Genomic DNA, 61,318 nt, shown 5'->3' on the forward strand with positions numbered 1-61,318 from the left:
ACATTTTTTGACAGTAATTATTCAGATTTTACCGGAATGCAACAACTCAGTTTTGAAATTTCTTTGATTTCAGTGATACGAAAACTGACAGAGCGCATTTACATGTTAATTTTTTGTTTGAAATATACTATTTGATTTTATTTGCTTTACGCCGCTTGACTAAATATGCAACCGCTTGTATATATTATTCTTTCAGTCAAAATGAAGGGATTTTTTCTTCCTTTTCTTCTTCCGTGTCATACAAGAAATTGTTTATAAATGTATTGAAGTGAAAAAATGAAAAAATTGAAGCATTAAAGGCCAAAATACGAAACAAGGATTTTTACTGTCGTCGTAATATCTCTAAGTGTTTGTTCATTTTTAGAAACTATAACACTACCTAACACTCTAAAACTGTCAACTATTTCCGTTTCGTCATTAACCAAATTCTGCAGTGTTTTATTCACAAAGATGTTCTTTGGTAATAAATTGGCTTTTAGTGAGCTGATAACTGAAAGCAATACCACCTTGAATCAATGGGTTAAAAAGTTTTTTCAGGTTATCAAGAGAACGGACAGTGTTACCATCGTTCAAATTCCACTTTTAATCTCTGAAGCAGTTGTGAAGAAGTTCAATTAAGTGGATTATGACAGTCTCAAACATCAACATAGCTGGGTGTTGAACATGTAACGTACCTTCATGAAAGACCTTTGTTTTTTTGTTAGTAAACATTTTTGTTGGTTCAGGGTATAAATTACACAGTGAATCATAGCGATGTTCCCGCCTGCCGCTTAGTCCACAACACTTAACTCTGTCATAAGTGGCGCATGAGTAACGCCAAACAACTCTACTTCTAAGATGGTTTGAACGTTTTGAGCAGTGTGACTGCTTGGACATTTGTGAGTAGGATACAAGTAAGGGAGGCTGTTGGTAGTCTGAAAACATAAAATTACCTAACGAGTGAACAATTCAAAAGAATGGCTACATAACAACCAAATACATGGTTACCATAGAAAGATAGATGTATACCATCTCTCCAGATGCGTTCAAATGAAAAAATAAAGTTTGGGGACACAATACGAATGACCAAATGATGAATGAAAACCATTTAGTAAATAAATAGAGTACAATTTATATTATACGTTTGATTTTTTTTAAACGATTGTTTGTGCAGCCAATAGTTTTTGAAACTAAGATGAAACGAGCATCAAATTTTTCAATGATTGTGTTTATTAGGATTCTGCGGTCATTAAAGCAAGGAACTAAATTAACAGAGTTGTTTGTTCTAAATTGAGGTTTCTGTTCGCCCGCTAGCTTAGCAACACTGAAGGAGTTTATTGCAGCCATTGTCTGCTTTGGTTAAACGCACTTCGTCCACTATATTTCATTAATCAATCTCCTTGAGCTGCCTGGAATTTTCTTCGACTTGAAGCCCGGAGTCATCATTAATCTAAGAAACAGTATGTCAGTACAGAGAGAACAATCGATGAATTGGATGCAGTTTCAATAATGTGTATAATACAAACAACAAACGCGAAATCTGAAGTCGAAAATCTAATCTGGTGATGTTGAGGTCTGAAGCGTTTGTTCTGTTTGTTCTGAAAGGCTGGATGGTTAAAATAAGATCTGATGAACAACTTATTAAATGGCAGACACTATATATCATATTTTTCACAAAAATTAGCACTTAGTGTATTAAGCTAAATTATGGTATATTTTGTTACCAATTATGGAACCCAATAATGGTATGGTTAAAATAATTGAGTTAAAATATACGTTATGCGACCTCTAAAACCCAACCTGAGGTACATATTGGAACGAACCAGAAATTTTATGAGCACTATGCTATACAGGACGAAAAAGAGAGAATCACCATGCTAAAAAAAAACGTTCGATTAACCAATTTTATTTGACGTAATTCACTACGACGGAGAACACTATTCTATATGCGTTGTCGGAACAACACAAGCTTTTTAGTCGGATAGCAAAGGCTCATCTGACTTTACTTTCCCTTGTCCCCCTATCCTTATGAAAGAAGACAATAAAGCTAACGTCCTTCCATAAAAAATCAAATAGGCTGTTGTTACACCTCTATTCAGGAAATGCGGCCATTTAGATGTTACAAACTTCAAGCCTATATATGTGACAAACGCTTCAGGAAATTTTTGAGATAACATTGAATGCTCAAATCTCTGCACATCCTGAAACAAAACAAATTCTGAATCATCAAAAAATTAACCAAAAACCATTTTCTCCATAAAAGACACATTTTTGTAATCTTTAGAATCGCTTCTATAAATAGGTAATAAGATAAAAAGAATACAATGAAAAAAAATGTGATACACTCTTAGACCTTTTCATAGCATATTATTCTATATCACACCAAACTGCAAAAGATTTCATCTTTTCGTTTTACCGGCAACTCAATTTCTCTAAATTGGAGTTTTGTTTTTGAAAGATTTCAATGCGTTAGTTTACTATTTATGTTCAAGCTAATTTACAATTCACTCAAACAGTTCACCTTTAAATGCACTTTTTTTAATACATTAAATCGTTTCGTGCACAATAAATTGAACAAAGTCTAACAGTTTCCTTTAAATAAAACATTTCTTGTGAAGTAAAAGCAATGAGTATAGATAACAGCTGTTAACTTCCCAACCTGTTAACTCTTGATGAATGGAAATAGCGAAATAAAGAATTCTCCTATAAACTTTATGTTGATTTGTCTAATAAGTTACATCGTAATGAATTATTTATTGAATAAGTGTTAACGGGACTCAAAACGAATATTGATGCTCATCCCTGTCTTGGAGGAGAACAAAAAAACAAGTCTGAGAAGCAGTCAGCATCACCCCCCCCCCCCAACGCTTTCGGTTTGTTCCAGGAAAAAAGGCAGAGATTTCGAAAGAAATGATTTCAAGACTTTGCAGGAGAATTTGTGTTTTGGGTAGTCGCATAATAGCAAAACTGTATGACGACGCAAGGATTCGACTGGACGTTGCAATTCATGCCTATCGGGGTTCCTCGACGCTTGAAAAACTAAAAGTTATTGAAAATATGAATAAAAAACTAAAAACCCTAATTCTGCAGGATGGGGTAATAGTGTTTCAAAATCCTCCAACAATGGTAACGATTTGTTTTATGACAATCAAAAACTGGTTGATAAATGCATGGAAAAATTTACTCCCAATTCAATGGTGCTGCGTGAAGTTCCTCCGTTTAGGGAGATATCTATAAACAGTGATAAAAAATTGCAGTTTTTAGTGATTTGCAAAATAGTACTTATGGACAGGGTGAAAATGCAATTGTTGTGCTTAAGCTAAATGATATTATTTCAAGTGTACCATGAAATGGTGCATTTAAATTGTAAGTTGGGGATACCATTACTGAAAAACGTATTGCTAGCATACTAATTGAAAACCTCAAATGGGGTTTTTGGTTGAGTAAAATAACATATAACGCTTCTTATAAAATGCAGAACATGTTCTCTAACTATCAGCAACGCTACTTGCTACACCCCCCAAACGACAACGAATCTTTTAGTCGTTATCACCCAAAATATTTGTTGTTAAACATTGAAATTTAGATGAAATGAACGGAAACTTTTTGATTATTTGTTTGATTCATTGGGCACGAACGGTTTGACATCAGAAACTGTATGTAATGTTGGAATCTGTAAATTTGTGTTATTATTTTTTGATGAGGCCAACAGTGGTTTTAAGCTTCACCACAACACTGAGTTTCATTTACTATTCTAAATTGAAAAAATTTGATTTGTTTTTCATAAAAGTTGAACTGCTGAAAGTTTTCGGCTTTATATGTTTTTCCTCATCTGGACTCTTTTTCTTTTTATATTTTTCTTTACTTATGTTTAAGCATGGGATATTGAAAAAAAGCCGGGACCTTTGGAAACCTTAAGCAGTATACACACAAAATATAAAAAGTATCCAATGCAACTGAAAATTATGCATGTTAATTTTCAAAATATCCAAAAAAAACAAGTTGAAAACTTAACTCAATGATATTTGTTCAAATTGTATTTATGGTTTAACAGAAACATGGTTGACCAGTACTGATATTAGTAGTATTTGTAACCCTATTCCTCTTCATTTTGATATCCACCGATGTGATCGACAGGATAAAAAAGAGGAGGATTATTATTATTAGCACCAAAGTTATGCACTTCGAAAATCAGGAATGACCTTAACAACATGTAAAAATTTTTGAAGGTCCTTGGGTTGAATGCAAATTATCCTCTCACAAAAATATCTCGATAAACATTTTCTAAAAATAACAACCAGCAATTTGGCTCACAGTTTTTGGATGAACTGGCTTTATGCATTGATAAGGCTTCCACTGAAAAAAAATCATTATCCCTAATAGGAGACTACAGTATTAATTACTTGAACAACAAAGAAAAACAGAAATTGCATACAAATTTTCTACCTTATGACTTGCATTTGATGATTTCAAGAACTGCAGCCCGGCACCAAAACGGTAGCTGCAGTTCTTAGAATATTCTAGCTGCGGTTTATTAGAGTTCTCAAGCTGCGGTTTATTAGAATATATCATTACTGATAATGGGCTAAGAGGGGGAAAACTATTATGTATTCGGCTCTCCTATCAAAAAGGATCGTCTAGCACAAATACTGTTCACTGCTTTCACGCTGTCTCAAAAACAAAAACAACTCAGGAAATGGATATTTGATTAGCGTAATTACGATCGCCTTAAATTCAGAAATTCTCTAATTTGCATTAACTGGAGCTTCATCTATGCATCTATTGATGTCAGAGAAAAGTTCTCACGTTTTGGAAATCCGATTGGAAATGTAATCAGATTACATGCCTCTACCAGAAAACTTTTTATACGAAACAGCAAACCTTATTCTTCACCTGCAGATACGTTTGTCTCTAACACAACAAAATGCCTCAATAAAAAAGGGACAAACTTTTACTATCAGAGAATATTGATAGTTTCCTAAAACTCAAAGATCTGAAGATTAAAGAGTATCTGAAAAATTATGAACGTTTGCAAACACAATTGATTAAGTCTGCTAAGAGCTCCAGGAAACACTGGAATCTGATCAACGAAGTCAGAAATAAATCTAGAACTGGAACAAAAATTCTCCCTTTTGAAAAAATGCTTCGAAGATTTTATTACTGACAGCCAAAGTAATAGCGAATTTGCTGAACTACAAATTCAGTAATCTTGGTGAATATTTTTTGAATAAATCAAAAGTTAAACAAAACTTTCAGCAGATCAATCCTAATATGTTCTCGTTTCGTTTCCTTACCACATTTGAGTGTCGTAAAGCTCTTAACAACCTCAATAAAAATGAGTCATTGGGTCCCTCGACTATTCCGGCTTGGGCATTACAAGATGGTGCTCATAAAACCAATCATTAGACAAAACTTTCTGCAGGTCAACTTTAATAGGTTCTTGTTTCGTTATTTTACCACATTTGAGTGTCGTAAATCTCTCAACAACGTCAATGAAAAGAAGCCATTGGTCTTTCGCCTATTCCGGCTTGGGCATTAAAGGATGGTGCTCGTATTTTAGCAGAGCCGATATGTTTTCTCTCTAACGGATTTTTTAAACAAATCGAATTTCCCTCTCTACTGAAGTTGGCAAAAATTACACCTATCCACAAAAAAAAGAAATTTCAAATCCGCTGAATTATAGGCCTATTTCTGTAACGCCTGCCTTGTAGAAAGTTCTTGAGATCAAACAGAGGAACACCTGCTCTTTGGATTCAAGGAGACAAAGAGAACAAATCTCCCAACGCCTGCCTTGTAGAAAGTTCTTGAGATCAAACAGAGGAACAACTGCTCTTTGGATTCAAAGAGAACAAATCTCCCATCGGAAGCACAGTTTGGATTCAGAAAAAATTTATCAACGAATGATTCTCTTGGTTATCTGGCAGAAACTTGTTGAAAAAAATGTCACTGCAGCGTTTTCAGACTTGTCAAAAGCTTTTGATTCAATTGACCAATCGCTTTCACTAGAAAAACTCAAACACCTTGGTTTCTGCTCTTTGGCTGTCCTTTCCATTAAGAGTTAACTCAGTAACCAACATCAACGAGTAGTGATACCAGAAGCTGAATCTGACTGGCAGGAGGTCAGGCAAGGAATTCCACGAGGCACAAATTTACGAGCACTTTTTTCAATCTACATGTAAATGATGTACCAAATTTTGTCAACTGCGGTTTAATCCAATACGCTGACGATGCAGTTGTTTATACTTTTGGCAAAAAATTACTGACTGCAAGCTACATTTAGAGAAATCAATTTACTCTCTCGTTGAATATTTTTCATACCATTCTTTAAAACTGAATTCAGAAAAAACAGAGGCTTTTGTCTGTGGCACTTCATCCGCAGCAGATTCTCTCAAAGTTGACAACCATAAAATGAAAGAAGTTGAGAATGTGAAATATCTCGAAATAAACTTGGACAACAACAAGTTAAACATACTCAGCAAGATGGCGCAAGGAATGAAAAAACACTTTATGTCCTCAGAAACCTAGTACTAAACCATCTGCGCAAAATCCTACTGAATTCTCCTGTAAATAGTCATCTCCAGTACTCAGCTTTTTTGCTTTCGTCCAATTCAAAAAATCCTCTGACAACCTTAGAAAAACAATTCAATTGGGCATTAAAAGCCTGGTACTTTCATCGACTTAACAATTCTTCACTTAGTATCAAACTAGATAATTATATACAGCCAAGAAAAGAACAAGAAACAATTGCTCAAATACAGAACAGCACTGTATGTCAATCAACTCTTGAAATATAAGAAACCTGTCTTCGGAGAATAACAGGACTTAGCTTGACAACTAATAAGCTTTAGAGACATTCAAGAGCAAAAACTATCTACTTTTGAAAAGACGTCAAAAACATCATGGCTGGTCAACAGTGTCATCAGAAGAGGTTTATCATTTAATAATTGTCTTGAGAGAAGCTTAAAAGGGAATGAGTCAAACAGGCGGGTTAAAAAATTCTTCAAAATCTACTTTTTCCAACAATTTCAGAAGGATACAATGGAAAACATTGTCGGCAATGTTTCTTGGAAGGCTTTTAGGTTTAACTAACGCTTCGTTTTTGAGTTTGTATTCTCACATGGGTGCGTAGAATTTGTCTCTTCTACTTAGAGAAGAAAATTTTTAATCCCTCACTTATAATTTACTTTTGAATTGTATTTTATCTTTACGCTGCCATTTTTGTTTTTTTTAGGTCACCTGACCCATTCATACTCATTTGGAAAGTCAGTGTTTTTCTATGAATCGAAAGAAGGTGTCTACATGAAAAATAACCTATTCTTGTTTAATATCTGCACTAATGACTTGATGCGCCTAAATTGAAGCAAGCAGTTCATTTTTTCAATACGCTAGTTTTTGTCACATTTTTTGGCAAGCAGTACAAATAAAGTATTGAAAACTAATTTGCAAAATAACAAAACCTCCGCAGAAATGCAGGCATATTCTTCAAAACTCACTAGTTCACATTATATGCAGCCAAAATCAGATTGAAAATGATTTAGTAAAATTGATAGTCATAACTTCGCAAGAGAAACTGAAAATAATAATACTTTGGAATCAGATTTGGTTGTCATAAAAAATTTTAAAACCATACAAAAAAGTATTTTAAAAAATTTTCACAAGGTGTCGAAAAAATAACTTACAAAATCACGAATCAGCTCTTTTGAGAAGCTTGAAACTATTTTTTGTGTGATTAATTTCTATCATCACCATGATTATAATAGCCTATTTATCTCTTGTATCTGAAGACATTCATTGCAGGCAAAAGAAAAGAAGCCTAACTGTTGTATACAAACGGTGTACATTCGAGCATATACGAAATCGTCATCTGCTCAAAAGTTTCCAAAAGATCTTTGAGTATCGAGAACTATATACATTATTTTTTGCCTGGTTTGTTCGACTATACAAGCTGTATTGACAAAAAAACAACCTGAAAGTCCATGAAAATCCTTAGTCCTAAAAACCAAATAAATGATGGGAAAAGATATGCCATGTGAGTAGGTTAAAAGCCATCGGCGGTTCTTAACTTTTTTTTGTTCATCAACCACCTCTGAAAAGGAACACTTTACCAAGCGCTACTGGTCAAGAAATTTTGCCAAATATGTTTAAAATAAGCGGCAACTATCGTTGACACGTCAGAAAATTCACTGCAAATTTTATATATAATTATGCGTTGAGTGCGTCGAACTTAGAGACAAACATTCAACACAATTAATACAATACTCTTAAAGACAATTGCAATCAATGTCCCGACTTGTAAACGATAGTTACCGCTTTTATTATATAATTTTGCGTTTCGTAGTGTAGATTCTACATAATTTTGCGTTCAATATAGCGTAAATCTTACCTAATTTAGCGTTAATTTTGAAAAAAATCAACGGGTAGACGTTTATGTATGAGAATAGAATAACTGACCTCTTGCATACCTTTCGCTTCTTCTAACACTGTGCCAAAGAAACCTAGTTATCTTTAAACCGCACTATTTATAAATCGGACTGCAACATCACGTTGCACATAATTTTGGCGTTTCCAAAGATAGATATTACATAATTTGCAGTTTATAAGCGTATATTTCGATTATTTTTGCGTTTTTAAGTGAATGTCTTATGAAATATCCAGTGTTCAATATTGCACGCACTGATTGGAAGATTGCAAAAATTCAACGCAAAATTATTTATGATCTACGCCTAAAAAAGCAAAAAAATATATAAGATTAGCGATGTAAGCGTTGAATTTGTTTGAGATCTACGCTTGAGCGTAGATCTTACACAAATGCAACGTATTCACCGCCAATCTTACATAATATTGCGTTTTTTCCCTTTGATATCTCAAGAAACGGGGTATAAGAAACCTTCGCCAAAACAAACAAACTACCAAAAGAATAATTGTAAATTGTTTCAATTGCAAAACAAAAAAAATTCTCTTTCTCATTATAACCCTCCCACAGCTTAGTTGTCAGATAACCCATAGCCCCAAATAACGGTAAACATAACAAAAGGTGGAGATTTTGGCTACAAAGGAAACGACAAAAACTTTTCCTTTTAAAAAAGGCACTTCGAGAAATTTCTGCAAATGCTGACTACTCTAAATGTCACGTTTCAGGATTTATTGTTTCGTTCTACTCTATGGCTTATTAAGATTTCCTTTTAAGTAGACAGTGATTAACATGAATAATTTTTTGAACTTCAGAACGAATATATGGCAGTCACTGTTCTTATAGCTCCACTTATTCAGATGTTTCGCGAAATCATGAATTAAATTGAAGGCACAAAAAAACAACAACGTTGAGCACAAGTTTTATCTTTTTCATGAAATACACTTTAGTCAGAGAAACGAAAGCAGACATGTGCTGATTTCTAAGGACTGTAGCACGTACAGAAGCTACTGATTAAAGCCGCAATCAGTGTCACCGAAGAAACTCCATGAACTTTTAGGTGTGCTCTGAAAGACGAAGGGTTTAACCCAAATCTTTGGGATTTCTAATAGGGTGAGGGCTCGTGCGCCGGGGTCAGCCGGGAGCACTTTTCAAGGGATTCGTCTCCAGTTGTCTGTATGGAAGGATCGTGAAATTGGCCAATATTTTGGCAAAACCCATTTTTCCTCTTTGATTGGATTGTATCTATCCAAGAGTGTTAATTCTGTCGGTCCAGAAATGCTTTGAGTTAGTGGTTTTTCATCTCGCTCTAAAACACCAACTATATCTGCTACTATTGTTTCTGTTTCCAATCCTAGTTTTGGAATGCTCAGCTGCTTGCTCGGTGCCACTTTTGCTGATCACATATCGTGAAGTAGAAGATCTATCGGGGTTGGCTTTCTTCACCTACACTATGGAGACAATTGCAATAACCAAGGCGTAAATGAACGAGCAAAAATGACGAGTGCCGCTGCTGTTGGGAACCAGGCAACTTAGGAATACTGACTCTGGTTGATCCTGTTTTTTTTACCTCATTGTTGATTTTGCAAAGAATGCATCTTATTTTGATGGCCAGCGGTAAAAACAGCTCAACTAGATCGAACAGAGATGCTGCAATTGATATCAGTTTTTTAATTCATTGAATCAGCTTTTGTCCTGTGTAGAGAAGCATCGGTTTTGGAAACAATCGTTTGTACGTCCTAGAGTCCCACGTCTGACCACAGATCCTTTGCGTTTCCATTTTTGCATGAATCCCTATGTCTGTAGAAAAATTTTGTTCTACTCTGCACCGCTGATGGCCTCCTCTTCATGAGAGTAGGTAAGCAAAGAAACTTCCAAATAGAAGAAAAGCGTTATTGAATGCCTCTGGATGCCTTTGGTCATGTGCACATTTCTTCAGAACATAGATAGCACAAGAGGGTAAACATGTGGCTCCAAATTTGAATGCATCCTTTCTTGACCTTCTCAGTGATTTCCCTGATCTACAGAAAACGTAGACTGTCCTGGCCCTGCCATTTGATGCTAATATGCGTAAAAATCTCCTAATTTTCCATCATGACTACTATTGAGTACTGAATAAAGCGAAGCAAAAAACCATGAAGATTGTAAAAAAGATCTAGTCTCGTCAGCAAGGCATCGTTAAGTAAAATCTGTTTTTAGATTTTTAAGCAGCTTTCGTGACTTTGAGGATTTTTTTGCTTCTTTTTGTTGATCACTGGTGGATGAGGAAGGTGCCAACGAGAATGGCCCAAATCAAAGTCTAGAGTTTAGATGTAGTTTTATTCCAAGTCTTCTTTAAATGATGCGTCATAGCGCTCTCCTAAGTTTATGTCCCTATCCAACATTTGATGCGGAGCCTGGCACTGGATTTTAGAAATGAAATTGTTTTGAGCGGGTCTGATATCTTTTGCCCATAGAAATCCAATTTGTTAACTGCCACCAGTGTGTTTCATCACTCAGGATGGACACAGTTTCTTTCTCATCGGAGGACTGTCCCATGGAAGAGCACTGATTAAACTCGCACTGTTGTCCAGAAACGCCGAAGAAGATCTTTGTCGGGATTGCCTTGTTGTCTCTTGATAATATGAAAGTGTTAAGTTTTTGTTGGCTTATTGATCGGCCCTTATCTTCGTGTACCTAAAAGAAATGTGGCCTGTCAGTGTACTACCAAGCGATTTTGACTCCGTATCGTGTGCCATCAGGTCCAGTTGTGAACTTCTGGGAACTGTTGCTGTGATTGCACCTACTCCAATCAGTATTCTCATCTGGTTGTCCCTAATTGTTGCAAAAATTGCGTTCTGGAAACAAGAATCTTCTCTGCAGATCTCAATTGAACTCTTAGGGTCCGCAGCTCTATTGCTGACAAAGGAATTCCAAACAAAAATCAACTGCTCCACAAAGCCCCTATGATGATATCTGCTGTTTCACCATGATGACATCTGCTGTTGAGTGTTCGCCATGATTTGAAGCTATTGTGGTAAGGTTATGGCTGTGAGTTGGAGCTTTGATTTGGAGCGCATCGCCATTTTCTGAGTTATCCGTGTCTTGTCACTGTCACTGTCCAGCAACACGTAGGTCTCGATGCAAAGACCTCTACAAAAAAAGTGTTGGTTGTATGACCTACAACTGTATCTGATGTCTGATCCAGTGAGTTTCTTTTTGCTTGATGTAATTGTAGTTGTTTGCGGAGTAAGTGCCTGCCGCTGGGCTGCAGTGAGCAGCATGTTATTCTGCTGTTGTTGTTGTTTTTGTTATTTTGCGGCTTTACCGGCTGACTATACAAATCAATTTAAATCCAGTTGACTCCATGCCAAATGCTGTTGTTGGATCCACCTTCTCTGTTCCGGTTTCCAACATTTTGTTGCTTGAAGTTAGAACTGGTCTGCTGACTTTGATTTTGATATTTCAATTTGTGTCCATAGTTCGACTAGTTTTCGTTCTTGTGGTTTCTGAAGTTTTTCCTTTGTCAGATTTGATTCCATTCCCACTTGAATATAAGATTTGCTGCTGCCTTGCATCTGTCCTATTGAGTGTAGAAAGATAGAAATTACCACTTTTGTTCAGATGAAACCTTATTTTTGATTTTCAAAAGCCATTTCAGTGAGGTCCTTTGCAGTAATGGCACAAGTGCAACCTTTTCACACAATTTTGTTGATCATAGACTGACTTTTTCCAAGTGTTATTTATCATAGGCTCTAGACTCTTTGTCTTCTTTTTTTGGTTGGTATAGTTTTAACGTCTTGGCAATTGTTTCGGGAAAGGGTGAATTCTACCATTTTGTCGGGCTCTTAAATCGCCATCACGATTTCCTGCCTTTAATTCCCATGCTCAATGGGGACATGCTGCGAAAAGAAGAGCAAGGGCCCACACACCTCTAGGTGTCAAACCCTTCAGTACCCAGAAGACGACTACTGTTTTCAAGAGAGGCTCTTCGCTGCCAGGCGATTTCCGTCTATTGATCAAAGTTGGAAGGTAGTCCTTCATCGAATGCCACAAAACGTGGTCCTTCGTCAAACGCCGATTAACGCCGCCTTCATCAAACGCCGCCAAACGTGGTCATCACCATTTTCTGAGTTATTCGTTTCTTGTCACTGCCATTGTCCAGCAATGCGTAGGTCTCGATGCAAAGACCTCTACAGAAAAGTGTTAGTGTTATGACCTACAACTGTATCTGTTGTCTGATCCAGTGAGTTTCCTTCTGCTTGATGTAATTGTAGTTGTTTGCGGAGTAAGTGCCTGCCGCTGGGCTGCAGTGCGCAGCATGTTATTCTGCTGTTGTTGTTGTTTGTGTTTTTTTGCGGCTTTACCGGCTGACTATACAAATCAATTTAAATCCCGTTGACTCCATGCCAAATGCTGTTGTTGGATCCACCTTCTCTGTTCCGGTTTCCAACATTTTGTTGCTTGAAGTTAGAACTGGTCTGCTGACTTTGATTTTGATATTTCAATTTGTGTCCATAGTTCGACTAGTTTTCGTTCTTGTGGTTTCTGAAGTTTTTCCTTTGTCAGATTTGATTCCATTCCCACTTGAATATAAGATTTGCTGCTGCCTTGCATCTGTCCTATTGAGTGTAGAAAGATAGAAATTACCACTTTTGTTCAGATGAAACCTTATTTTTGATTTTCAAAAGCCATTTCAGTGAGGTCCTTTGCAGTAATGGCACAAGTGCAACCACTTCACACAATTCTGTTGATCATAGACTGACTTTTTCCAAGTGTTATTTATCATAGGCTCTAGACTCTTTGTCTTCTTTTTTTGGTTGGTATAGTTTTAACGTCTTGGCAATTGTTTCGGGAAAGGGTGAATTCTACTATTTTGGCGGGCTCTTTAATCGTTATCTCGATTTCCTGCTGTCAGGCGGTTTTGCGTCTATTGATCAAAGTTGTCAGGTAGTCTTTCATCAAACGCCGCCAAACGTGGTCCATCAACTGCTGAACGTGCTTCCTGTTCTTGAAACTAGCTGGTTAAGGATCGCTAAAAAGTGGTAGTGAACTGTACGGGCATTCAATGAGGAAACGATTGGGAGTGATCTCATTTCCGTTGTCAGGCTGGTCGGCAACGTTCGTCAATTGAGAATTGCTTCAATTTGAAATAACATTGTCTCCAAGATGTCAAAGGAGCGACGCTTAGGTCCTAAAATGATCAAGAAAGAACTCTTGGCGCTCTGAATCTGACACTTCCCCATGACACCAAAAAAGCACCCTATGTTGGATTAAATTTCCATGTCATGTTGACTACTGCTACAGTTTTGAATATTTTAATTTTGTCTACAACTTTAACGCACTTCCTTAACTCTTAGGATGCACCAATAAATTTTTGTCCATTAGCGTTGTAAAGTAAACTCCGGTAACATCTGAGCCAACTACACCTCTATTAAAAATTCAGAAAAATTTCAGTCTTCAAGTCCTAACTTGTTTCCGAATGTACTAATAGCTCTGAGTAAAAATGAGTTCATGTTGTTTCTCGATGTGTCCATAAAGTTTTTATATGACTTTGTTTGTTTTAAATATAAAGAGGGACAGAAGACACCTCTTGTGTTCGCAAATGAGGTTCTAGTTTCTTCTCATGGAAACCAAAATGCAGGCAGTGATGCCATAATTTATTTTATATTCTGAGTGTCAAATATGTGGCACAAAGAACAGCAAACGCTGAACGCTTGGCGGATTCTGCTGCTTGTTGTAGTTGTGGGCATGATCAAGATATAATCTTGTGATTTTAGTTGGCTTTTGCATCCAGAGTGATTGGTCTTTTTTATAATTTCTAACACTTTTGGAGACAAGGTAAGGCGACCGCTGGATTTTAAAAGTCCACTGGATAGTGCTAGAAGTTTCTCAATTTGCTTTGTGTGTCCAATTTTCTTCGATGTTTCAAAGCACTGATTGCTGAAGAAAAGCAACATTCTGTTGTAATTTCAACAAATAAAATCGCGGCCAACATATTCTTCATCTTCTTTTGTGTGTTAATAATTTTATGACTGATGCTTTTTTGCTCCAAACAAAAAATAAAAGACTGTTGCAGGAGACAAATTACCTTCTTCTACGATGAAAAACGTGAGGTCTATGACATTTTTAAGTGCATTGATTTGAGTTTTTAATTATGGCATCCGTGGTTGAAGTTCATTGCATATCAATCCACGAATTTTCACTGCCTTGCAGAGAAATTGGTGCTGTAAACCATCACTGTAGAAATTCTGATGACTCAAGGCCACGCGTTCCGTGGTCCTCTTGTTTGGTTTTGGTTGGGATATGATTCTGTTCTTCGAGTATACTTGCGCTGTTAATTCCTTCTTTGTCGATTTTAACATAAAACCATTTGATTTCTAAGTTTAAGTGTTCAAAAAAAGAATATCTGGAATATCCGATTTCGGGAATGGCAAAAAGGTTTAGTACTCTTTGCAAAATAGAATTTAATTCACAGGGAAATGGTTGTATCCTTTTTGGCAGAGCTTCCAAGTTTTATGTAAAAGCATTGTCATTCGGATTGTGATCGGACAAATTACTTCTAATGGGTTAAAAATTGGTGACACTAAGCTAAAAACCTTCTTTGCGTCTACGCATTTACTTTTGAGAAAAATGCTCCGATGTTTTCAATTGCAAACTGTCGGTTCTGGCATTACCAAGAACTCTATTGGTTTCTTTGAATTCATTGTTTTTTTCAATACTTGACTTAAATTTATTCTGGTGGAAATCACTTTTGGAAGACTGCTCATCGTCTGCTTCGATTGCTTCTCATATAGAGGACAAAAAGTAATATATAATTGTCCATATAAAACTGATTTGTTTTTTCTGAAACTCATATCGAAATACCCGTTTACAAAAAAAGAATATCTGGAATATCCGATTTCGAGAATTGCAAAAAGGTTTAGTACTTTTTGCACAGTAGATTGTAATTCACAGGGAAACGGATTTTACCCTTTTTTGCCGAGCTCCCAGGCTTTCTTTAAAAGCATTGTCATTCGGTTTGTGATTGGAAAAATTATTTCTGGTGGGTTAACAAATGGTGACACTGAGCTTAAAACCTTCTTTGTGTATACGCATTTAATGTTGAGAAAAGTGCTTCAATGTTTTCAATTGAAAACTGTCACTTATGACACAAATTTAGTCAGGTGGAAATCACTTTTTGAAGGCTGTTAATCGTTTGTTTCGGTTGCTTGTGATATGGATAACAAAGAGTAATCAATAGTTTTTCCAAATAAAACTGATTTGTTTTTTCAGAACCTCATTTCGGAAATTGTTTTTTTTCTTCTGCGCAGTGGTTTCAAAATTAACAATTGCCAAAAAGGGAAAGCAGTAATGAGAGCTCAAAAATTTGTCTTCTGGAGCAATAATGTATGAAAATTTCTTCAATGGGCCAAAGAAAATTTAGAGGAGATTAGTCCTCATGCTTTATTGCTATCTTCGTGAACTTGGCTTCATCACCAGAATGGCAATTGGGTTCTGACAAAACCTCAAAAAATTCCTACAAAATTGTTCAGCAAATCTGGTCCTCTGAATAAATTTGAATTCAGAGACTGAAAGTTTGCCGCAGCATTTGCTACTCTGCATTCGTTCCCGGCCTTGTTTGGATTAACAATGTGATTATGCGGCAGATACCAAATGTGTTCAAGCTGCTGCATTTTAACTGAAATGAAAGAGCACTTTTGAAGATCTTATTTAAGGGATCCAAACTTTTTGGTTTCCTCTATGATTTCATCTTTGGTTGCTCTTGTTGCAATTTCTTGATTCGGTAAAGCTGAGTTCTATAGTTTTGGAGGTTTCAATATTAGTTATCTTGACTTCACGACTGGAATTGGCGACGCCATTGGGAACACCAAGTATGCATGACATCGACCAACATTGTGGCTCTGTGTGCACAGTTGATATGATATATCCGTTGGAACAATTCTAGAAGAAATCTTCACTCCAGTTCTCTGGTTCCGTCGAGGGAAGATGTCCTCGCACGCTTCTGCATAGAAGTCAATCCAATCAGCAAAGTGGGTAAAGATAGGTTGTGACAAAGCTTGGCTTCTTTTGCGTCGATTTCATCTGACAACCATGTAGCCTTTAGTTTGTCGCCGGTCATTCTCATAAATGCTGAGAACATTTCAAATACGCTTCAATATTGTGAAACCAGAAGGTTTCTACCAGTCTCTCCATGCTCACAGAAGTGTCTGATCCGTAGATTTGATGGATCTATGCTTAAGTCATTTCTCCGATTGATCCCTGTGTGCAGCAAAATTGTTTTGTGGGTTGCCAATTTTCGTGTTTGGTTCAGCGATGGCTTCATTTTAGTTGTCTCCGTCTTAGTTTCGTTATTTGGAATCTCCTTTTTTATATATTATGGGAACTTGAGGTGTCACGGTTGTTGTTTGTGACTGCTTTGAAGAAACTGAACCACTGATTCTATTTGCAGGATCACTTTTGAAATTGTAAATTGATATTTTAGGCAATTTCAATGTGTTCTTGAACATCACTGCTTGGTGGGGCATCCAGTCTGGTAGAAAACTAAAAACGCGAGAGACCACTGTATGGGTTTCTGTCATATCCATTGGCTAATTGTTTATCAGGTCCATAACAATTGTTCAGTAGTTGTTAATTATTTTGGGGTGTGCATCTATGGTTCATGGCCGGAACAGCTGTGATATTAATGAAGTAAAAAGAACCTGTTTGTTGGGATTGCCCTGCTCTGTTATTCTCACTCTCATCACCATGTGCTAATCTTGAAGTGTCTGGATGAGCGGATGGAGAGACGGGTCCTCTGTGTGTCAGGACTTCGCCTACACGTTATAAATCTTGGCAGCGATTTGTGGTATAATAGTGTATTGATTTTCTTTTGATGTCGGCTCTGTCCTCGAATTTTGTTCTTTTGTCTCGATCAATTTGAATTTTGCTTAAGCTTATCAGTTCTCGGTACTTCCGTAGAGAAATTTTCTGTTCCTCATTAATGCTCGGAAAGCGTTGAGTATTGTCAGGGTCTGCAGATTCGGCTGAGATAGCAGTGTTAATCTTTTGATCGTTGCTGCTTTAAAATTGATATTTCGTTGCGCTATTGCTTAACCAGTATTGTCCCCTCTGTAGAATAGAGGTAAATCCTGTTGATGTAATAAGAGCAGGTTTAATGTGACCTGTGTCCGTTCTGTAAGCGCTTGCTCTCTGTTTAGATTTCAGTATGATTATGTTTTGTCCGACAGATTCATTAGCAACGGTTGCCAACTTTTGACATGTTAGATAGAGTTTCATGAATTTTTTGCCAATTCTCCCCAAGTCCTCTTTCTTTGACCTCAACTCAATGTTTCCAAAGATTCGCGTAGAATGCTCCGACGTTCCTTACTACTGCTTTGCTGTTCGAAGAATTATTTTACTGCGTTCCAGTTTATTACCTTCAGCTGAAGTTGTTGCTTGCGGCTGTCCTTTGCTGTTGAGAAAGTAGTCTGTCAATTTGATTGTGTTAGAAGACTTGTGTTTTATCAAAGGTTACACTGCACTGTTGCTGCAGTAAGTTTCTTTATAACAGCCCTTCTTTTCTTTTTTGTTGATCTTTTTATTCATTTTAGGGTGTTCATTATAGTTCTTTCTTGCCTAATGCTTTTGTTTATTGTTTGTTTGCTATGTTTTTGTTTATAGCTATCTTTAATCAGTTTTGTTTCAAACAAATGTGAGATCACTATTCAGTTCACAAGCATCCCTGTTAGGTGAACTTTCGTCTCAGTCTTAATTATTGGCACAGATAAAAGTTAGTTGATCTTTCGTGACTGTGGGGTTTTTGATTGCAAAATTGTGAAACTATCGAAAACAGCGCTTTAATTGTGCTAAGGTGTCAAATGTCCAAAATCCCTCTAATTAAATAAAAGATACCCAAGGCTCAGATGAAGAAACTGTAATGTCTCATTTTAACCCTAGGAATAGCTTGAAATGGTTACGGTGAAGGTTAAATTGTGGTTAAATTATGGTTAATTTATAGTAGCGATAGTTAATCAATTCTGACTTCTTCAATAAAATCAACATCAATGAAATTAGGTTGGGGAAATGGAAATCAGGTTTTAAGTGTATGAGTTATAAAGATGAAAGGGTTTGGGGAAACCGAAATTTATATGGGGGGGAGAAAGGATAAGGGAGTTTGGTTTCTCTAAAGCTGTTAGTTTTTCTATGGTGCAATTCTCCAAATAGGTCCTCAAGTCGGCAGTTGATGAAACCACTCTTAAGCCTGTAGTGAGATTACATTTTATCTAGATATATAATAGCACACAATTCGTAAATATGAAGCATAGAAAACACTGGGGGGGGGGGGGGCAAATTGAATAAATCTGATTTTCTATGACATCTCTTATTGTGTACGGAAGCAGTAAACTTTCTACGCAAAAAACTACCGACCTTTCGCAGAACTTAAAATGCAATTATTGTTAATTAAAATTTAAGGATTGTTAAGTATAGCTAACATTTCTGGGACAACATTCTCCGGGAAAATTTTGTGAATTCATCGTCGAGTTTATTTCGGAACTTCATTTAGTGTCGAGCCTAAGTCGAGGGTGGTAGCTTTCGGTCGAGCATTCTAGCCAAAATCTTTTCATACTTAAAATCTCAAAGTTATCAAAGATATTGTTGATAACAAAAACGTTGATCATTATTGATACCAACAGAGAACAACAGTGTCCATTTTTTTTGTTTTACAGGTTTTGATATATTTTCAAACGTCCGTAATAGTTGCCGGTGGAGTTTAGGTTTTCTCATTTTTCCATTGCTGCACATTTTTGGTTAATACGTCTTGAGGGGATTAATAATCAGTTAATCTGTGAACAATTGCCGCACCTGGAATTATTTTTCAATTCTTAGTTTGAATTCACGGTCTTTTTTCTCCTGCTGCTGCTGCTGTTTTTAAGTACATTGCTGTTACAAAACACCAAAAATATTGTTGAAATTCTTGTCTTACAGGTCACGTGAAGTATCAGGGAAGTAACACTGTGAAGTAACAGGGAAAATATGGAAAATCCCGATGCGGTTCCACATTTAAGTCAGAATTTCAAAATTATTTTTTATCAGAGTCTCGTGATCTTTAATTGAAACACGTACTTAACAAGCTTTAAAGTCCGGCATTTGCGAATCTGAGTTAGTTCAAAATTTTTTTGTGTTATCTTTTTTCATACCATCGAAAACTTTATTTTAGTTTTGATCCAGTTTTTTTTCTGATAATGTTAAAACTCCCCTTTGTTTTTGAAAAAAAAAGGAAAATTCGAGCTTTAAGAGGAAAATGAGTGTTTCGAATGAGTGTTTCGATTGATGATACATTTTCCTCTTAAAACTCAAATTTTCCTTTTTCAAAAACAAATTCCTGGGGTTTTAACATTATCAGAAAAAAACCATGATCAAAACTAAAATAAAGTTTTCGATGGTATGAAAAAAGAAAACAGAAAATATTTAGAATAAACAAAACTCACTTTTTTAAATGAAGAAAAAATCAACATAAACTAAAACAAAAGTTTTGCAGCTAATTCGTTTGAAAAAACGTCGTTCAAGTGACAAGTTTTGGTAAAATTCTGTCATTACGGACATTTAAAACTTTCTATCAAAATTTGAACTGCAACAGATAATTTCAATTTACAAAATCGAAATCAAACGAGACGAACTAGTTTTGTCGTTATTTATATTTCACAAATTCGAGCATTCTTTGTTGAAAACCTTTTTATTTACCAATTATAAGAAGAAAGAAAATGTTATGTTATTTAATTTCTTTTTTGTTTTGGTAACTTTTGTTATTCAGAATTGATTCACTTCATACAAAAATTTTCTTATTTTGATTAAAACTTAACCAAGTTAAACTACGTGCATAAATGCGTCTTAAGAGTAAACTCAAAAATGTTCGCGCGTTTTTGAACCACTGTGGTTTAGATTACATTTTAAACGTAGACATTCTACATTGAAAGTATTATTGTTATAATTTGTTATTGTTTATTATTTTTGTTGCTTTTTGATTAAATCACTGTTCTGTGTTTGGTGGTTGTTAGTTGTTAGAAGGTAGCTCGGACAGAACAAAACAATTACAAAAATCTGCAGCCGATCAAAAGTTTAAGCTTCATCTTTTAAATCAAGGTAGGTTAACGTATTAACTTGTATGACCAGCTTTTCAGTTACACTTAGAGTGGTGGAGGGAGGGGGGTTATCCAGGTTTAAATTTTTGTTATTCGCTGTAGGAAATTGTAGTACTAATAAATAATACTGAGCCTTCTGGATTTCATCTATTTTCCACCCAATAGTCCACCCAATAGAGTAAAACAAAAAAACGACCAAAATTACTTACATTTCCTGGGTTCACTTTTAGCGTGACCCTCGACTATTTAAAAAAAAATACAAATATTTTATTTTTAGCAACAGCTCTGTATTGTTACTTATAACAGAACCCAATGGCGACAATTTTGTTAGTCCGATTGTGTTCTTAAAGAGCCACATAATTTGCCATGCATTGGGGTTTAAATCAATTGGAAGATTTTTGTTTTCAAACAGAAACGTATGTTTGAACTTTGCCCTTTTTGCTCTTCTTCGTCTACCATTTACTGCGTCTCATTGCTGTCAAGTCTCGTATCTTATTTGATGAGAAACAGGTTAATTTGTTGAATTCACGTTTGATCTGACTCCTTATTCATTTTTTTAGCGTGTTTTTTACATTTATTTTATTCATTAGTGTTTTTTAAAGAATAGGCACCGAATTTTTGTCGCAATTAATGTTTTCTAATATACGACTTTTATGTTCTTCATGTCCATTACTTTCATTAATGGCAAGTCTTATCGGCCCTCTAATCCAGCTTTTTTTCACTTAGTTGTTTTTGTCGAGCGATATGTGAAACTTTGAACGTTTTCCATCTTTTCCTCATTTGGTAGACAATTAAATAAAAACGTGGATGGATGGGGTCGGGATTATATGCGAGCGCATATTACTGAGCGTCCTTGTCTATTTAAGAATCTACTTACACAGAAACTTGCATCTCTTGCTGTGCTTTCATCTTCAGTATGGAAAAACTCGCTTCGAGACTTTAACCTGGGTGATATTTTGACACGTTTATCGCTGAGAAAAATTCGTTTTTAATTGATATATCTTATTGTTTTATTTATTGTCATGTATGTTTAGTGCAATACTTTCGTTATTGAAGATCTGCAGAGATCATCCATGCATATGGTTTGGGACAAAATTTCGAGCGCACTTTAGTCTGAACAATGGTCTGGTTCTTGTCTGATCTGAGGTCACTTCGGTCTGGGACGGTCTGATCAGAGGTCATACTTGTCTAGGACGGTGTTATCAAAGGCATTTTTGGGAACGACCTCTGGGAGCCATCTTGGTTTTAAGTTCTTCACATTTTTCGATTTTTTAAAATAAACCAGAAGTCAAAATGAAGCACTGTTATCTGCACCTTTTAAAAAAGGCAGCGAAATTGTGAGTGGCTGCAAGGTGTAAAATTTTTCAAATTGCTGTGAAAGTGGAAAGAAAATGCTTCTCTAAACAAATTTCCCGAGATAATTTTCTGCACGACAACTTGATAATTTTCGGGCTCTTTAGTTAATTTTCTGCGAACAAATAAAAAACTGATGCATGTGTTCTATTGGTCTGTAGATAATATTTTTTGAATCGATCAGCGGACAGCTATGGATTTTGAAACTTTCAATTCTATATGTTGTCACAAAAATTTTGTGATTTTTGTTTTGTTCATTTGTTATTAGTTCTGTAGTAGTTTCATTAGAGTTTCATTAGAGGAAGGTCCCATTGATTGCTTAAACGTCTTGAGAGAACTAAAATAAGGTTTTTTGAACCGCGGCCTTTTTTTTTGATTTTGACAGCAGGTCAGGAGCTTGCAAGTTTTAGTCAACTTTTTAAAAAATTTCTGCCTGTATTTTTGGTTTTTTCTTAGGTATCATCAATAAGATTTGTCAGTGAGAAGACATTCGAGCTCTTCAAAGAGACGCAAATAAACATTCATAATGTTTGTGGTCGGTAGTTTATGGCATGTGTTGCGGTAACACTGTGTCTTGCCTCTTTTTGTTTTGCTGTTTAATTTCACAGCTTCTTTTCAGAAAGCTCTCATTTGGATAACTACGCAACCGTTAAAATGCTTCTTTGTTTGAAATCAATAGTTTGTTTTCAATATCCAAATGTCTTTCTTATAAAATCGTTTGTCTGCAAAAAATAATTGAGTTTTGAATTTTGCATACATTTTTTGTTTTTCTTTTTCACTTGTATCTTAATATCAATAATTACAGCTCCGAGCTGCTGTTTCAGTGTGATTTCAAGAGAATCCATTAAATAATTTCAGTTTCCTTCAAAAATTCTGACTTCCACACTTCATTATTTGAATAAGGACTTCAGACTTTTGTCCTTGTTTGTTTATTGTTTTCTTTTCTCTTATACTGAAGAATGATTTTTTTCAAATTGCTAATTTGAAAAAAACTTGCAGAAATTTTCATTGATTTTTTCGTTTGTGCTTCTTTTTCTGCATTCAATTTTTTCTTGCAATTTGATATGTTTGTTATGTTTGATTCTTGCAGTTTACAATTACTAACTAGAAAGACGTGATTCTTGATTTATTATTAAAAATCAGCCAAGCTGAATAACTCTACGGTTTTCATTTGAAGGACCTAGATTTTGAATTTTGGCCTGAATCTAGATTAGAAGTCGAATTCACAATCTCAATGACGATTTAAGGTTTCTATTTAACGAAATCGTCTCTCTTCTGCTCGGGAAATTTTATTAATAATTATATCTTTTCCTCAAAAAGTTGAGGTGTTTTACCCTGCCTGATTGGTGTACATTCTTGTGAGAACAAAAATAACCAGACTTATATTGTTGTCACGTGTTCACGAGGCTGCCATTATTTGAGATACGCAAAGTTTTAAATTAAAAGGCGTGATCCAGCTTTTTGAATTTTTGTCTCTGTTTTGCTTGGTAGCTATTAAATCAAAAAATTTTGGGAATGTTTGTACAAGGCATTTTACTCGGCGTTCTTGTTTTTACTTTGAGCTTATCGGTATGATCGGTTTAAAAATTGAGAGGTTTTGGTACAATCTTTTGTCACAATGTGAACTTTGATTTGTTTAATAATAAGACTGTCTTAATTTGGTTGAAATTCAGAAGGGTCTCTTGTACCGTTGGGTTAGAACGTTGGGTGCGGCTTGGTTAAAAACAAAGGAATCGAGGTCTTTTTGCACAAAAAAAAAATTCTTTGTTTTGGAAGTGTTTCGATGTTTTACTAATTTCGGACTCTCAAATATTTAAACCGTTCAGTCTTTAAAGAAAACTTTAGTAAAAATTATCAATATGCCTAAATTTTTCAGCAAGCGGATTGAAATTTACCCATCGGCCCAATGCATGATTTTTGACAACATTACTTTCAAAAGTGTAATAAAACATACTGAACAATGACACAAAGTGAACTAATAACTTGATATCTTCCGCATTTTGATTTCCTCATAGGCAAATCAAGTAGAAACAAGAGGAAACAAAGTTTTGTCAACAAGAAATTTTTTTGTATATTTGTGAATAAATACGTTAAAGATGTCCTCTGCCAGAAAAACAAAAATGACAACAACCTCGAAATTTCATTTTTTATTTTTTGGAACTTAAAACAAAAACCAGATTAAATTAAACCTGAATCACAAAATACAGGAAGCTTTTTTGCATGTGCTCATAGAGCTCATTAATTTTGAAGAGAGTCTATTATTTACCAAATGGCTCTTTTATACAAGTATAAGTAAAATGAACTTGTCACCTTTTCCATTGTGGGTTTCAGCGCATTCATTCAACAGAAATTAACTTAATTGGTAATTAACACAATAAAAGTCCCTCAGATTGCTAATCGTGGCTCTAATTGATTTTTCGATTTTTTTAGCTAGCATTGATTCCTATTCTGCTCATTGGAAACTCTGGAATCTCAAAGATATCTTTAATTTTTGAGAACAGAAACTTAAGCAACTTTAAATTGAAATTGTTTCCGCTGAAAACAGTGAACAAATATTGATTCTCATTTCAAGTTAGGAGAAGTTTTTAAAAAATAATGGTCTATCATAACGAAAAAACTCCTCTCTCAGGTTTGTGTTCATTTTTATTCAGTTGCTTGCGCGATTTTGGTTTATCCACAGATGTGATCGACAGGATAAAAAAGGAAGAGGATTATTATTACTAGTACCAAAATTTTGCAATTCGAAAATCAGGAATGACCTTAACAACATGTCCAAAACTTTTGAAAGTCTATGGGTTGAATGCAAATTATCCTCTCACAAAAGCATCTTGATTATTATTTCTTACAATATAAATAAGCAATTTGGTTCACAGTTCTTGGATCAATTGGTTTCATGCATTGATAAGGCTTCCACTGAAAATAAATCAATTTCCCTTATAGGAGATTACAACATTAATTACTTAAACAACAAAAAAAACAGAAACTGGATACAATTATTCTACCTTACGACATGCACCTGATGAATTCAAGAACTGCAATCAGGCACCGGAACGGTAGCTGCAGTTTACTAGAACATATCATTACCGATAATGGGCTACGAGGGGAAAAACTGTTATGTATTCGACTCTATTATCAAAAGTGGTCATCTAGCACAAATGCTGTTCTCAGATATCACGCTGACTCAAAACAAAAACCACTCAGGAAATGGATATTTGATAAGCGTAATTACGATCCCCATAAATTCAGAAATTCTCTAAATTACGTTAACTGGAGCCTCATCTGTGAATCTAATGATGTCGAAGAAATGTTTTCACGTTTTGAAAGTCTGATTGCAAAAGTAATCAGGTTACATGCATCTATCAGAAAACTTTTTATACGAAACAACAAACTTAATTTTTCACTTGCAGATATGTTTGTCTCTAACACAACAAAATGCCTCAATGAAAAAGAACGACCTTTTACTATCATAGAATAAAGATAATTTCCTAAAACTCAAAGATCTGACGAATGAAAAATATCTGAAAGATAATGAACATTTGCAAACACAATTGATTAAGTCTGCTAACAGCTCCAAGAAACAATGGAATCTGATCATTGAAGTCAGAAATAAACTTAGAACTGGAACTGAAATTCTCTATTTAAAAAGTTGCTTCGATGATGTAATAACTGACAGCAAACAAATTGCAAATTTGATGAACTACAAATTTAGTAAACTTGGTGAATATCTTTTGAATAAAAGAACCATTAAACAAAACTTTCAGCAGATAAACCCTAATATGTTCTCTTTTCGTTTCTTTACCACATTTGAGTGTCGTAAAGCTCTCAGCAAAGTCAATAAAAACAAACCATTGGGTCGTTTGACTATTCCGGCTTGGGCATTAAAAGATGGTGCTCATATTTTAGCAGATCCGATATGTTTTCTATTTAACGGATTTCTTAAGCAAAAAAAATTTCCTTCTCTACTGAAGTTGGCAAATATCACACCTATCCACAAAAAAGGAGACACTGAAAATACGCTGAATTATAGGCCTATTTCTATAACGCCTATTTTGTCAAAAGTTCTTGAGACATTAATCAAAGATCAAATTGAGGAACACCTATCAAAAGACAATCTCCTATCGAAAACACAGTTTGGATTCAGAAAATTTTTTCAACAATTGATGATCTTGTTTATCTGACATAAACTGTAAGACAAAAACTTGATAAAAAAAAGTAGTCACTGCAGCGTTTTTAGATTTATCAAAAACTTTTGATTCAATTGACCACTCTGGTTTACTAGAAAAACCTAAACACCTTGGTTTCTGCTCTTCGGCTATCCTTTTCATTAGGTGTTACCTCAGTAACCAACATCAACGAGTAGTGATACCGGAAGCTGAATCTGACTGGCTAGAGGTCAGCCAAGGAGTTCTACAAGGCACAGTTTTAGAACCACTCCTTTTCAACCTATATGTAAACAAAATATCAAATTGCGTCAACTGCATTTTAATCCAATACGCTGACGATGCAGTTGTTTATACTTTCGGCAAAAAAATTACAGATTACAAGCCACATTAAGAGAAATCAATTTCCTCTCTTGTTGACTATTCTTCGAACCATTCTTTAAAACGGAATTCAGAAAAAACTGAGTTCATTGTCTTTGCACTTCATCCGGAGCAGAGTCTGTTAAAGTTGACAACCATATAATAAAAGAAGCTGAGAATGTGAAATATCTCGGTGTAATTTTGGACAAGAAGTTGTTGCACCAACAACAATTTTAACAAATTGTCAACAAGATGGCGCAAGGGATAAAAACACTTTATATCCTTAGAAACGTAGTACCAGACTATATGCGCCAAAAACCTATTGAATTCTCTTGTAGTTAGTCATCTCCAGTACTCAGCTGTTTTTGAGTAACCATTTCAAAAAATCGTCCGACAACATTGGAAAAGCAACTCATTTGGGCAGTAAAAGCCTGTTATTTTCATTGATTTAACAATTCTTCAGTTAGTGTCAAACTAGATAATTATATACTGCCAATTAAACAATTGCTTGAGTACAGAACAGCACTGTATGTCAATCAATTCTTGACATTTAAGAAACCTGCCTTCGGAGAATAACAGGACTCAGCTTGGAAACTGATAAGTTTTGCAGACATTCAAAAACAAGAACTATCTTCTTTTGAAAAGAGGTAAAAAACATCATGGCTGGTCAATAGTGTCATCAGAAGAGGTTTTTCGTTTAATAATTGTCTTGAAAGAAGCTTAAAAGGGAATGAATCAAACAAGCGGGTTAAAAAAGTCTTCAAAAGCTACTTTTTCAAACAATTTCAGAAGACTCCAATGGGAAACATTGTCGGCAATGTTTCCTGGAGAGCTTCTAAGTTTAACTGACGCTTCATTTTTGAGTTAGTATCCTCACATGGAAGCATAGAATTTGTTTCTTCTACCAAAAGAAGAAAATCTTTTATCTGTTACTGATAATTTATGTTATATCTTTACGCTGCCATTTGTGTTATTTTTAGGTTCCTTGACCTATTTATACTCATTTGGAAATTCAGTGTTTTTTTAAATCTTTGTACCGCTGATGTCTGCACTTTTGTCAAACTTGGATTCAAAACGTCCCAATGTCGGCGCCTTAGGACACGACGTTAGGTCTAGGACCTAAAGCTAGACTGCTTGTTTGATTTTGTTTTTTTAAGAAAAGGTTTCCAAACAGCTGTTATATGGAGGAGAAAAACTAAATTGGGTATTCCAAACTTTTACCAGCATTAACTGAAAACAAAATTAGGCATTTATTTTATTCATTGAACCATAAAACTCAAATTTAGTTATTTAGTGCTAATTAGTTCGAAAATGGCGTTTTCTCAAAAAAACATATGAACCACGTAAACTTAGGTCTCTTTGAAATTCAACGCCGAACTATTTCTAAAGTAGAGTGATTTCAGATATCAGGAGCGACAAAAACATACGCAGTTCGGTAAATTTTACTAAAAAATTTTAGAAAAATTTACCCGCACGTTATTAAAAGCACAGGACTAGGTTGCATCGATTTTCTCATTTTTAATTATAACTTTTCACAGCCTACACGATGTTGAAGCAGTGATGTTTTTTCACACTGTAACAATTACGCCTCCGAAATGGGTATTCTTTAAAAATGCATCATTTTGTTTGTTTAGAGTGATTGATAGGAATGGGGTGTGCTCCATCAAAAGGAAGTACAATAGCAGTTCAGCCAGCTGTCACCCCCAGAGCAGGGCCAGCGACACGACAGGCCAACCCACCCCCTGTCACACCACCTCTCACACTAACTAACAACAGGTAACAAAAAGGAGTGGAAAACCTGAACAATATTTATAAAAGTGGCCATTCTGCGCCAATTTTTCAGGGCTAATTCGGACAAAGATTGAACAAAAATTTAAGAGATCTGGCCAACCAGAGATTATTAATCTGATCTTCGAAAATAAGATTTTCCAGACCGTGGGGTGTCGAGGTGTCCAAACCGCGGTGACCTCTGATCAGACCATCTTGATCAGAGGCCACTTTTGTCTGGAACTGTCTGATAATGAGACGATTTCGGTCTGGACCTCAACCTGGGTATTTCTCTGGTCCAAGATATTGCTTAAGTATTTAAAGAAACTTTGTCTGAATTAGCACTGAAAAATAAATAAAATTGAGCGCAAAATCTTGAAAAAAGTAATAAATTTATTGATAACACCTTGACTGCAAAATCCATACTTAACAGGCCGCCTTAATCAAAAGACCCAAAAATTTGAGTGGTTTCCTAACTCTTTTTCCGAATTTTACATTCAAAGGCGCCTGCATTTTTTTAAAGAAAACTTTGCTTCAGAAATAAATCAAACAACCCGTTAGATGAGAAACGACCTCTTCCTGCAATTGGAGGGTTGTCATCCGAGGCAAGCGGCCGACGTCCAAGTTCGCTAACAACTGTACCAGAACATGAAGAGGGTTCTTTGTCTCAACGATTGCCCAAATTAGACGTTGATGGTAAAAAAAAGTTTTTTTCATTTCTGGAGGTTAAGACTATCTCTAATTGATTTTTTAATCAACCGACGTTAAATTAACGGTGGTTATCAATACAAAAGATCAGCAGTTCAAGAATCAAATTTCATCGGTCTTTTTCATTTTTCCACATGTGAAATGTTTGTTTTTGTTTTCCCAATTTGGTCAGGAAAGAAAAAAATGGTAGAACTCCACATTATTAAAGTTCCCGAGTGTTGCAAGCGTCTCAACGGTTGATCACAAAAAGACCAATCTGGACTCTTATAATTCTGGACTCGTAATTAAATCTGGTCAAATTGAGTCAAAATGGTCAAAAAAATCATTGAGTCAGACCCCTTGATTATAACTGTCGACCATGATTGCAACAATCTATTGTATGATAGCGATAGTCCCTCCGAAAAATAACGTAGACAGTCAGATAAAACGACCAATCTCTTGAGAATTTTTTTCAGGAGCAACGACAGACCCCCAAAAATTTCTACAGCAAGCGGTACAAAAGAAATGCCTTGTTCATCGCACTTAACATTATGAGCATTGATTTTTCTCTCCTCAGCTGTTTCGAGCGCCACCTGTGCCTTCTCTGCCGCATTAAAAAATGTTGATTGCAACGGCAAAGTCACGGTAACGTCAAAAGCACCGGTTTTGTCGGCTGTCCATTACGGCTTGAAAATGTCACTTGGTCCCGTTTTGCTTTCAGCAATCAAGTTCTTCTTCTCTACGACTGGTAAAAGATTTGCAGACGCTTTGCAGTACCCAGCAGATTTACATCAACCAGTAAAATGTCTCTCCCGTCTTTCATATAATACCTCAACATCATTATAAACTTGTTCATATTAGCGCTAAAGTACAGACAATAGCTAATATTACTCTGAGCGCGATACTGAACCACTCATAACGGTCATACCTCCTCTCATGCACTCTAAGATGTAGTCCGAAAGTCACCCCTGAGACGCGACGCGCGCTAAGCGCTTTCATTTGCCCTTCACATCCGACTACTGTTACCTCCATATTCCCATAACGGTAAATTCCATATCTTGTTCAATTTAATTAAAAGCATTCATCACATTAAGCGTATGCATAGAAAACCAATTCCCGATTTTAATATTTTATTAAGTCACTCGAAGCATTTCTATTCAAAAGTTTGGCTCGTTGTAGATTGATGCAATAATGGTGTTTTTCATGTAATCCTTTTTTCAATCAACGTGGATGTGAGGTTTTTTTCATGAATTTTTGATAATTTATTGCCAGGCCAAGGCAACAACAGTTGTCATCTGGTCAGAAAGAAACGAGCTATCATCATCTGCTATTTCTGCGCTGAAAATTATCTGGACGTTTGAAGAACGTTTGAAAGTATGAACAGATGCAGATTTAAGCGCACTCGGGGTTTAATTAGAGACAATTTTGCGTGCAAGTGGGGTTGGCTAGAGACAAGTTCGAGGGTCCGATAAGTGGTCTGATAAGAAAGTATGGTCTCTTACGAACTGATAAGAAAAAAGTTGTGGTCTGATTAGAAAAATTTTAAACCCAAATGGATCTGATCAGAGGACAATTGAGTCTAATCAGAGGCAGAACCGAAAATCTCTGATCAAAGAGTTCATCAGAGTCTTTTGGTTGTGATCAAATCTAAGATATAAACCAACTAGCAAGAGCCGGTTCCCTTTAAATCTAGACAACCGTTGAGAAAGCAGTTTTCATCGAAAATTTGTCCAATTTCAGCTATCATCGAAGAATTGCAGCACCGGCATTCAAAAAAGTGCAACGTTCCAAATTGTGGGCTTTTTGTGCATAGACAGCTCAGAAAAAGTTTCATTTTGAGCGGAAGATAGTCTGATCAGAGACAGAAAACTTCAAACGCACACCTGTCAATCTGACGCTCAAAATTTTATGGTCTCAATAACCTCAAAAAACGCAGGATAGTCTGGTGAGAGGCGGATTTGGGCACAGTTTGGTCTTATCGGAATCATTTTTGAGTGCAGGTGGGGCTGATGAGAGACGCTGTTGAACGCATGATAGTCTGCGATAGAAGACCATTTTGAGCGCAGGATAGTCTGATTATGGAAAAATTTGAACTGTGTCTCATCAGAAAAATATCTAGCGCTTGTGAGTATGATCAGAAGTTATTCTGAAGTCACTTTGTTCTGATCATGAAGCTCATAATGATCTGATCTTAAAAGTGGTTGTGGTCAAGTCATTTCGAGTGCCATTCCAGCTCGAGAAAATACTTCGAGCGAATTTGGGTCTGTTAAGAGGTCGTCAAGTGCGCAGAAAAATACTGAACCCAGTGGAGTCTGACCAGAGAGCATTTTGGTCTGGCACACTCTGGTCAGCGGTGGTTTCCATACTGGACCTCAGCCTTCGTTATTTGTTTATGTTCTATTTATACCATTTCCTTTTCCTTAGCTATGGCCAAAGACGCGAGAGAGAGCGAAGGGAGCAAAGATGTGAAACACACACAGAGTTCAGTTGCATTTACTTTCGACTTCGGAGATTCATCAGCAGAAATAAAACCAGCTGGACGACTTCCACCTCTTATTGTAAGCTTCCCTCCAAAATACCAAAATGGCAAAAATAATTAACTCAGTTTCAAAAAAAAATTAAACTAAAATTGATTGTTTGAACTAAATTGGTCAGAATTCACATCAGACTTCAAAATTGAAGATCAGGTTTTAAATTTTTAAACAGCAAATAGCTGAATAACTCTAGCACCAAATTCAAATAAATTGATAAAGCCACTTAAAAAATTATTGCGATTTGAGCAAAATTTTTATGAACAATTTTTTTAACCAAAATTTCTTATTTCTGATAAGTACTCTATTTAAATGTGTGAGAACTTTACTTGTAACTCGCAGGAAATAGAAGAGGCAAGTAATTTTTTAATAAATTATTGATCGTCTGTTGATTGTAAATTACTAACTTAAAAGCTGAACAATACTCTTCACAATAATTTATATTTTGAGGCGGGTAAATTTTTTCACCTTTATCATGAATGCTCTGTACTCTGTAACTATCATTCTTGCTTGAAAAATGAGACTCTATTTTATCTCTTACAAATGGCAGTTTATTCTCCAGTTCGTACGAGATGCTTAAAAAAGTTCAAAAATTTATACTTCAAAGAAAAAAAATTATAGTAACATTAGTAGAATAAGATTCTCTTTGAAAAAATTCTTAGATTTCAGCATTTTAAAATAACAAACTTATGAAAAATAAAAATTATAAATTCCTAGTTAACAGAAATTTTTCGCAATTTAAACGTATTATAATATAATTTCGATTACCTTGCAGGCTGGTATTATTAACGTTCAAATAAAAATTTAACTTGATTAATCCATACATCAACTTAACATTTAATATGTGTATTTTTGAGTATATTTGGCTAGAATGCTTCGATTGTAGAATCTATCTTTCAAGAATTGTGATTAAATTAGTGGCTTAAAATAATTTTTTGTTGAAGATATTTGAAAGTTTTGCGTATGTAATAAGTGCCAGAAATCAAGAACCCAATTCATTTTCTAAATGCTGAAAGTTGTAAGGTAGCGCTGAATGATAAGGTCATCTTGTAGTTTTACTAAAGTCCACATTATGCTCAATTAGTTTTTTACTTATCGCAATAAAAATCTTAGTAAAACCAGTGTCCTGAAGAAATGCCGAGCCTTTCACGATTAAACTCTTGCTTCTCCTTAGTGTGACCATAATTTCTGATAATTGTATTGAAAACAATAAACAATCAGAAAACACATTTTATCAGCATGAGAAAGATCATCATAATTCAAAATTTCTGAGGAAATATTGACAGCTAGCCGTTTTGACAGCTAGAGTCTGTTAACAGAAGTTCAGAATTTTTTGAACGAATCTAACACTGCAGGTGTATTATTGTATTTTTAAGCAGCAATGTTATGCAGATTAAAAGCATGTTCGCACAAGTAGTATGCAACATTTAACCTCTAAACTGGTTGTTGTTTCCGAAAACGATTCAAAAATCACACACTGAATGCGCCAAACAAAAAAAAATGCTAGAACTAAAAGTGTCCGCTAGCGCTTTTCCAATCGGAAGCCTTAACTGAATTTAGGAATTGAGATAAAAAGGAATGCGATTAATAAAACGTTGAATATTTATGTCCTCCGAAAAGGTATATTTTAGAAATTTTTTCTGTAACCTTGTGAATCCGCGACTCGATCTTTATTTCAATACCAATGTTAAAGATAAACGATGTATAGATTTGTGCGTGTTTATGTGGGTTTTTGCATTCAGACCAAAACTCTGCGCTGAAACCAAATAAAAGTGTTTCGAAAATGACATCACATTAAACAATCGGTGAAGCTTGAAAATTAGGTGAAAACAAAAATGCAGCAGTCATTTTAAACCAGAATTACAGCAGAAAAGTCAGCTAAGATAATTTTGATTTAATAATCGTAATAGACTGAAACAACAATAAAACTATTCAAACTAATGTTGAATAACAGTATACTCATCATCTTTCAGTGGGATCTTCAATCTTAGCTTTTTTCTATACAAAAGCTCTTTTAAATCTCGGCGATTTTTGTTTGGAATGATTACAAAATTGTATCCAGTAGTTTTGCAGTGACCCAGCAAAATCGAAATGTTTAGTTATAATTGGTTGTTCAACTGACAAACAACATTTGATTTATTCTATGCTATTTGCTGAAACATGACGACTGAAGCGTGTCTAGAGGCCAAAGATTTCAATATACCTCAAAAGAACAGCTAATACCTTTTCCTCTCATTGTTTCTTTATTGCACGGAACTGAATCTGATGAATTTCCTGCAAAATTGGTAATTCTTTTCTCAATCTATCCTATTGATCCGACTGAGAATTAAAATGCAAAAAACAGATGACTGTGCAGAAATCGATCTTAATTGATCATTCCAAACAATTCTTTCGGACACGAGAGTATATTTCTGATAGTCAATAATTTTTACCTTTGCATTTTTTATATCCAGCTGTTCATGGAGCAAAACTAAATAGAACAATTTTCTTCAAGACTTTTTTTCAGCAATATTGTTTTGAGAGTCTGAAGGTCGCAATAAAAACATGAAGATCAAATATTCATTTATCAACTTAACAATCTACAGTTTTTCTAATAAGAGATTTGTTAGCGTCATCTGCACTAATGTCAACATCAGGAAATTTTTTTCTCTCCTTCTTTTTCAGTCATTTTAACATTATCACTTATAACTGTTAAAGATTCAGCCAGAAAGGCAGCTAATTTTTGTGCCGAAAGCAAACAAAACACCCTGGTTTTAAATTTTTATGTTATTTTGTAATTTACTTTTTTTGAGATATACTGCAAAAAAATGATTTTTTGTGGTACTCCGTTGCTTACTGCACACACTTCAAATTTGTGCTTTTCAAAATTGTACTTTGTTTACTATATTTTGAGTGTTATTTAGAAATACGATAACTTGTAATCAGAGGCAAACTCAAAGAAGTTGCTATTGAATAATGATTATAAAATATTTTGATTGATAAAGTTTTCTATGTAAAAATTCCTCAATTAACTTTGAATTTAGGTTATAACGCTTTTTGTATTTTGAGCTGATTGTGTATCCAGTTTATTTGTTCTATGAGTTGATTTGAAAACAGATAAAAAGTCAAATTTCACAGCTAATCAGATTTAGTAAAAAACCAAAGATGTTTTTAAAAGAAAATGTTTAATTGGCAACTTAGGAGCAACTTCGAAAGTTTCTTTTTGCTTCGTTAGGAAAACAAGGAATTAATTACTTTAATTAAATTTATGTTTTGATGTCATTTTAAAAATTACATTAATGTATGATTGGCTGATTTGTAGATATATTTTTTCGTTTTTTCAAGTATCTTTTACCTTATTGTTATAATCTAATTTATTTGTTTCGAAAAAAAGACTTAAATTCTTTTGCAGAGGGAGAAAACAATTCGCAAATCAACGGAAGCAGGCGAACTTAAGAGTACACTAGAAAGAAGACAGCAAGAAGCAGATGACAGACGACAGAACGAATTGGTAAGTTAGGCTAAAAGCATCTTCGGCTTATGACTTACCTATTTATGGTCACGAAATTTGAGTTCAATTTTGTGATAAGAAAACGAGTATGAAACCCGAGTAAGCTGATTTTATGGTAATATCGTAATTGACTTTCTATGATTCAGAGATTTTCATGGTAAAATTATAATTGAATTTCTATAATTCAGAGAATTTCATGGTAAAATCATAATTGAAATTCTATGATTCAGAGGATTTCAGGGTAAAATCATAATTGACTTCCTATGATTCAGAGAATTTCATGGTAAAATAATAATTGAATTTCTATGATTCAGAGGATTTCATGGTAAAATCATAATTGAATTTCTATGATTCAGAGGATTTCATGGTAAAATCACAATTGAAATTCTATGATTCAGAGGATTTCATGGTAAAATCACAATTTAATTTCTATGATTCAGAGGATTTCATGGTAAAATCATAATTGAAATTCTATGAAACAGAGGATTTCATGGTAAAATCATAATTGAAGTTCTATGATTCAGAGGATTTCATGGTAAAATCATAATTGAAGTTCTATGATTCAGAGGATTTCATGGTAAAATCACAATTTAATTTCTATGATTCAGAGGATTTCATGGTAAAATCATAATTGAATTTCTATGATTCAGAGGATTTCATGGTAAAATCACAATTGAAATTCTATGATTCAGAGGATTTCATGGTAAAATCACAATTGAAACTCTATGATTCAGAGGATTTCATGGTAAAATCACAATTTAATTTCTATGATTCAGAGGATTTCATGGTAAAATCACAATTTAATTTCTATGATTCAGAGGATTTCATGGTAAAATCACAATTGAAATTCTATGATTCAGAGGATTTCATGGTAAAATCATAATTGAAGTTCTATGAAACAGAGGATTTCAGGGTAAAATGTTCGAAGGTTCGATTCATTTTCTATGCCCAGCTTTGAATGGTAATGGGACATTAAATGATCCATCGATTGAACTCTCTGAAATTGTTATGATCCGTCAATAGTATTCTATGATACCCCAGCCCGGCTAACTAGGGACAAAGAGGTAAATCCTATTTTCTAACCGTCATATAATCTGAAGAGGCTTAAATATATATATATATATATATATATATATATATATATATCTATATATATATATATATATATATATATATATATATATCAGCTCAGACCTTTAAGGGCTGTTCTTGCAAGACTGATGTAGCAAGAATCTTGCAAGGTCTTGCAAGATAACCGGGCTCCTTCCTGGAGGGCTGTTTACTTATAAATTCTGTTACCTGGGAATTATTTCAATAGAATTGTATCAGTTTTGAATACAAAGTATTTTAACCAAAGTTTTGATTTCTAAATGAAAAGCTTATTTTCAGATTTTAAAAAAAATTTCCGTTTGTCCAAAGTAAATCATATAGCAAATCACTAAGTATAGGTTACATGAATCTGCTTGAAGTCACTGAGAACTTCTGGCGTTTATCGAGAATCACGTAGCTCTTCGAGATTTTTAGCTAGAATTTTTTAAGTGACATCTACAGAGTCGCGTAACCTTGCTCAAAACACGAAACGCGTACGTTTTAAAATGAGGAATGTTTATGGAAGTCGACTTCTGGCTAAGAAGAAACTTCTGGCATTTTAACTTCTGGCACTGCAGACTTTCGGCATTTTAAAATGTGCACGTGAGTGTTTTAACAAATAATACAGCAAATGCGCGCTGCGCTTGGGTGTTGCAAATAAGATCGACACTAGATGTTCCAGATATTTTGGGCCCTTTCCCGTTATAACCCCCTGAGCTTAGTGATCTTGTAACAATTAACACCCCCAACCCCACCCCCCCCCCACACACACACACCATTATTCTAAAAATAATATAATGGGGGAGGGGGTTGTTTCTTATTAGACGATTAAGATCAGAAGACTATAATGGGAAAGAACCGATAATTTGAACTCTGATGCTTTTAATTACTTTTGTGCTTTTTGTCATAACTTGTGTTTAGAATTCGATAGCAAGCAAAAAGAAAAGGAGGAAGGTCAAACTGAAGTCAGCAAAGGTCAACAACTTCAGCTCACAACAGTCTGTTGATTCTGCTACTGATGTCGTTCCTCCTCTTGAAATATCTACTTCTCCAGACAAGGTAACCCAAAAAAATGCTATTAATATCATTGTGTATCTGAAAACATTGATGTTTCTGAAAATGTTTTCGATTCAACAATAAGCCGAAATTTTTTCAAGTCGTTGGCTCGTCCAATGAGTGGGAAGACCTGAAAACAACAGGCAAAATTGCACTGGTCATGAATATTGCACTGGAACTTAAATTATGATATTTGAAACCCGATTGTATGCGTTCCGGAATCAAAATGTGCTCGAGTGATGATCCCATTTGTTATAGTAATTTGTACTAAAATTTCTGACCAACAAAGATTGTTTTATAGAAAACTCTAACAAAAGAATTTGCTTTTGTGATTGCATTTTAGCAGAGAAGCAAAAACCGGTTTCTATCAAAAACAAATTTGCCGAATCTGTTTTTTTCCTACTCGGTCGGAACAAAATGTTTATTTTCACTAGCAATAAGTGCTAATCAAAACTTAGATAAAATGAATAAACGAAAAGTTTTTAATCACGGAAAGCAAAACACAAACAATGTAGAAACGGAAAAACCTCTGAAATAACTTTTAACACGTTTTAAAACTTAAAGCGTAGTGACTTCGAGATAAACATTGAACCTAAGAACAGACTAGCAAACTAAACTCATTTCTTTTTGACCACTATGAGATCAAAATAGACACAAAATCTCATACAAGAATGATCAAAAAGACTTCAAAATGATAATAATGTTTTTAATCAATAAATTCTACTAGAAATGTATGAAAAGAGAATCAGAAAAACAACATGAGCCTTTTTGATATTTAAAACTCCGCAGAGACAAAAGGATGCAATTTTTAAATAGTTTGAACAAAACGACGAAACCAGAAGCAAAATGGAAAAAGAATGTTTTGAGGTCTTCAAAGCTTGCAAAGATTTTAATTGATCCAAATAAGCCAAGAAGAGAAAAAATCAAGACACTCAAAAAATGTGAAATTGATTTCAATACAAGCCTGATTATAACTTGCATTTAATTATTTCAAAACTTACATTACGCATCTAGTTGCAAATTGAGATTTCTGACAATTTATATTCAAAAAGATATAAAGGAACAAAAACCAAAAATGGTTTGAAAAACTTTTAAAGTTTACCTCAAATTTTGGTTCTTAATTTTGCTGTAGCAATATCGAAACCTCAAAAAAATATGTCAGATGAAAACAACGTTTTGAAACAGTTAGACGTAAATGACTAGATAGGGACTCATGGAGCAAAAAAAACCAGTTCATCAAAAAGCAAAAACCATAAAATTAACATCAAAAATTAACCTCGCTTGCGCTAATATTTTTTGCCCTTTTCGCTTTGAGCTTCGTCATCTAAACTCCAACAATTTCTACCACACTATGTTGGCATTAATTTATAAATCAAAACTTCAAAACTTTCATAGCAGCTTAGAATAACCAAAATATCTCGTTTCTATTGATTCTAGGAACAGAACAGATCTTATGACTATGACATAAAGTTACAATAAAAGAACAAACAGAATCATCAACTTCATATTTAAAGTCAAATAAGCCAGATAGGAGAAAATTAACTTCAATTATGTTAAAAACAAAGTAATTTGGCATACTGATAATATGAGCCTAAAAGCACAAAAACAATCTCAGAAAAAGGATTGAGACAAAAACAAAAAATGCGTCCAAACTATAAATTATTGATAACACGATAAACTGAATGTTACATCTAATATAAGAATTAACCAAAAAACTAAGAAAACTCAAAAACGCCGTAAATTGTTATATTATTTGACAAAGAACAGTATTCGCACGCAAAATGTGGGAAAGTTGAATAATCTCTTAGTGGTTGATTACAAGACTTGATCACATTAAATGCCCCTTTTAAGTCGTTAAGAAACATAGCTGCAAAGCTATTCAGTTCATTGGTTGATTAACATGCGTGGATTAAGATGCTTATTACTACACTAAGAGGGACTTGCATAGTGATTATTAATTTTATATCAACTTCTTTCTGAATCAACTCCTCGCTGAAAATAGCAAAAAAGATTCTGCCTTAATTTTTTAAGAAAAAATGACGAAAACCTGCATGCTTTCAAATAGTATATTCGTTTTGAGTTTAAAAAGAAATGCATTTTCGTCTCAGTAAGATGTTCCGTAACTTGATACCGGATTTTCTTCAGATGTCATCGGAAAGATTTCTTTTAGAATGGCAGTCCAGAAAGCGATGTTACAATTCCAAAAAACGGTGCGCAGCAACATACCACAAGCAGTTAGTAGCTCCTGTGTGATTGAAATTTCGGATCTATTCTGCCCCCCCCCCCCCCAAAGTTAGTGGGCATATAACTTTTGCGCCCTCAGGGGCAACGTGCTACATGACAACATATGAAGTGTAATTAGGGGACATAAAAAACTACGGGGAAGGGGGGGGGATAGATCCGAAATTTCTTTTCGATTACATTTGATTCTTAACCACATTCTTGAAGTCTGCAGCTAGTGAAATGTGACGCAACTTTTTAATCAAACCTGCTCGATTTCGCAAAAAATGTTTATATTGAAAGAAAAATCAGTGTTCTTTGTTACTGTTTTAGATTCTCATGGGCGAGAAAAAAATATATAAACAATTTATTTTATATCCTAAATCAACAAGTGCAGATAGGCTGAAAATGTGCAAAAACAATTCAATACCTGCCCAGTTAATAATGCGAATATTCCTTACTCTAAGGCTAAATTTGAAATATGACCCCTCAAATCAAAGAGAATATTTCAGTTTAGCAAATTCCAAGTGCTGTTTTCCAGAAAAGATTCAAAAAACTTGAACCTAATTAAACAATTGTAGCAAAATACAAACGTAATTTTTACAGCTGTAAAAAGAGTTAAAGAGACTAGTAAAAAGAGACCTAAGTAAAGAGTCAAATTGGAACGCAAACAGATTGTTTGTTTGTTGATTGTTCTTTTTCCAGCTCCCCTCGGAACAACAGTAACAGCTGAGATTGAGACGAGAAAGGGTTCGGCTTACCACGACTCAACTTATGGGAGTGATGACGAAATTGGTAAGAATGGCAATTGGTTAATACTATTATGGCAATTTTATATTTACATCAAACATGTCACGTCTATGACTCGGAAAAGATCCAATGTTGTTCAATTAAATCTGCGTGGTCTCCATTATCAAATAATCTTGGTTTATATTGATCTAAAATTTAAATGTTTGCTGATTAATTCTTATTGCCAATCTTAAGGTTTTCTCCGATCTCTGACGTTTCTTCCTCTCTCCCTCAGCCTTTTAACTCTCGTTTTTTAATTTCCTCGCGCTAATGAACTGCGCTCAAGTATCCTCCTGTTGGAAGACATTGCTTACAAAAATACTCCCCTCTCATTGTGTGAGTACAATAAAAATTCGGGCTTGTTTCTAATTCATCAAGAGATTGATTCAGCTCAACTCAAGCGTCTAGGAAATGTTATCTTCACATTGCGTCCCACACAATTGGGTCGCTGATTATCAGACAGTTCAACTACTTGCTGTGTTCAACTACAGAGCTCGTGACAACAGCATATTAGCTGATCCTCGTATGATGACAACAGAAAGTGACTGAACTGCTCTGTCGAAGGCAATGGATTGTCCCACTGACTGCTAATTTTTGCTATCAGCTAACAACGACATGCGCAGTAAGGCCTTCTTCCGAGTCCTCGACAGACCGCCCAAAACTTCAACTGCCAGCGGGACGAACAAAATTCCTTGTTGAGCACAAGTATTTTCATACTGAGCATATTTTCGATCTTCAGCAGCTTCAATTGCGTAGCCTGACTTCTCTGCCGTATGAGAAATAATGTTCGGTTGCAGAGAGGAAGTAAGGTTATGTCTAGAGCAGCAGATTGACCAGATTTCCAACAAGGAAGATAGACGTTTCATGGGCGTGAGTTGTTTTCCGCAATGAGATTGCGTTTTTCAATTACAGGAGACAAATTAGCTGCCGAACAGGCAGAAGCTACATGATCGCGAATTCTATCGTGCCTTGAAATCGCATCTCCCCTTCCATGGCAGGCAACTGCATGGTCACCAAACGTGTCCAATGTACCTGAATTACAATAAGGACATTTTCTTTCTTGGTCATAAACCGCGATCCCGAGCCTGTAACTGACACTGACTTGAAATTCCTTAGCCGAAAGGTGTAGACCCATAGCGGGAATTGGAGGCGCGGCAAGCCAGGCTCTGGAATAAGGCAGGCATAGAGATTGGAGTCTTGCTTTTTCCCTAGTTGACGTTTGATTTCTTATTAGGTCAGCAAGTTCTTTTTTATCAAGTGCTTCTTGGATCTTCTTTTGCGTGTGCGAAAGTATATTGAACTGTTCCAGACTCTGGTGTAATTCTTTAAAGTGTCACTTTCTGAGGGACGCCTACTTGTTATTTTGTTCACCAGCTCGTCTGAGGCTAAAATTGAGCCCACAAACGCACTTCTGTATTGCTCTTTTGACTGTCTCACCCCAAGTCCCGACAAACTGATAGGTTAGGAAGACTGTTTCCATGCGTCATCATCAATAATTGAGCCAAAAATTTGATCCAACACTTGTCTTTGGCCGTCATCAAAACTTTTCATTACTTCGAGCATCTCGTTTGATGGAGTGTTAGTTCGTAAAGAGTATACTAGTTTCGGAGTTCTCAAACAGTAACGAGGGATACCCAATGCACATTGAGGATCGTTGAGGTGATGTAAATTATCCAGCATAGATAAAATTTTTCGAACTCTCCTCTTCAAACAAGAAGCGACAAACTCTTTTGAACCAACTGCAGCACCCAGAATTTTAAAACCGTTTCCCAAATTCCTTTTTACTGCCTGATCAACGGAGGGTAAATCTTTAATTGACCACAGCTCACATTTGTCTTTACTCAAGAATAGGCCTCTCTCAGGGCCTTCATTGGCTAGGATTTCAAGCGTTTGTTTGATCTGATCTTCAGAACCAGCAATAAACCCATCATCTAAGTACCAAGTGTGCTGTACCAAATCCGGAACTGAAGTCTTGATCTTCTGTATGATCGGCCATAACGTCAAGGAGAACAATAACGGTCCCAGCGGATCACCCTGCTGAACACCTGATTCACTTTGAATGATTGCATTGTTATAAAAGAGTGGTGTGTGCTGGGAGTAGCAAAAATTGGTGAACGCGTCAAATCCTGGAACAAGTTGCTTTTAATAAGTGTGATCGCTTGACTGAGTTAAAAGCTTTTTGGAAATCAATTTGAAGCACGCCTTCGTCCGTCTGAGCACTTACTATGTTATCGTATGTAATTTTTGACGAATGAATGATTGCCTCTGCGCCTCCGCTAATGCCTACTCCCAATTGCAAACAATCAAATAGCACAATTGCTTCTGATTTTTCTGATTTAGCTTCACTTGCCAAGCATTTTGCTATGAGGCGTCGCAACACTTCGCCAACTGCTATCGGACGCAACCCACCTTTCTTTTTGTATAAAGCCGTTAGCGAAGCGCAGCAGAGTGCTTTGGAAATAAAAACAGGAAAGAGACCCCTACTACCAAAGTTTACAAATTTTGTTATCGCTTTCAGTGCAAACTCGGACCGATCAGGTGCAGTGCAGTCTACTGCGTGCTGAAGATGTTCTGGAAACATCTTAGAGTGACCGGCTGCAGTGTGCTTGTTGAATGTCTTTAGTTGTTCATAAACTACGTTTTCACTAAATTTGAACGCATTGGATGCAGTATCGTCAGGTAAACTGACATCAGGTAACGGTTCTTTCGGGTGTAACTTTTCCAGTGCTTTGAATGTAGCTTTGTTATTGGGTGCGAGACCTTCAGAAGCTAAAACTTTAGCAGCTCGGCCATATTGGCCTTGTAGGCACAACGTTTTCGCTCTGACCGATATTTCTTCAAAGCTGTTAGGTCTCTGTCTTTTTGATTGTTTCAAGGAGACAGCTTCTGACCAAAGCTTCCCATATTCACTGGCGTTCCAACGATCAAAACGTTCTGCGAGACGTTGGTCTTGATTGCGCTTTTGCTTTTTGCCTCCGCGGTTACAAGCACGTAGAACGCTTTTTGAAACCGCAAAAAGTTTTTGCCAATTTGTCTCATTGTCTGGAGCCTCAACACATTCAAGAAGAATACCTGATATTAATTGAGACAATCTTGCTCTGAGTTTGATAGGAACAAAGCGACATGTTGGCACGTACGAAATCAATAATGTCAACACCTCTGGCAATTTGTTATTTTCGGACTTTATTGAGAGATCAACACGTTCAAAAAATGAGTTATTCAACTGACTGGAATCAGTGGAATCGCAGGAGATCAGTAGATTGTCTATTTTATTTGAGAGGTCTGTGTTAATTTTCCGACGGCTGCACAACTGCTCTTTGTATTTTGAATACGCCCAAATTGATTTTGAATTGAACCAAGCGTCGTGCTCTGACCCCCAACCAAAATATCTTATTTTGGTGTACTGATCGCAGTTTTCTAGTACTTGAACTCTGTAGAGTTTATCTGCGGTATCTGGCAGAAAAAAAATTGTGCCTGCAGCTACGTGAAAAAACTCTTTAACACATACATTTTGCAACTCCTGAGTCAAACCCGTATGCATGTATTTGCTGGTTTCAGGATTTTGTAGTTCGCTTTGTGTGCCTACATTCTCTAACTGCTTTGCACCGCTCTCGTCGAAAATTACATTTCTTAAGTTGTATTTCATTTTGAAAAAAAACCACAGGTTGGGGGGAACTAACTTTGGAAAATAACCCAACAAACAAAGACTGTTGTAAGACGATTGTTTTCACAGGCAAACCGCCCCAGAAAACTTGGGGGACAGACGGGGCTGGAGGGGTATTAGGAACAATCTCACCGGATATTAGGCACTTCGTCTAGTCCCACAGACAGGACGCAAAAACAGGAAGCTTCTGTAATTTTCTCTTGTTTGCTTGTTGATTTCGCTTAACGAGCTAACAAAGCTAACAACGCACGTGCTTGACGATATTTTTTGTCATATTTTGACGGAAAAGGGTCAAAAAATGAAAAAGTCGAAGAAAAATTAATTTTCTAAGACATTTATGCCATATTTTTGTGCTTGTGTGAATAAATATAAAATTTTCGTGAAATACCGAAACAACGAATGAATGAATCGACACATCAAGTTTTTGAAAGTCTAATTAAAGAGCATTCTAATTGGACGTTATTTCGTATTGCATATACAAATAATTGCATAAAACATGAACCGACTAGCGTCGGACGAATTGCTCTCGAACAACTGTCGAGGCAAACAATTTAGAAGCGGACATAGGCTAGAGTATCTTTTTTATGAAAGCAAAATCAAAAAAATGTTCTAGAAGGAAACGGTAAAGCAAAAAAAAATGCATAAAAACACAAAATTGTAAAAAAAAGACACGTTAAAAAAGACAAGTTTACAATAATCGCATCAAACTTCGTTCGAGGGCAATTAATTTTAAAATTATGTAAAAGTATGAAATAGTCAAGATTAATTGATTGATCTGTTTAGGAGCTGACACGAACAACCGAGTTGTAGATCCTCTCCGACGTCTGTCCAAAAAACGGGGGATGTCCAATTCCACTTCAAACAAGACAGAGGATGACGGATTCTACGGAAAGAGTAACGAAATCGAAAATATAAACCCGATGGAAGCTGCCCAATTTTTTGACGATTCGACAGAGCAAATGTGAACAAATAAAGTTTGCAAAAATGATAATTTGACAAATAAATGCGTATATATTTGACTTTGGTGTTGATAATTCGTGTATATGATTAAAGTTAACTTTACAAACGGTTTGTCTTCATTTTTTGTCATTATTTCAATCCTCTGAATTTGTTTCGGAGTTAGGAATCTTATGCGAGGCTTGCTTTTCTTCTTAAGTCTAATTTTCTGTTCAGTCAATTTTGGCCGATCGATATATTTATCGTAGCGAGTTGTGAGTGGTATTATTCGAAAGCCCGTCTAGATAAGAATAATAAATTAAAAATCTTTTTTTTTGAAATTTGGTTCCTCTGAGGAGTTATCGAGCTTTAAAACTTGATAAATTCGGCTATTTCAGAGAGAAAAAAGAGCTTTTCAGCGCAGTTTTTGCCTTTTCTCCCAAAATCTACTCAAAAAGTAAGTGGTGACATCGAAAAGCCTGCCTAATTGACCTTTGTTTAAATAAAGGGTTCTTCGAAAATTGTAATTTTTCAAGAAGTTATCGTGGTTCAAGTTTTTGTGAACGTTCGACTGAATGACGTTGTTTTTGCAGAAAAAATTAACAACCTTGCTGTAAGGTCAAAACTCACAACACGAAAGAAGATGAGAGTTGCTGAACAATATTATTTGAAATTTTTGTGTAGAAGTTTGAATAAACCTGAAGACTCAGGCTAAAAATGTTTCTTCAGCTCACTTTGCCCAAATTTCACAAAAATTTAGACCTAAAAGCTGCTAACGTATGTTTTTCTAAATTTGGACGAGTGTTACATTTAATTATGGTTTTTCAAGGACTGTTATAGAATTAAATTTTTCAGTTTTTCGATAACTTTGTTCAAACAATGTTCTTTCCTATATTAAGATTGTATATTTAGGTTTTATGGGCATCTGTATATATCGGCAATATAAGATTGTATAGATTATATTGCATTATATAATGTAAGCACAATATATTGCCCCCAAGGTATTAAATAAATATGTGTTTTTAATGACGCGCAGCACCTCCAAGGCCATTTTTAGTCTGGTCATGGATTTTTACAATCGAGAGTATCAGATTGTATTGGGAAGCTGCGCAGTTTTTTTAAAGTCTGTTCTCAGTTTTGTATTGTTACGCCTATCACACATACGTAAGTAAGATTTCAGATTATGCTCAACAAATGACAGGTCCCATTTTATATGAAAAATGTCTAATCATCATACATTTCGCATTCAGAGAAAAACTGGAGCATTTTATGGCTTCCAGAAAGAGTTTTCCTAAACTCTTGAGTTCAAAAATTTTGCATGCATGCGTCGTTCGTTTTGTGGTGTAGTGACCTAGCCCTGTTAAGCAATGATTTATCTGATTTCCTGAAGAGTTAGAAGTGAACGTTTCTAATGCCTTCGTTGATAACTAAAGGTTCGTATAAATTTGAAAATAATTTTAAAATCATTTGTGTTAAATTTGAAAAGTTTTTTCCTCTTTTAACCTTGCTGCTGTCAACCTGTAGCTTAAACTCATCAGTGACACTTCGCACCTGGTTTTTATTGTAATAAAAAAATTGTATAGCAGTTTTATGCTTTAATTCATGATTTTGCCGTAAGTTCCCAGAAAAATGTTTGTGATTTTTGAATAATGGCCCGGATTCGAGTTTCGAGAATTTTCTATTACCAGATCAATAAATGGTCTTAATGGCGTTGAGCAGAGGTTCAATTAGGCATGAATGGTTTAAATGAACAGCATACAGTTTTTGGTGGCTTCGAACTACTTTCTCGCACATTTTAAACGAATCATTGATTTTTGTCTACATTTGCTGCTCTTCTTATAGTCACAAAAATTGAACATATAATGACAGGGCGCATCAACTTTCTGTGGATGTACCAGTGATTTGATGCAACGCCCTCAGTTGATAGCTAATTGTTCTCGTGACTTTCAAATTAACTGATTTCAAAAATAGCGGTATTTTTTTGAAGTTTGCATTTTTGGTTCTTCTTTTCGTCAAAGTGTATCTTAAGGTCAGTATTGACAGATCCAATCCACTAACTTATGAAGCAAATGTTGATCTTTTTCAATCATTTTTAGATATTAATTGATGGGTTTAGGACCTTAACAAAACGTGTTTTCATGATGAAGACAAAATTGTGGACAAGAGGGGTCGGATTATTATATGAAAACATACATTACCAAGCTCCTGTTTCGAGATAAAATTTTGTACCAATATAATCAACCTTTTGCTGTAGGCTTTTTACGCTTCAAATACACGAAGTTCCTGAAAAGCCTTATATAGACTTGAGCAATGTATCTCAAGAATTAAAGAACCAATATCACGAAAAGGTAAAACGTATTTTAAAGCACCACCATACAATTATTAAACAGTAGCGTTGTTTGCCAAACAAAATTTCCTAAAGTGTTTTTTTATCGTTTTTTGAAATTAATTTTTAATAGAAAGAAGAATATAAAAGATTACAATTTCTCAACTGAGGGTAAATTCGAGATTGAAAAAATATTAACGGCGGATTTAATATCAATAATACAATTTTTCAAGCTCGCAGAGCATTTTATACATCTGATATAAACGATTTTGTCAGACGAGCTTTTTATAAATCAACTTGATTAGATAAATTTTGGTTGGAATTGAGGGCGAAAACATTATCTTTACTAAAGAAAAATGCTCAATTTATTTAGGTTTTGAAATCCGAAATAAAGGGAAGCAAACTCAACAAAGGCAGTTCTGTAATCCAAGGAAGTTCCGTTTCAAATAAACTGATCTTCAATGATTATCACTGAATCGTTTGTATATAATCTATTAAAAAGTTGGAAAAAAGTGCAATAAGATATGTTGCGTCTAGGATCGCAATATTTGGTTCAATTGTTTCCGGTATTCATTTACAGGTAAGTTTCTTGGTTTCATTTTGCGTATACACTTTTGATAAAATCTAATTTTCGAAATCTTTTGCTAACTTTTAGTTTTTTTCATTAGCCTTCCGATAAAATAAAAGCTGTCAAAATTGAGGTACGCAAGTCGAGCTTCCATTTCGGTGGTTTATATATAATCTAGCGTTTGAGACATTTCTTAGAGACGCAAAACTATCCACCCAGCATAACTATGTCCAAATTATAACTGACGACACGCAGTTTTACTCGTTTTTTGTCAACAACTAAATGAGAGTTAATAATGTTTTCAAAAATATATAAATCTTTTAAGCATTGGTCAACAGCAGGATCCGGTAGACTAATAAACATCAGCAGAACTCATTATTTACATAAACCCCAAATCAATTGATAATACGTGCAAGAGCAGAAAATGAAACCATGAGATGACTAAAAACAGACTACCCGCAGATTATGGTTTTACACACCAAATCGGAATATTGAACTTCCATTAACCTTCCAAGACCTCGAAAGCCTAAACTCCAAGGAAAAACACAGAGGAAAATTTAGAAAATAGATCAAAGCAATACAAAGATTAAAATTCAACAGTATAAAAGTTTCAGCACAAGAAGTATAAAAATTGCACAATCAAGACCAAGCAGAAACAACAGGAAACAATCTTGAAAAATGAACAATCTGTATGCAAAATGTGTTTTAATTCAGCGAAATTTAGCAAAAACACTGGCAGAGGCAAAAAGTAATTTAACTTATTGGGAATTACAATTCCTTCACAACTCACAACAGAATTGTTCTAAAAAAACCGGCGAGCAGTTCGCTTCATTGGCTAGCTACGGTATAGGGAGGCCAGCTTTAGCTTATAGCTTAATTGAATGGGTGTGAGTGAGGTGAGCAGAGCGGGGGGGGGGGGGTCAAACTTTAAGAACCGCCCTTCACACCATAAGTATAAGTCTCCAAAAACAGTTTCTGTGAACACATACTTTGAGACTAGTGAGCTGAAAGGCTCTAAGAGTACTTAATGCCCGCTGGGTCAACAAACAGTCAAATGGTTCAACGAAAAATAGGTCAAGCAAAAAATCGCATACAGAACCATAGCCGTTAGAATACCGGAAACGACTCGAAGGTTCGTGCAATACAAACTAGTTAACCCTACCTATTTCCGAAATATGAAAAGAAATATAAACATTGCAATGTAAAGTTAAAAACAATCAATTTTTACGTAGAAATGTGGTTAGGTGGGGTGTAGGTGTGTGTGTCTGGGAGGGGGGGGGGTGGTAGGTGGGGAGGGGGAATCTTTTTTTGGGGGGGGGGGGGGGTAGAAAGATAGAGGGGACCTCTTTTGGATAAAAAATTCCCAAATTGAACTTTTCACCTTGAACGAGACTAGAAAAGCGAAAGGCTCTAAGAGAGCTGCACAGCCGCTCAATGCCCTCCAGGCGCTACCTCCATCAGGTTATTGACGACCGAAATTTAGAAGGACCAGACGAAAAATTGGTCAAGCGAAAAATCTCACAGGACAAATATAATTGCTACAAACTTCGTTTGAGAGAAATTAACTTTCAAAACTTTTTGGCAAGCAAATAAGGAGTACATTTTGATTATCTTGCCGAGATGCCTCAGATTTTTATTAGAGGTAAACGCAGGTTTCAGATCTCATTCATGCATATAGAAAACACCTGACCAAAACAAAAATCTCAAAGGGAATTTTCAACCTATATGTTGGTCAACTGGTTTATAAATTTCCAAACAAATGCGAGGCAGGCCATTGAAAAAAGTACAATTGGACAATACAACGCTTAGTCCAGTTTTATCAATGTTCTTTCATAACTCGTAATAAAATGGGCTGAGATATAAATTCTTTGCTTCAATTCAAGCATAATATAACCTAAACTTAAATCTTGCAAAAAATACCCACAAAAACAGATATCTGATGTCATAAATGGGACAGCACATAAACCTGAAAAACTTACGAACCAAGTTTTGGAGCTCATCTTTAGAAATTATATCCTTCTTCAAAAATGAAAAAAAAAACAATCTAGCAACCTCGAAAAGAGCCGGATCTTTTCCGTATGCCCCTTCCCCCTCCCCAGAACGTTAAGCACCCCCAGTTACAGAGCACATGTCATTACATAGAAAATCAAGACAAGTTAGGCTCAAAAACTTTCTAATTTTAAAGAAAAATTTGATTACTGCAGGAAAGGACCAGAAAATGGTAAATTATCAATTTTCGTAATTTTTCTCAATCAAAACACTATTTATAATATGAAAACAGTAAACAACGGGTAACCAAATGGTTTTCTACATTAGTTGTCTCTTTAAATCAGAAAGAAGTCGACGACTAAGTAATGGCCAAAAAGTTAATCAAATCGAAAATATTCATGAAAAAGAACAATATTCAAACGCAAAAAATCTTATTCTACCAAAACCAAGACCTAAGAAAATCAAGAAAAAAGTGTCGTTCAAAATTTTGAAAAGTGAAGCTAGAAAGTTCTCAGAGCCATATCATTGTTAGTTCAAATGGATAATTTTCAATCTAATAAAGGCAGGGCAAACAAAACTATAGGTCTTAGGAGAATATCGCAAAGAAACATGCTAAAAAGTGGAGAAAACAGACATCGTAAAAAATATAAACAAAAATTTATTTCGCAATTTAATTCGAAAGTAATTAAAAACCAAAATAAAGAGAAAAATTATGAAGTTTTTGTTAGTAAGCAATCTAGGTTGAAAAATTTTAAAAAGCCATCTTCCTGTCTCAGTAAGAAACGAAAACAGCTCAATTGAGAAACATAAAAACAATTTGAGAGAAATGTTCAAAATATGGTGAACATCTTCACTGAATTTCAAACAATTATCGACCAAAACACTTCAATTAGCAACAAAACAAAGTCAAAAACACCGACGATGCACCTTCAAATTAATCAATAACAGACAATATACAGAATTTCAAAGGCAAAAAAAACAAAAATCAAAACTATGACACCAATAATATTCAATAATATTCCTATAAGGTAATTTTCAGTCAAAATGTTTAAAGGGCTTTTCATGCAAATTCTCTATGCCGCACTATCTCAAAAGAAATCAATTCAGAGCAAAACGTTTCAAAATTTCACTGCCTCCAAAAACTAGACTCCAAATACAAACGAAAAACTTAGACAAAAACAGCCAAAATCGGATTAATATGTGTACAATTTTACAACACAAAAATACCTCAAAGAAGAGGCATCCCACTCAAGAATAATCAAAAAGAAGTTGCCACATTTACTAAACTGGTAAAACACAGAAAGTCCGTTCAAAGATCCCAAAAATGAAATTACTGAAAAATCAACAAATATAGAGGCATATGCGTCAAAAATGCACTTGAAACGCATTATTAGGCTCTTAGAAACATTGTGGTATCGATTTTAGATGGCTACATACTCATGCAGCATCGATTAAAATTTGCTTCTACAAAAAACCATGTTACAAAAAAAATGAGACAAATGGAAAAAACGGCTAAAAACTGTCATATATCTTCGCAATTCTCTCAAAAACTCTTTTCAAAGTCACAAAGTCTTTCACTGAACGCAGCTCATGGGCAAAACTATTCTCTCGCTCAGAAAATTGATATGTTTTCACATAGCAATTTTTCTCACTTTCACTCTTAGGCCAAAACACCGCCTGAACAAATAGTTCTTCCGGTGAAAAAACACATTAAGAACAAAGCCAAAAGAACTCCGGAGACGACTTGAAGTCGGATCCCCCATAAGACCTGACTGTTGAAACAACTAATATCTCCTGCAGAAGACATCAAAGCAGAAAAACAAGTCTTAAGTCAAAGAAAAAAAGAAAATTTAAATTACATGAAAAACTAGGATAACTCAATTCAATTTTCATGTAGTACAACACAAATTCAAAGGAAAAACGTTGTTTCATGCAATGAAAACTTCTTATCCAAAGACAAATTTCAGCTAAGCCTCAAAGCACTTAAAAAAATCTCGATTTTTGAACAACAGGAGAAAAATGAGAACAAAATTATGTAAAGTTTATCAAATTTTTGTCGAATTGCATAGACAGACAACTTTGTAGCAAGAGAAACCTTCAAGTTAATCAACAAAAGACGAGAGACACAGAATAGATGTCAAAGGTAAAAAAAACATCTGAAACCAAAATTAAGGCTCCAATAATATTCGAAGAAAGTAACAAACAGTCACATTTTTTAAAGGGCTTTCCAAAAAAATTTTCAGTGCCGCACTATGTCAAGTGAAATCAATTCGAAACAAAACAGAACTCTAGGAAAAAGACTAAAATCATTTTCTTAACAACTGATAAAAGCAGAGCTGATTAGAACTCTTTAAAAACAACTATACTAAAACAATTACAATTCCTTATTTAGCGGAAAGTTACATATATAATAAAATTCAGAGACAGGGTTAAAAGAATGAAATCAAAAACCTTTGCAAAAATTTTAATCATGAAACAAATTTTAATGACACTGAACGGCACAAAACATAAATTATTCGTGAAAATTAGGATTTCTGCCAGTACAAAAATAGACTTTTTCTAGTAATTAAATTCAAGAAACAACCAACAGAAAAATTGAACCGAAAAACAGCCATAAATCGGGCAATCACGTGTACAACTATATAAAATAAAAATACCTCACGTTATAATGAGGCATTCAATGCATGAAATATTGAGGATAAAATGCCATATGCACTAATTTTTGATAACATAACCGACTAACGTCGGACAAATTGCTCTCAAACGGCGAGCGTTTGACTTCGTCAGTAGCAAGCCACGGTATAGTTAGACTAGCCTTAGCTTGATTCGAATCAGCAACTTTTAGTTTTCTAGCCTTGTTAGTAAATAAATCAAATAAAAACCTGATATTCTAAAAATGAGCAAAAAGTTGAAAAATTTAAAGAAAAAGCCTCTAGATTTTGCAGTGAAAAAGTTCAAAACTAAATTTTGTCTGTGGAGTTAAGTCCAGTAAACCATCTGCCAGACTTAAAAAGCTTCGTTGGCCAGTAATGATCGTTAAACTCAGAAAAGGACAAAAATATTCAAAAAATTTTGAAAACAATCGCAAATTTTAACAAAATCTTGCTGAAATTCAAGATAATAAAATCTCCTAAACCATTTCATAGCCTCAAGAAACTATCCAGTCGGCCTATTTGAAGCTTTAAATAGAATCACTGGCTCATAAAGATCCTTAAACTTGGAACAAGATAACAAATTTCCGAAAATTTGAAAAAAATTATCAAAAAATGGCCAAAGCTGGAGACATTAGAATAATGATAACCAATCCATTAACTCCAGAAACTATGCTACTATTTGATCATCCTTGGAGGAGGCCCTAGGACCCTGGTGCCGGAGAAAATAATTAAAAAATTCCAAAAAGATTCAAAAAATTGAGAAAATTGCAAATATTTTTAAAAATCGCTGATATCAAAATCTTGAAAAACATTCCATTACATCTAGAAGCTATGCAGTGACCTACAGTCAAACCCTAGAAAAGGTTATGTGGCTCTTCAGGCTGTAGAAACCTAAAAAATAAAAAAATTTGCAAAAATGACGAAAACTGAAAAAAAGACAGCTAAAATTGGTGATAATAAAAGTTGAAAACTAATCCATGGGCATGAAACATTTGCCATTAACTTATTATCAAAACCTAGCGGAGATTTTCTTTCAGGCTGAAGAACCTTAATACTGACAATAAATTTAAAAAATTGAAAAAATTTGGAAAATTTGTAAAAAAAAAATGCTAAATTTCGCAATGTTGAAACGCTGAAACCATTCCACTACCACTAGAGCAACCAATTATAACAACCTAGAGGATATTCCTTGACACCTAGGGCTGAAAAAACTCGAATAACGAAAAAAGTTTTCAAAAAGGTTAAAAATTGTGAAAATTAGTATAAAATTGCGTGTTTTTAGCGATCGGTTGTTCGAGCGTAGCACGGGGAAGGGGATGGGGGTGCACCGGGGGCTGATGGGGAAGGGAGTGGTGGGGGCAACAGTGGGGGGCAACATCGCAGTGGTGGGGGGTAAGGGCAATAGTGGGGGGGGGTCAACAGTTAGGGTGCTTTGACCTCTAAGAACCGCCCTTCACACCATAAGCATAAGTCTCCAAAACAGTTTGAGCTGAAACAGAGCTTAAAGGCTCTAAGAGCACTTAATGCCCGCTGGGCGCTACCAGTTTATCCCGTTTTTAAGGACGAAAAGTCAAAAGCGTCATAAGAAAAATCGGTCAAGTGAAAAATCGCATAGAAAAAAGACCGACAGGACTAATATAATTGCTACAAACTTCATTTGAGAGCAATTAAAAAAATCGCCAAAAATCCAAAGAGACCTTAATTTGAAAAAGCAAAAATTATTTAATTATGTGCTCATTTAGAATTTAAAACGCTCTAAAACCCTGTGATATCAATTTCAGAGAATCACATATCAATACAGCTTCTATTTAAAATTAGTCACACAAAAAAAAACTATTTTCAAGAACAAAATGAGCCAATAGGACTCTAAACTGGACGGCTAAAAATGGTGATCCATATTCGGCATTGTACAAAAAAACACAATTAAAAGTCGAAAAGTCAATCACTGATCGAAGCGCATGATCAAAAACTCTCGCTCAAAAAAATTAGTTCACACAACTTTATTCTCTTTCGTTTTAAGGTAAAAACATCGTCTGAGCGATTAGCACTTCCGGTTTAAAAAGCCTAACCATTACTCCTATTTGATTTAAAGAAACCAAGAGCACCGCAACATAGCTCATGAGCTCACAGATATAAACAACCGACTAAAATCGGGCGAATTGCTCTCAAACGACCGGCTAGCGGTTGGCTTTGTCAGTACCTAGCCACTGTTTAGTGAGGATAGCTTTAGCTTGATTGAAGGGGCGTGAGGTCAGGGTAACAGAAGATGACATCACGCCACATAACAGCAGCTGAAGTGCGGCATCAACAAAAGGTTAGAAGAGATAGTGAGAAAAAGAGATAGAGCGAGACAGCGAGAGAAAAAAAGTGAACGAGAAAGAGAAGGAAAGCCTTAAACAGTTTCACTGGCTCATCAAGATCAATACAATTGAAAAAAATTCTCAAAATTTTTTCTATAAATTTTATCAAAAAATTGCTAAAACTCGAGTCATTAAAATATTGATCACCATATTCCTTTAACCTGGGTGCTGATGGGTTGGGGCAACAGTGGAGTGAGGAGCAACAGCGGGGTGGGGGGTAGGGGCAAAAGTGGGGGGTCAACAGTTAGGGTGCTTCGACCTCTAACAACCGCCCTTCACACCATAAGTATAAGTCTCCAAAACAGTTTGAGCTGAAACAGATCTTAAAGGCGCTAAGAGTTTATCCTACCAGTTTATCCCGTTTTTGATGACGAAAAGTCAAAAACGTCATACGAAAAATCGGTCAAGCGAAAAATCGCATAAAAAAAGACCGACAGGAATATTATAATTGCTACAAACTTCATTTGAGAGCAATTAAAAAAATCGCCAAAGATCCAATGAGAAAATAATTTAAAAAAGACAAAATGATTTATTTATGTGCTCAATTAGAATTTAAAACGCTCTAAAACACTGTGATATCAATTTCAGAGAATCACATATCAACACAGCTTCTATTTCAAAATTAGTTACACCAAAAAACTATTTTTAAAGAAAAAACTGAGCCAATTGGACTCTTAAACTGGACGGCTAAAAATGGTGACCCATATTCGGCATTGTACAAAAAAAACACATTTAAAAGTCGAAAAGTCACTCACTGATCAAAGCGCATGATCAAAAACTCTCGCTCAAAAAAATTAGTTCACACAACTTTATTCTCTTTCGTTTTAAGGTCAAAACGTCGTCTGAGCGATTAGCACTTTCGGTTTAAAAAGCCTAATCTTTACTCTTCTTTGAGTAAAAGAAACCAAGAGCACCGCAACATAGCTCATCAGCTCACAGATATAAACATAACCGACTAACATCGGGCGAATTGCTCTCAAGCGACCGGCTAGCGGTTGGCTGTGTCAGTACCTAGCCACTGTTTAGTGAGGATAGCTTTAGCTTGATTGAAGGGGCGTGATGTCAGGGTAACAGAAGATAACATCACGCCACATAACAGCAGCTGAAGTGCGGCATCAACAAAAGGTTTGAAGAGAGAGAGAGAGATAGTGAGAAAAAGAGATAGAGCGAGACAGCGAGAGATAAAAAGTGAACGAGAAAGAGAAGGAAAGCCTTAAACAGTTTCACCGGCTCATCAAGATCCATGCAATTGAAAGAATTTCTCAAAAATTTTTTAATTAAATTTTATCAAAAAATTGCTAAATCTCGAGTCATTAAAATATTGATCACCTTTCTTTTAACCTGGTTGCTGATGGGGTGGGGCAACACTGGGGTGAGGAGCAACAGCGTGGTGGGGGGTAGGGGCAATAGTGGGGGGGGGGGGGTCAACAGTTAGGGTGCTTCGACCTCTAAGAACCGCCCTTCACACCATAAGTATAAGTCTCCAAAACAGTTTGAGCTGAAGGAGAGCTGAAAGGCTCTACGAGCACTCAATGCCCGCTGGGCGCTACCAGTTTATCCCGTTTTTGAGGAGCAAAAGTCAAAAACGTCAGACGCGAAAATCGGTCAAGCAAAAAATCGCATGAAAAAGACCGACAGGACTAATATAATTGCTACAAAATTCGTTTGAGAGCAATTAAAAAAATCGCAAAAGATCCAAAGAGAAATTAATTTAAAAAAGCCAAAATGAATTTTATTATGTGCTCATTTAGAATTTAAAACGCTCTAAAACACTCTGATATCAGTTTCAGAGAATCACATATCAATACAGCTTCTATTTAAAATTAGTCACACAAAAAAAACTATTTTCAAGAACAAAATGAGCCAATAGGACTCTAAATTTGGACGGCTGAAAATGGTGATCCATATTCGGCATTGTAAAAAAAAACACTTTTAAAAGTCGAAAAGTCAATCACTGATGGAAGCGCATGATAAAACTCTCTCGCTCAAAAAAAATAGTTCACACGAAAACTTCATTCTCTTTCGTTTTAAGGTCAAAACGTCGTCTGAGCGATTAGCACTTTCGGTTTAGAACAGCTTAATCATTACTCCTCTTCGAGTAAAAGAAACCAAGAGCACCGCAACATAGCTCCTCAGCTCACAGCTATAAACATAACCGACTAACATCGGGTGAATTGCTCTCAAACGACCGGCGAGCGGTTGGCTTTGTCAGTACCTAGCCACTGTTTAGTGAGGATACCTTTAGCTTGATTGAAGGGGCGTGAGGTTAGGGTAACAGATGACATCACACCACATAACAGCAGCTGAAGTGCGGCATCAACAAAAGGTTTAAAGAGAGAGATAGAGAGAAAGAGAGAGAGAGAGAGAGAGAGAGAGAGAGACAGCGAGAGATAAAAAGTGAACGAGAAAGAGAAGGAAAGCCTTAAACAGTTTCACTGGCTCATCAAGATCCATACAATTGAAAGAATTTCTCTTAATTTTTTTAAATTAAATTTTATCAAAAAATTGCTAAAACTCGAGTCATTAAAATATTGATCACCATTCCTTTAACCTGGGTGCTGATGGGCTGGGGCAACAGTGGAGTGAGGAGCAACAGCGCGGTGGGGGGGCAATAGTGACGTAGTATAAAAGTGACTAGTATAATTCAGTAGTATAAAAAAGTGACTAGAACCTCACCGGGGGGGGGGGGGGGGCGGGACGGACACTTTTGGAAGCCTGATTTTCTCGGCCCAACAACACCGGGGTGGGACAATTTGAAATTTCAAATTGTTCCACCCCGTTGTAGATGGCCACCCCGCAGAAATTTCAAATTGTCCCACCCCGGTGTTGTTGGGCCGAGAAAATCAAGCTTCCAAAAGTGTCCGTCCCCCCCGCGTTGAGGTTCTAGTCACTTCCCCCCCCCCCCGTTGTACCTCTGGCCAGCTCCCTTTTTTTTCAAAAAAAATCTGCTAATTCATCTTTCGGTTGATTGTGACATTGTTCAATTTGTTTACAAGCTTGGCCCAGTTTTTGTTACGACTGATTGTTTGCTGCGGTGTGTGTTTGTTTGATTAGAACAGTGATATAAACTTTGCACTGTTTTTGCCAGCATTATCGTTAAAGGTTTTGTGAACAATAAAAAGTGTTCAGAGTCGAATTTTTCAATTTCCTACTAAGGGGTGTCGACACTTGTAAAATTTTTTGAAAAATGGGGCCCAAAAATTTTTTTGCGTTTTTTTGTCTCTAATAGACGTCAAATGTTGTGAAACATGTTTTGTGAATGATAAAAAGTGTTCAAAGTCGATTTTTTCAATTTTGAAATTTTTCCCCTAAGGGGTGTCGACACTTGTAAAATTTTTTGAAAAATGGGGTCCATAAATTTTTTCTCGATTTTTTGTCTCTAATAGACGTCAAATATTGTGAAACATGTTTTGTGAATGATAAAAAGTGTTCAAAGTCGATTTTTTCAATTTTGAAATTTTTGCCCTAAGAGGTGTCGACACTTGTAAAATTTTTGAAAAATGGGGTCCAAAAATTTTTTCTCAATTTTTTGTCTCTAATAGACGTTAAATGTTGTGAAACATGTTTTGTGAATGATAAAAAGTGTTCAAAGTCGATTTTTTCAATTTTGAAATTTTTCCCCTAAGGGGTGTCGACACTTGTAAAATTTTTTGAAAAATGGGGTCCATAAATTTTTTCTCGATTTTTTGTCTCTAATAGACGTCAAATATTGTGAAACATGTTTTGTGAATGATAAAAAGTGTTCAAAGTCGATTTTTTCAATTTTGAAATTTTTGCCCTAAGAGGTGTCGACACTTGTAAAATTTTTTGAAAAATGAGGCCCAAAAATTTTTTGCGTTTTTTGGTCTCTAATAGACGTTAAATGTTGTGAAACATGTTTTGTGAATGATAAAAAGTGTTCAAAATTGATTTTTTTCAATTTGAAATTTTTCCCCTAAGGGGTGTGGACACTTGTAAAACTTGGGTCCAAAATTTTTTTCTCAATTGTTTTCTCTCCAATACATATCCCCATCATAAAATTGTCTTTTTAGCAAGAGATAGTTTCGATCTACCAACCTCTGGTTATGGGCCCAGCGCGCTACCACTGCGCTATCTTGCTTTGCACACATACATACTCACACACCTACACACACTCACAAAACACCTATACAAGCATAGGTACATATGTAACATAAACATTCATTAATTCAGTCATTCATTCGTATGTACATATATAAATACATATATACAAACTTACATAATTTCATACAAACTTTCATACATACTTACATAAATACAATCATACATACATACATACACATACATACATACACACATACATACATTACATACTCAATGATAAAAAACCCAGTTGTACAAGAAAAACAAGTTTTCACCTAAGTATGTACACAATTATGGTCATAATCACTTATGTCCGTAAATGCATACAAATTGGTGAAAACAACAGTAAAACAACTAACCTGTTAGTAGATGTATGAAATCAATACTGATATATTAATTGGAGAGTCATCGGATCATGCCCAAACAAGTTCAGGGTCACAAAACTTTCCAAAATAAACTGACCAATCACAGTGCTTGATTTATTATTCAAGTTGACAACCAATCAGAATTGAAAGATTTATAACCAAATCTCTAAACGCTCACGTTCAGTAAACAGTAAATAATGAACACAATAGGAACAAAAGACATCAAGCTCATTCATGAGAAAGTTTTATCACTGAGAGGTGACATAAATTATACACACATATCTTATCGACAATTATATTTCGTAGCTGCTTGTTCTTTGTTAGATCCAGAAGTTGACGGAGAAATAGCACTTAAATTTAGACCCTATGGTGGTTTCATTGGAATTGATAATTCAAGACTAGATCCTTTATTGAAACGGAGCAAAGTGCTACGACTTCATGCTGCATTGCATGACGCCGCTGGATTTATAAAAGATTGCCGAAACAAAGGCCCTGGATATGTTTACGCTTTCCGTTACTCACCAGTAAAAAATTGTCTTTTTGGACACCTGACAGGAATATTATTCATTCTATCAGTGAAAATTTTTCATTCACAACTGTTTCGTGAATTGGAATGCTAGAAAATTTTGGCAGCAAAACCACAAATATAATTGTCCTCGATCTCGAAGGTTTCAAACTCAAGTCACTTGGATTCATTATAAAAGAACCCAGTTTGTGTTCCAGTTACAACGATACAATATTTTTCAAACCGCCGCTTAAATTCGCTGATTTACCCGCACACGATAGACAAACTGTTATTTGGCTGACCAATAACCTACACGGTCTTGATTGGGACGAAGGTGATATTCCTTACTGTGATTTGAAAACAATCTGTCTGAGTTTCAGTTTCCGATTCACACGGAAAAACTTTTTTGCCAAAGGCATTGAAAAGTGTGAGCTCCTCAGTAAGCTTTTACAAAAAACTGTTTATAATCTGGAGGATCTAAATTGTCCCCGAATCCCAGAGATAATATCAGAAGAACAAGTTCCCTCCTGTTATCATCATTCAAACTTTCGTTCAACAAACGATCAATTATCAAATCACTGCGCGGAACGTAAAGCAAGAATATTTTCACAGTGGACACAAAGTGATGCACAGAGAAGACACAGCAACTTTAACAACTTATCTGTCAGACAACTTGAAGACATTCACTTGCTTGACTCCACTTGACGATCAGCCGATTGTAATATTCAACAGAGTTCAGGATCCCTCTCCACCAATACAGAATAATTTTTCAAGTGATCAACAGAACCGAGCGAACAATCTCAACAACAACAAGCCAAACACAGCACAACAACCGCGTTACAACTCGCTTTATAGTGCAGCAGCAAAACGTTATTTTGCAACCATTACTCTTTCTCCCGACAAGCTGGACAGCTTTAGGGCTTTCCTGCCCGTGATAGATAATTTCTATCACTTCCAACTGTACGTAAAAAATAAACAGAGAGCTCGAGAACATCGGAATCAGTTCAATTATGGCTATGAACAAAACAAATCAGAAGCCTATGCAGTACCCCAAAGAGCAGCGAATCCCACGTTGGAAGCAATGGGCGGACAAAAAAGTTCCTCAATTTAGATTGAAAAAAACACCACCAGAACGTGAGCTATCACTTAATGAGATGCCAAATGAGTTGCGGTTATATGTCTTGGAGCACCCCGAAGTTGAAAAAGTCTTCAGTCAACTATCGTTCGAGGAAAATGACTCATCAACCGTTTGTTATAAACTAGAGATAAAAAGTCATATTAAAGGTTTCAATTTGTTTGAGTTCTGGTACATGAAACAGTTGCCCAGTAAATAAATCAAAAATTTAACATTTTGTATCATTCTTGTTTCAATTCAATTTTCAATTAATTATTTTTCTCCAATGAATCAAAGAGACGAGGCTGACGCCGGTATCAGTAATTTAGTCTTTGATGTAAACAACAAGGAGAGGCCCCCATGGCGTTGTTGTTCAAATTCAACAGTGCCAAGGTCCGAAGTAATATTTTTTGTTCAAGTTAGTATCATTGTGTTAATGATCATTCTTTGCTTTTCTATGCTCTTTCTATTATCAGAAAGCTGTGAAGAGAAATCAATCTGGATTGCTCTCTTATCGAGTTTAGTTGGTTACATTTTACCTAATCCCAAACTATGAACAAAATTATTCTTACACATGACGGGGTATTCATGTCAATTGTAGGACCAAGTGGTTGTGGTAAAACAGAACTCTTGTCTCGAATGCTAAAAGGTTCGACCTTTTATCCATGTTTTGAGAAAATTTATTATTTTTACAAAGAGTTCCAACCACTTGTCAAAGATATGCAACAAGTTAAACCAGGGATT

The 61,318-nt window shown here is 35.3% G+C and overlaps 1 protein-coding gene across 1 annotated transcript; it reads left to right on the forward strand.

The window, feature by feature from the left end:
- The first annotated feature begins 20,296 nt into the window (after positions 1–20,296).
- LOC142357768 (uncharacterized) lies at positions 20,297–44,725 on the forward strand. Its single transcript, XM_075409306.1, has 9 exons — positions 20,297–20,491; positions 27,998–28,139; positions 28,669–28,826; positions 31,242–31,375; positions 34,740–34,838; positions 36,849–36,986; positions 39,154–39,217; positions 39,909–39,998; positions 44,440–44,725. Exons 2-9 carry the CDS (start codon positions 28,012–28,014, stop codon positions 44,619–44,621), a joined length of 993 nt encoding a protein of 330 aa, XP_075265421.1. The 5' UTR covers positions 20,297–20,491; positions 27,998–28,011; the 3' UTR covers positions 44,622–44,725.
- The last annotated feature ends 16,593 nt before the right edge of the window (positions 44,726–61,318 follow it).

The sequence above is a fragment of the Convolutriloba macropyga genome, unplaced genomic scaffold, assembly GCF_964194025.1.
Source record: "Convolutriloba macropyga unplaced genomic scaffold, txConMacr16.3 SCAFFOLD_1077, whole genome shotgun sequence".
In the NCBI taxonomy this organism is placed as follows: Eukaryota; Metazoa; Xenacoelomorpha; order Acoela; family Convolutidae; genus Convolutriloba; species Convolutriloba macropyga.

Excerpts from the sequence above, each read along its gene's own strand:
- LOC142357768 (XM_075409306.1), top strand. The coding sequence starts at position 28,012 with ATGGGGTGTGCTCCATCAAAAGGAAGTACAATAGCAGTTCAGCCAGCT. Across the intron at positions 36,987-39,153 it reads TATCTACTTCTCCAGACAAG|AATGGCAGTCCAGAAAGCGA; the intron begins GTAACCCAAAAA and ends GATTTCTTTTAG. Across the intron at positions 39,999-44,439 it reads TGGGAGTGATGACGAAATTG|GAGCTGACACGAACAACCGA; the intron begins GTAAGAATGGCA and ends TGATCTGTTTAG.